Source organism: Platichthys flesus, chromosome 4, assembly GCF_949316205.1.
Source record: "Platichthys flesus chromosome 4, fPlaFle2.1, whole genome shotgun sequence".
Taxonomy (NCBI): Eukaryota; Metazoa; Chordata; class Actinopteri; order Pleuronectiformes; family Pleuronectidae; genus Platichthys; species Platichthys flesus.
The window spans coordinates 9102505-9174593 of NC_084948.1; the positions used below are offsets into that span (position 1 = coordinate 9102505).

At 42.6% G+C, this 72089-nt stretch overlaps 1 protein-coding gene and 1 long non-coding RNA gene across 2 annotated transcripts; one reads left to right on the plus strand and one right to left on the minus strand.

Moving 5' to 3' along the window:
- Positions 1-21789: 21789 nt before the first annotated feature.
- lhx1a (LIM homeobox 1a) lies at positions 21790-30486 on the minus strand. The gene is made up of 5 exons (XM_062386175.1): positions 29585-30486; positions 27580-27803; positions 26757-27040; positions 24811-24976; positions 21790-23775 (listed from the first exon to the last, which is right to left on the minus strand). Exons 1-5 carry the CDS (start codon positions 29752-29754, stop codon positions 23396-23398), a joined length of 1224 nt encoding a protein of 407 aa, XP_062242159.1. The 5' UTR covers positions 29755-30486; the 3' UTR covers positions 21790-23395.
- Positions 30487-30711: 225 nt separating this feature from the next.
- LOC133952397 (uncharacterized) lies at positions 30712-46183 on the plus strand. Its single transcript, XR_009920544.1, has 3 exons — positions 30712-30910; positions 33249-33341; positions 46068-46183. It is a non-coding gene; the product is annotated as an uncharacterized LOC133952397 (long non-coding RNA).
- The last annotated feature ends 25906 nt before the right edge of the window (positions 46184-72089 follow it).

Sequence of the window (72089 nt, forward strand, 5' to 3'; positions counted from 1 at the left end):
AAGAGATGGAGTTGTTTGTTTAACTCTACTGACATGTTAACAAATGCATATTCTTTTTTTTAAATATAACATATATTGTATATTGAGAGCTTCTTGTTTCTCACGCTTTACAAACACAACAGTCAACTGTAGACTGTACATCTATTAACAAAACAAAGATGTGCAAGAAGCCTGCGTTATAAACAAGAGGTGGCAGTTCCACACGATCTCACTTAAAGCAGACGGGTAGAGGAGCCCTGAGACACAGCAGAGGAAGCGGGCTACAAAAACACAGAGAACAGACTGGTGAAAAGGCTGATAGAGACAGTATAATGTTTGCACAAGTGGAGCCAACAGAATTCATATCCATGGCAGAAGGACACGCAAGTGGATGATTTATTATTGCTCTTGATCTATGGTGTGATCGCTGACATTCAATTTATTCCAGTGAGGAGGCAGCGCAGGGACAGTGACAGTGGCAGTGTATGGGTATGAGTGGCCCTCAGCTCCATGAGGAGAAAGATGCCAGTTCTCACCTCTCTGTTGTACAGACTCCCAGGAGTGAGCCAAATCCCTTTAGTGCAGACCTGATGCTTCGGCTGTTTGGTGTTAGTAGAATCTATTTCTGGCAAATTTGCTTGTGACAAGATTCAAAATAAATAATTGGAAAAATGGTTTTCCAGAGCAAAATCAATTTCTAGTTTATCATATTAGATTGAGGACAAACTGAGTGTCTAATCTTTTAGTCACACCAACTGGTCTAGTCTTACGCCAACCCCAGGTTGAGGACCACACCCCTGTTCAGTAGCATCCTCAAACCCTGAATGTGTCAACTTATTCCCAGAGCACTTCACTGATAAGAAATTATGCCTGGATCCCCCTGACCCCCCCACTGTGAGGTCCTTCATGCCCATGTGAGAAAGGGCAGAATCTCAAAGTGACAACATGCTTTTTCTTAACAGCTGTCCCCAGGTGGGTTATCTGCTTAGAGCATCACTTCACCTCTCCTTTGAAGGAGAGACGAGACCATAACATGGAAACAGAAGGAGATCAGGACAGATTGCACACCTCTCCATTGCCAGTTGCTGGCATAGATGGTTCAGTGGGATATTCCGACAAGAGATGGGTTCATAGAGAGGATCACATGTGGCTCTAACCAGAGGGGTACCGTCTTCATCCAGCTACCTCCGCCACCCAACATGAAACCGAGATCGAGGGAATTTATTGCGAATCAGCCCCTCATCCCGTTCCATATGCCCCCACCCAAACCTCGGCTCACACTGCTTGCAACCTGTAATCTGACAGATTAATGGCAGAGCATGAAATGTGGCGTTTACGTCGACAAAAGTTAAATGTTGTAGGGAGGGAGGGGCGCCCCGGCTTTGGCGTGTGGATTACGCCCTGCGAAACCCCCTTAATGCCAGTATAATTTGATGGAGCTGCCAATTTGCTGTATGCGCACTCTCCCTGCTCCACTTCTTATTCCTCCTCCCCCCTGAACCAAAGCCGACTTTGCGGCAACACTTCTGAGGAGGATCTGAAGTTTGGAGAGGCGGAGATACATGCTGGGAGGAGGATCGAGCAGCCACAGATGCTGCCTGGGATCCCCACCTCCCCCCAGGCTTAAGATCACAGTGCTAATGTCACTGCAGAATTTATGTCACGTCTGGATTTGCATAATATGCTCAGTGAGTCAAAGGTACCACAGGTGCATACACGGAGTTTGAAACCTGGTAGAAAGCCTGTTATTGCTGGGTCACCTTAAAGGTACCTCTTGTTCTATTTTCAGTATTTTAATCTTTAAGTTTCACCCATCACCATTATAAACATAAACGAAAAATGTCCGCTTGACAGGATTTGACACCGAGTCAACCCATTAAACCTCAAAAGTCTATTATAGTCTACAAACATAGTAGCATCATTGTGAGGGTCAATTAGGAAACAGTGATGCTTTAAGCCAAATACCAAAACATGTTGATCATTTGCAGGAATAAAGTTAACCAAGGTCACCCTTTTTATTTAAACCTATTCTCAATCCAACATAATCAGAAGACATTGGCAAAAAGAAATATTAAACTGGATGTAGCATGAGATGAACAGTCGGAGGATTGTCAAAGTTATTACAATTCATTTCTAGAAGGACATTTGATCAAGCTACTGTGGAGAAATGAAATTTCACCAACTGACCAATCAACCAAAAGATCTTTCTCCCAGATCAAGTAAGGTGATATAATCCTTGTTTTGTTTTGTTAATGTTTCTAAACAAAGCTTTCCAAATGTCTACACTGACCAATATTCTGACTATTATTTAGAATAAAACACTATTTCGATTATAGTATTTACATGAGTTGGGTTGAGGTGTAGTGTTAGGTGCAGAAGCAAGGTGGAAGGTAGAGTGGGGTTTATTCCCTTTTGAGTGGAAAACGCCATTCACCTGATACATCTGGGAGCACAACAGCAGTGGACGGTGTTTGATGAACCAACAAACCACCAGTCACGACTCTTCACTACATCACTATGCATGGGGACACTAACCCATCACTTATGAACTGAAACCATGCAACAGCGTCTGAACTAGTGTTAGGAATTTAAATTCTAGCTGGTATGTGGGTCTGACTTTACTATTTGCAATAAAGGCAGAAGATATAATATAAGGCCTTTATACAAATTATTTATCGGCTTCTTGTCACTTCCTGGATTCCTTGACAAGAGGGGGGGACTACAGCTGTGGACCAATAAGGGAGAACCAAATTGACTTGCGGTGACTCCCCTTCATCTTTCATAACCAATCATATTAAATCTACTGTTATAACTATATCAAATCCTTTTGTTCAGGGCCATTATTGACTACCTATTGCTAACTGATTTAGCCTAGGCTGTGATAATTGTCCATAGCTATGTTGTTCAACTTTCATTGCATCTCAATAAATATTTAAATTGGACCAGTCCGGCTCATCTCTTATTTAGGATAAACCAACACGCCTGACACTAGCCAAGCTCAGAGCCTGGGGAAGCTGAAGGTGAAGCCCAACAACGGAACGGCTAGAGATGAGAATAGCATTACAGAATGATTAGGCTAGCATTAGTTAATAGCGAGCCAGTTCAGATTGTCTCTTACCATTGTTTCCTCAATGAGTGATGTAAAGTCTTGTTGATATCACTTAATCTGAATTATGAAAAATAAACTATATTGATGTAGAACACAAATCCTTTACACAAACTATATATTTATATATTACATTACATGTCATTTAGCTGACGCTTTTGTCCAAAGCGACTTACATTTTTAGAACACTCAGCATTTATGAGGGGCCATATTAGGGGTTCAGTATCTTGCCAAGGACACTTAGGCATGCAGATGGGAAAGAGTGGGATTTGAACATATATATATGTATACACTGTAGTTCAACGCATGTGTGAATGCAGAAGATACTAATGTAATAATTCACTCAGTTTATTCAAGTGATCCAACATAGCAAAGCAGTTTTGGCCCAGATCTGGTGCACAGGACTGGATTGAGGACACTGTGCCACAAGTAAGTCTTAGCAGCACCACATGTCAACCAATGGTAGTCAGGAAGCTAAATTTAGACAATTTATGATTGTTCTTTGTTTACAGATGACAGCAGAGAGATGACATGAATGGAGTAAATAGAGAAATGAGTAATGATATGTGAAAATGTACCGGCTGGCAATGAACCAGGGATATTACACTTTACATTTGGTGCCTTTAACCCTGGGGTACCAGGACATGCCATCAAAAGAAGAACAAATCAACAAATTGTTGTGTTTAGTTGTTTAGTTCTGGTAAAGAGACTTGTTTTAACCAAGACTTTTAAATGCTGGTGAGACCAGAGGTCAAATTTAGTCTTATAAAAGGGAGGATTTTTTCTTTCACATATCAAGTCATATCAAATTATACTTAAAAACCAAGACAGGCCTCCACACCCATAATGTCAAAGTGAAGTGGAAGTCAAAGTGAAGTGGGAGTGTCTGTGTGTGAGGTGACCAGAGGTATCAGGGTCAGAGTAACAGTGGGTCAACAACACCCCTTTTACCTCTTGAGCTGTGTCATGATCAGGACATGGTTGTCTAAGCTAATCACACACCACACACAGACAGTGAACTGCTGGTGTGTGCTAGTGTGTGTGTGCACATCTGACACAAGTAGCGGCAGGTCAGATCCAATCAAAGCGGTGTAGTCCTGTTCTCTGGCTCACCACATCCCACCTCCCTGAAATAATACTCATAATTCACAGGGAGGAGGAGGAGGAGGGAAGTGGGAGGGCGGACGAGTTTGCTCTTTAGCATCATTCAAAGGACATTTCCAAACTATCGCTCAAAATGACGGAGGGAAGCACACGGGTGTGTGTGGAAAAGAGGAGGGGTGGGGGGGGGGTTGATGGTAGGGTGGGGGTTGCTCTCTGAACAATCACACTAATTCACACCTCCATCACCAATCCCTTCATCCCCACATCCCTCCTCCCCCTCTGAGTCCGCCAATTAATCGCAGTGAAAACATGTCTGATTGAATCTTTTCAAGCAAATCCTCAGGCTTGGGCTTTTGTTGGTCCACTCCTTGTCAACATCCATTATAACATGCCTTTAATGCTCCCGCCACGGCCATCTTCCCTGCAAAATATAGAGTAGGAGGAAGACGGGGGGAGCGCAAAAGAAACAGAGGGAGAGGGGAAACAGGCAGGGGGGAAAGGAGGAGTGGAGGACAAAAAACCTCCGGCGCAGACTGATCCCACTGTCTTCAACTTTAATCAGCTGTATGCTAGACTGCTCTCCATCCTCCCTCTCTCTTCCAGTCCCTCCCAGTGTCTCTCTCTCCTTCTCGCTCTGTCTTTCTCTCTCCCTTCCTCTGTCTGGCCAATAATGGGCTGTTTGTAATGCAGGAGGCGAACTCCACATCAATCATTCGCCCCAATTTCCCCCCCCCCCCCCCCCCACCCCCTCTCACCCAACACCCCTCCCACCACCACCGCCGCCACTACCACCTCGTCCTCCACTGCAATAAATATGCAAATGAGCACGAGCCAGTCATTGGTAATTTCAAGCTCAGCTCACTAGTGTTAAAAAAGAACACAAATGTATTAATTGCCGGCGGCCGGAGGAGTCCCATTTTCTGTGGGCATTGATTACAAAATTGGTGTGAGCAGCTTTTTTAGGTAACAGCTTGTTGGTGTGTGAGTGCGCGTGTGTGTGTGAGTGTGTGTGCGAGCATGTGCGTATGTGCACTTGTGTTGAGTGGAAAATGGGAAAAGACAGAGAAAGGGTTGGTGATGTCACATGCACCTAACCCCAGCTTTTAGATACCTCAGATTGTGGTGTAGGTCAGCGTTTCACTCACACTGAGTGAGAAACGAGAAAAACAATTATAAGCTGGGTTTTTTTCTCCAGATCATATTCAGACAATTGGACAGGCACAACACACTCTAACACACACATGTACAACACATGCGACCCCAAAACACCACACCTACCCTCAGTAAACAGGGAGTGTGCATGTTTGCTGCACAGCTGGCTCTACTAATGTGAGATTATGTTGCGTGGAGACCCAATTATCCACAATTGATCCCAAACACCTCCTACTAGAGATCCAAGAGCCGCCTTGTGTGTGTGTGTGTGTGTGTGTGTATGGGTGTTTTGATTTTTTATACAGAATTTACCTCCATAAGGGAGAATCCACATGGATGTTCTTCTAAATGCACTGGGGAAGCACCAGCAGGACATTTCCCTCAAGGTTAAAGGATTATTAGCATTATTCTCAAGGTGGGCCTTGTTTCTTTGAGTTTATTTCTACAGCATTCGGAGCTTCCAACATGAACTATTTAAAAAAGCTACATGATATATTCAGGTTTGTGCTGTTAAAGAAAAGAGTTGCATTTGTATTTGACCTTCCTGCGGAGGAGTCCATGCCATCGTCCATCTTGAAATGCATTTTTCACGAGCAGCAGCAGTAATGAACGATTAGGAACTATCCACTTTGTGACTGCATAGAAGGACTCTTCCAAGTCATTCGATCGTCATTGTCCAATCAGATTCAGGTGTCAAGACAGGGTCAACATTTTTATGGTCATTGCATTGTCACTGTTGTGAGTTTTACAGTTCTCTGCCTTGTAGCTGTACAATCATGTTGAATTGTGTTTTACAGAATCTTTGTGTATCCTCACGAATGTCTGTTGTCTCATGGGTTTACAAAGTATGATTTAGAACGAACATCTCTATACATATATTCTCTCTGTTTTCAAAATCATGAAGGGGTTCAAAATGTTGAAAATCTCTCAAAGATTCAGGTTGGTGCTGCTTTCTGAAACAGAAACGTGTAACAAGAGTTACAATTTGAGAGGCATCTAGAGATGTGCTGGTACTCTTCAACAAAGTTGAAGAACTCACAAGAGACAGGATAAACATGACCATTACCCTATTGAGACAGACATAAGCTGCTTTCAGACATGCACTGAAGTTCACATATTCTCCTGGAATTTCCTGAAGGGGCTGTATTTGAGAACTCAGAAGTAAAAGTCAGTTGATCCAGCGTATTTCCCGAAATTGTGGTTTTCATTAACAGAAAACAAAGCATGTCAGTATTTTGAATAGAGACAGCACAGTCAGACTAGTCCCACTCTCTATTCCTAATGGCTGCAGAACCAGAGGGGGGACTGCAACAAACGCGTCAGTGGGAATCTAGATATTTTAGTTTCCTTGGTGGATACAAAAGACTAGTTGGTTTTTAATGACATCTACATCTATTTAACAGAGTTCGGCATTACTCTTGAACTTGATGGGCCTGATTATTACTTGATTATGGCAAAAATAATCCTCTGAGTATCATATGAGGCCCTTCTCCTGGGAGATCATGCAAAGTTAAATAGTAGAAGAACTGGCATTTGGGGTGCTCAGAAAGAGGCACCATTCCCCCAATTACAGTAAGTGTACCGTCAAAATAATTTGGAAGCTGCTAATTTAAGGTGAAACAGTTGCATAATGTTGCTTTAAGCCAGTCAGCACTCTGTCTGGAAGGGTGAACAAGTGTCAGCTACTTCCAACCCTTCTCTTGACCAGGATTTGGATGCAGGTTAGACATGGCATGCATCTGGTGAACTATAAGATAATTAATGTACTGAGACTGATGTATAAATATCATTCAACCAAGTCGGCAAACCAGAGAGAGGGAAAAGAAAGACCAACACAGAAACAGGAACAGTGTAATTCTGTGGTTCTGCACTGATTATACTGAATTACACTGAAGACTGGGGTGTGCCAAAAGTGACAGCTGCCTCATGATGCCGTGTTTCTTTTCACCTCGGAGCTCGGAATCACTGACTGAGTCGGAAGTTGCAACTGGAACGCCCCGCTCAAGTCAGTATTTTGACTCGAAAGGTTGGAGAAACCTTACCACCGAATTTCAATGGCCCCTGTGTAAATCAACAGTAGTGAAAGCTGTAGTTTTTATTATTGTTTATTAGCACTTCTGTCATTAAATGGTTTGCTAACAATTTCTAGCTGGCTAACGTAAACATTGTTCTGGAATGCTATGATCTCGGTTTATTCGGGTGTGACGTAATTCCGAGGTATAATGAAATGCGGCATCAGTCTGTGAAGGCCAAGTTCAAGTTGCGAGGACCAGCGGTACATCACCATGTAGCCAGTTCGGAGCATGTTACTCTCCATACCATTGGTTGGCAGTAATGCACCAATTCATCGTTTGCCAAAATGTTCAAAGGGAGAGGAACTTCCATTTCCATTGGGAAGAAATCGTGTCTGACTTTTTCCCTTCTTCCTTCTTATTTAGCTTTTTAAGTCATCGCATCTAGCATTCGACAGCTACCTGCTTCTGCTGCATGTCACTCATAATTTATCAAAATTGGCACAGAATACTTGGTGTTGCCCATCAAATAGCTACTGATCTCAATGATTCAAAGTTTTTGGACAAGCACTTTTGTGATGTCATCTGTTAGGCCCAGGCGCCAGCTCCATTGGGAATGTGTGGAAGCAGCTCCAGAAAAGACCATGTCAGTGGAAAAGGGTCTCCAATGTCACACATGCATGGCCTCCTTGATCTTTTTGTCAGACTGTCAACTGACCCCTGGTTGATAACCTAGGACCAGTGGAAGCTACTTTTTCATGGTGGAGTTTTTAGAGATTAAGGAAACAGAATTGTGGATAAATCATAGCGAAAAAAAGAGTGATCTTCTCCTCAACACAAGAAAATGATTATTGTGCTGGGCAACTCCAAGTGAGAATGACAGGGGCAGAGATTAACAACTAAACATCAAAGATATCTATATATATGTATATATATATATATATATATATATATATAAATATATATATATATATACATATATACACGTTAAAATGTGACGTATATATATATATTTATTTCTCCCCCTGCATACAATACACACAAACAAAATTGCAGCCTTTCAGTTATCTAGCTCTAGTTTGTGTGTGTGCAAGCAATATGCATGCTTGTGTGTACATATATTTATGCATAATGTGCTTTTGAATGTATTACTACGGAGTGTATTTTTGTTTATGCCTCCCCGTTAGCCTGTCGGTACTTCATGGTGAATACGTTTGCCCTGCCACAAACCCTGAGTAGTGCAAATGAATCTTGCTTTACTGCCATCAACTCGGGGGAACCTCATTCACAAGTCGAACACAAACTGTGTACACACATGCACACCGCAATATAATAAAAATAATAAATCGACACAGGTCCGAGATGGTGTCCAAGGAATCTCATCTCCCCATAAATTATGGCCGTAAACTTTTGCCGCCACGCAGCCTAATTAATTCTCGTGCCGTTACACAAAAGGAAATGTCGAGTGACAAATGGGCGCAGGACTTGAAAGCTGCCAGGTCTGCAAAACATTTTCCACTCCACTTTATAAGCAATTTTACTGTAAATCATCAACCAGAACTAGCTACTTTAGTAAACAGGACAACACGGTAAGTGCGGTGATGAGGGAGAGAGGCTCTGAGGCACAGAGGGAGAGAGAGGGCAGAGCGTTATGGTGGAAAGCCTTTGAACAAGGAAAATAAACAAATAGTAATTACATATTAATGTTTATCATGGCATCGTGAGTATTTCAAATTTATATAGTAAAATGTTAAATATACCTGGAAGTTAAATATTATATTGTATGATATACGGAGCATGGTAATATGAATATATACACAAATCCAAATTAACAAATGTATTATATTATTATATTGTATAATAGTTTACGTTCAGCCCTTTACCTTTTATTTATCCTAAACAGACTTTATTACAGGTCATTTTTACTTATATTTATTAATTTACTAGTATGTCATGAAAGATCAATACTGTTATTTCAGGTTACAAAAATAAACATTGACATTTTTCTGCCCGGGTCTTATTCTCATAATTCTGGCTATGCCGCTTCCTTGGGGAATTTAGTTAATGTGACTCCAGTGACACAACATATAAAAGCAGCAAAAGCTACACTGAAAGCCTGAATGTTCAATAAACCTCTCAATACAATGACTCACAGTAAATGGTAAATGGTCTGTATTTATATAGCACTTTTCTAGTCTTGATGACAATTCAAAGTGCTTTACTGTACAGTTTATTGCCATTCGCTCATATATCAACATGCAGATGGGAAAGGCTGGGATCGAACCACCGACCTTCTGGTGAGAGGACGACCGCTCTACCCTCAGCCACAGATAGCAAAAATCCTAATAGCCTAATAGCTAGAATGTGTCGAGCGTCTTCCCACTTATTGGTTATCCATTTGCTTTTGGAGAAGTGTGGATGTGCTCAGTTAACTTCAGTGCCTTTACTCTAAACCGACAATGTGCCTGTTGATGCTACTAGAGCAAAGGTCAGGGTTCACAGAGTTCATCAGGATATGTACTGACTAGTGTCTGATTGACTGATATTGACAATACAAAAGGGGAAGGATTTAATAAATCAATAAAACAGATAAATAGAACTTAAAGGAGAATGGTGTGCCAGTGGTCAAGACTAGTGATTCAGAGTAAGACGGTCATGGGTTTGGATCCTCTGCTTGGATTTCCTTACCATGCCTGGTTCTCCTCCCGAAGGAGGCCATGATCAACCATGGTGTGTCACCGTTTGTCTCTGTGGCCAGCTTTACACTGCTTCACCATGTTGGTGCAGGCAGTCCCCTCAGCCTCAGTGGTAAAACATTGCAGAGCAGCATCTATCCGTGATGGACAGCAGCTCCTAATGCAGGAGGAAAGCTCACTTTGACCATACATTGATCAACACTCTGGGCTGATTGGGGCCAATGCAAATAACAGGGAAGTGATGGACAGCAACCGGACTGCCTCAGCCCAGCCTTGAGGAATTAGCATGCATGCTTCCCACCACGCGCAGACCCTTCATCAATGTCTGTGGACTGGGGGCCGATTTGAATGTGACTGAGGCACTCAGTGGACCTGACAGTGACGAAGGAGGTCCTTTGGAAGCCATGGTTCAATGACTCATTATGGTGGAGGCTACAAGCTGTGTTTTCGGCATTTGATACAGCATGGGCCTTTAAAAGCACTAATTGGTTGTAAATGTGGCCTTTCTCTTACAGCTGTTTTGTTTGTTCTTATCTTGTTACTAAAATGAGCCCAAGTCAGATCGGCCATTAATCTCAGTTTGCAGTTTACAGTACGTTTTAATAAACAGGCAACTCGTGACCATTGTTATGGACACCGTCTCTACTCCTTGAGAAGTAGAGCAGCGGCCTGCCTTGTCTGGGGAAGTGCAGGAGCAATGACCAAAGTCAGTGGACGGGGCTCCTTCACTCCCTACACACCACAGATATGAAACTGCATAGTCAGGTAACTCTGTCTGCTGAACTAGAAAATACATTCACTTGTTTAGGATCTCGCAAACCAGTAGACTAAATGATCTGGAGGGGTTGGAAGTGTGACCACATGAGATCAGACTTGTTAAAATCACACACTTTTCTAATAATTTCTCCAAGCTGGACTTTTAGACTTGTTGCCTTCATCCTCTCTTTGAGGTTGATGCCTGATCTGATTTCCTTACCTAAACAAGCAGAGCCCAGTGGAAACAGATATAAGATGTTTTATTCTGTCATATTAAACTTAGACGGTTTTAGCTCAAACTAATAGCTCAAAGTTACATAAATGAAAACCAACACAGCAGTGATGCCAGCAAAAATATGTGTAACATTATATACATGAAAGCTTTCAATCATAGACTGTAAGCTAGCTTTGTGTTACCTTCTAAAGCCCAGACTTGGCAGGCCCACACACTTTCTTGACACGGGAGTCAGCCTTCTTCTGCCTTTTTCCCTTTGTACTCATATCTTGCACTACAAAAATTACAATGTGAATGTTCAACAATGTCAAACTCATTGGATGCAGCTAGGAAACTATCATTAATATGAGCAGCTGCTGGTATCAAACTAACCAACAATGGTATGCTACCAATGTTGTAAATCAAATCACTTAAATGTATTGGCCCATATTCACAAATCACAATTTGTCAAATAGTGCTTAACAAGGTGTGACATCCTCTTTCCTCAACCCTCAACAAGACTAAGGAGAAACTACCACAAACCCATTTTAACAGGGGGAAAAATGTAGGAAATTCAGAGAGAGATATGTGAGTGATCCCTCTCCCAGGACCGACAGAAGTGCAATAGATGACACGTGTGACTGAGACTAGTTAGGAGTATTTACAGCATTGATTAGAAGAAACAGTTTGTAGCAATGGAAAGTAAATGAATGGAGGAGTTATTGTCAGTAATGGTAGAGTACGCGAGTAGGCATATTGTATATCAAGCAGTCTTCTTAGTCCACGGTCAGCTGCCACCCCGATCAGGATCCACCACCACAATCAGATGCCACCACTATCCACAGTACATCTTCATGATCCACTGCCCCCATCAGGGTCCACCATCAGCTGCCACCTCCATCATGATCCACCACCTCTATCCGCGATCAGCTGCCAATACAATCAGGATCAGCCATCATGATCTCTGATTCGCGATCCATCATCATGATCCACGATGTGGCCGCAGCAGTGATCCTGGATCTGCAACCGATAAAGCACAAGGAGTCCGGGGAAGAAGTCAACTCAGTAACATGTATTGATGAGACATTGATGTGATAAAGAGGGCAAAGAGGAAAGAGAAGCTCCATGTGTCACGTGTCCCCCGACATTCTAGACCTAGAGCAGCATAAATAAGAGCAGGTCCAAGACAGACTTGAACCAGTTCTTACTATATGCTTTATGATAAAGGAAGGTTTTAAGCCTCCTCTTTAACATACAGATGGTGTCTGCCTCCTGAACTGAAACTGGGAGATGATTCCACAGGAGAGGACCTTGAGAGCTGAGCGCTGTGGCTCCTGCTCTGCTTTTAGAAACTTTAGGGTACAACAAGTAACCTGAATTCTGGGAGCGCAGCACAAAAGTGGGGTGATATGGTACTATCAGCTTTTTTAGATATAATGGTGCCATATTATTAAGGGCCTTGTAGGTGAGGAGGAACATTTTAAGTATGAGAAGGGGTTTGATTACAGCTAGCTTAAGGAGCTTTTGATACATATCCTGATGATAACGATGATCGTTTTCAGTAAAGTGCTATTTATAAGGGGCAGAATTTCTTTAAAGAACTTTGTAGGAATAGGATCGAAGATACAAATTGCGGGTTCAGATGATGAGATTATTGAGGTCAGCTGATCAAGGGTGTTCAGGTAGAAGCTGTTAAATAATTAGTTGGATTCTCAGCTGTTCCTGAGATTTCACTGCTTGATGATATATTAGCATCAATTGAGGGCAGGAGATGGTAGATTTCCTTTTTAACAGTAAGAATTTTATCGTTAGAGAAGTACATAAAGACATTGCTGTTCAGGGATGGGGGAATACTGGAATCAATTGAGACGTGACTCTGTCAGTCTGGCTACAGTGTTGAAGAGAAACCTGTTGAAAGAGCTGGTTTTACCAATGGGTGCAATGCAATGCACTTTTGTAACTGCGCCTATGATTACATTGTGCATTTTATTAACAAAACGGTAAAGCAACAGAACGACAAAAGATCCCTTGGAAATACAAGAAAACTAAATCATACTAGAGAAACAGCACAAAACTAGAACCATCTTCAACCAACCAACCTCTCTCTCGCGCTCTCGCTCTCTCTCTCCCCCCTTTATAGCCTCACCTGCTCAATAAGGTGAGCTAAACAGAAAGACACATAGACACCACACTCAAGAAAAGACCACGTTTGGACTCTGGGTTACTGCTGACCTCAAAATTGAATCCATCTGCACAAATGCAGATGATAAAGGCAATAGGTTGACTTAAATGTAATCAAAGGTACCAACTTCACCCCTTCTCTGTCATCTTGAGTCTGTCCAACCCCTCCTTTCTCAGAGACCTGATCATCCAAACCTGTTGTCACTCTCCCTGATCTACCTGCTGATCTGAACCCTGGCAAAACAACAGTCAAACAGAGCTACACCACATACATAACAAAATAAAATCTGAACACATGCTGTAAAACGACACACATTTAAACTCATCCATTCACAACCTTGTATACATCCTGTACAGAGTCATAGAATTAACTCTAATGGTTAATTATACTGGTGGGTTTGGCAATGATAAAAATACTAATTTTTATCGATGGGGAGATCATCACTTCTACCATAAAATACTAGAGCACAAGTCCTTTGGTATGTTGTATGCATGATCGCATAAACAGAATTGACCACCAGTGGAAGCACCAAGAGAACACCAAAACATGTCCAAGCATGACCGAGGAACACCGAAGTGGAACAGTGACCATTTGTCTTTGTGGTCTGGGGCTCACTTTTAATTTTAATGAATTATTTTCAGAGAAATTCCAGCAGCCTATCTACTCCATTATAAACTTTGGCAAGGATAAAAAAAAAGGGGAATTGCTGTCTAATTAATTATTTCCAGCTTTTGTTTCTAATTAAATGCATGGTTAGTCTACTCTGTGAAGGTGGGTGTGTCGCGACAATGCTGTTTTACCAGCACAGACACACTTGGTGAGGCCGGCACCCACTGTCACCCCCACGCATCTACAAGAAACACGATGCTGAGCAGCAGAACAAAGGGACGTGTGGGAAGGAAAAGTACAAGAAAGTTCTTCTCTGCAGTAAAATCAGTAGAAGGACACAAGGTGTTTGTTAAAGCCTGTCAGCTTCTGTGTGTTTACGAGCCACGTTTTTTTTTCAAAGCCGCATCCACACACACATTCGAATGTTATAACTTTTTTTTCCTGCAGCTGCAGCCGCTTTGACTTCAGGAACGGCACCACAACTTATACCGCAAACGGGAAAAGGGACCTTATACCATATCATATCTCCTAAGCATGATTAATGACTGCCAACTGTCATGCATGCATCAAGAACAGAGCCATATATCATGCAATAACTACAGCTGGCAAATGCTGACAAGTACACTGATGCCGCGCCACAGCGTAGACCTAACAGCATGTTTCAGTGTTCAAGCTATTTGGATTTAATATTCAGGTACGCATGTTGTAAAAAATATTCAATCTGTACAATTTGGGCAAAATAGAAAGTCAAAAAAGGTACACGTGTGCATGGATGCATACATGCACACTCAGAGACACACACCTCTATTCTAGTGTAATCCGTCATCTTGCCTATGGTTTTAATTCCTGTTAACTGCATGGCTGCATGCCGCTGCATCGTTCATTCTAATGGAATTGAATAACAGAGCTGCTTGGCTGCACTTGCACAGGCCTGCTTTAATTGGAATGAATGTTTTTTTTATTATTTAATAAAAAAAAAAAAAAAATCAGGCCAGTATTTCTGAACTTAAAATGTGTGGATCAAGTATGTGTCAGTATCGCCGTCTCTGCAAACATGTCACATATAGACAGTATGTGTTTATATTTATATTTGTATATTTATCATAAAACAATATAAAATGGAGAGCTCAATTCAACCAATCTGATTGCTGTTGGGATGTAGTAGCTGTTCCCACTTACTGAATTCAGTTGTATACAGAGTCAGCTCACTACAAACTGTTATAACATGGACACATTGAATATCAACTTGGACCTTTGGTGTGACTGTGGAGGAGTGGATTGAGCAGAGAGCGGTACATTAAACAGAGATCGATAAACTGCAAAACATTAACTTTTTAAACTTAGCATCTACCATGCATTGTGCGCAGGCAGCCAGCTGGGCCTGCTCCTTTGTCAGAACAAAGCTTCAGGAACATGTTGTTAAAGGCATCTAATTTGGAATTTGATTTTCAGAGCCAGACAATTCATCCGCGGATAAAAGTCGTCCAGTATGAGCCTTTCACAGAAATATCAGCACCGCCATTTATGTTTGCTGGTACGTGGCAATATATAAACTTTAATTTTACAGAATAAACAGTGCGGAAAGATGTGCAGTTATGTTTATAGGCATTATTCTGGAACCATCCGATTTTAAAGATATTTTACTTGACTTGATTAATGCTATTTTTCAATGTCTACATAGTACTTCTCATGTTTGATGGTGACAGTGTATACTGCCATGCTGGTGTAGCATTGTAAACTATTTCATAGAATAACAAAACTGACTGATTATCCATCAGGTTCCCGTTGATAAAATGTCTAAAATACATTAATAAATATGTAGCATAACTTTGACAGTCTCACAGTAAATCAGGCTGCCGCTTACATAACCGTGATGTCATCCACGGACACCTGATGACATGATGTTTCAGCAGGAAACCCCATTTGTTTATTCCCCTGCTTGGGTTATTGGCCCGTTCTCACCACTGTATGTGTACACAGCACGCTCAATACTCATCAGTACACACGGTGACAACTTAGGGGCCAGATTAGTGCGTGTGCAATATCCACCCTCCACCAAAGTGAATTAATTGTCTAATGGCTTTAAATTGATTAGGCATGTCTCAGGTTTGAGTTGCAAATCTCCCTCTAATCCAGGTATTTCCCTCTCAGGATAAGCACGGGATTGCTTTAATTAGCAACGTGGCAGTGTGTGATGGGTACAGTAACATGGCAGCGAACACCTGGAGCTGAAGTTACACTGTATTTGGGTGATAAGGGCTTTTCTTCGGTGGTGCATTTAAACACTTCCTCAGACACACTCAGACAACGCCACAGCAGAAAATGCTGAGCTGGCAGAACATAACAAAATTCAATTTGCCCAGGAGGCGCCATGAGCAGTGAAGAATTATACAAAAATAAGAGAGTTAGAGCTTTGGTGTCTTGGCTTTGGGTTTTCCATGTTCTAACACTGTGTATATTTGTTGTAATTTTAATTTAGAAATGTAGCTTCCAACAGTTACAATACTGTGACTTCCATTACAAGTTTTATTTGTTCATTTTTGGCAAGGTAGATTCTTCTTAATCCGAGCATCTAACTGCCATTCTCTCGGTCACCTAATATCGGAACAAAATGGAATGGCTTGTGTTCTCGGCCACAGAGTAATCTGGTCATCACCTGCAAGCAAAGACTTTGTAAATGTTTGGAAAGGCTGTGTTGGCTGAGCCATGTTTGACTTGTGTCTATCACAGTAGTGAGCCGGCAGGAGAGTTGTTATGGAATCAAAACATTAACTATTTTTACCAACATATAATTAGTATCATCAGGCGGCTTTTTTGTTTCATGACAATTGCCAAAAACACATATATATATATATATATATATATATATATATATATATATATATATATATATATATATATGTGTTTTTATGCTTGGGCATACAAATTAGAAATTAGTATTAAATGATAGCATTGCAGCACTGGAAGAAATATATATTTTTTTCTTCATATTTAAATGGTAAAAATGTCTAAAACATGATTTTATATTGCAAACAGAAAAAAGCTGACTAAAAAGAATGGTAAAAGGGCAGAACAAAGTCAATTAGCATTTTTTTTTAAAAAACCCTTATTGCCTAGAGGAAGATATGTATTGGCCTTTATGTTTTGGCACTGTGCTACCAACACACTGTTTACCTGTAGTGAAACTCTTATTCCTGTAAGTTGGGGGTATTTTGTATTGGCTACACAGTTGTGCCTGCACCGGCTGATGCTCTTCAGATGTCAGTCGATATAAATATATAAGCACCGATAAAGGACTTGTTTACAGGTCTGAGGGTCTGGAGCCACATTAGGATCAGGTGACTGGGCTGAGGCTGGATCTGACCGAGGACTGTTGCAGGACAAACCAGGGATCATGAGACCAACACCACAAATAAAGGAGGAGGTGATTTCCGCTTTTAAGCATTTGACATTAAAATATTACAAAAGGGAGTCTTCTCTGAGATCACACTATTCATTGTTTTGCAGACAAACTCAACCCAGCACATCTGATGTCAAATGGTGTCCCACTGTTTTCAACTGTGTGACTACTGTACATGATAATGGACATACAGTACTCATTAAAGCACTCTTTCAGATGAAATGTATTTTCAATCAGAAATGAAAGACCCTATTAATGAAGGGAAATGTACCAACTCAACCAGCTTGTGTAAATTATAAACAGATTTTGCGCTAAAGTGTGTAGTCCATGTAATATCACGATGGGGGAAATTGCCAGTGCAATCATACACAAACAGCTCGTTGAGAAAACCCTTGCCCCGAGCAAAACGCACAGCAGTTGGTCTCCAATATGTGAATGACAAATGAATATCACTCAGTGGGTCAGATGGTGTAGACACACTCCATGCTCTGTGCTAATCAGGCCAACCTACAGACCTCACATACCATCAGGACATCCTCCAGGGGGAAATTAGTACTTTCCACTTTGCGAAACGAGTATACTTTCCTCCCTGGGTGAATGCATTGTTTGTTACATGGGCAATTTCTTTATGTAAATTGCACTTCAATGGGTAACAAACCAATTATAAGTAAAACATTCAGTTTTGTACTGATTATGAACAGCAAATTAAAGGTACATTTATGCACATTTTCTCAGGGGCAAACTACTAAAGGCAGAAATGAGCTCAATATGTACAATGATTTATTCAATTCAAGTTAAAAACCCAGAGTGCTTTTTTTCTCAGTGCAAGATAGCTACCTGCAAAAAGTGAAAAAGCTGAAGATCTTGTTTAGCATTATATCAGCTGCTTGCTAAATTTGGTGTGTACATGGTTGTTGAAACCAGGAAGGTCACCCAGGCTAACTAGATAAAGTAGAAGTGGTCTTTCTATAGCTTTTATTTATGATGGATGGGGTGTTATCAAATCACATCAAACTTATATTCATATACCATCTCTCATGCAGGTTAGTGCAATTCAGAGTGCTTCACATGTGATAGACAATGTGATAATATGAGACATGTGAGGAGAAAACAAACAAGCAAGAAAAAAAACAATTAAAACAATTAAAAAAACAATTTATCATGAATATCTCACCCCTTTACGCCTTGTCTTAGCTCACTGCATGAGAATGGGGATGTCATGAGCAGACCATGTGGATTAGCATTCAGTAATAACAAGAACCTAAGACTCATTGTCATTTGTAGTTTGATCGGAAGCGTAGGTCGCCGCCGACTACAGTTATATTACATTTTAAATAGCATGAATGCAAAGAGCTAAAACGAGGCCAAATTGCAAAACAATGGTGGAAATACGACATTTGCTTTCTATATAAATGAAGTCTGAAACATTAAGAAACCACGTAGGAAACAGAAGAGTGCAGCCAAAAATGAATGGTAAAGAGAAAAAGCAACACTTAGTAGGACTGCGTGAGTGCTGTGCTGCAGTCAGGCCCTCTATCAATTGGTATTCCGTCTGACCTGTCTCTCTGCTGTGGTTGTGTACTTAATTACCAAGTCCTCCCACATGCAGTGCTTATTTCATTTTGTCTATTTTTTATTTCTCCAAGGCTCTGCCTATAGAGGTCCACATCATTTAATGAAATTAGTACTGGCTCCATAGCAGCTCTGGTTTCTACAACCACACAACTTCACTGTAATTAAAACTAAATGCATCGCACTGTCTGGCAGAAATATCTGAGTGATTGTGATACCAGGATCTCCTAACAGCCTTCTCACGCTGAACTATTGACCCAACACAGAAGAATGAGTGGCTGGAGATAATGATTGTTCCAACACAAGTTTAAAAAACCGGCAGACGGGGGTCAGGGGTAAGAGCTGGATGACGCACTGGTCGTGATTCTGAGGTCAAATCAGTTTTATGAGATGATTCCGCTACTTTTGGACGTAACTTGTGAAAATTTAGCTAATTCAGTTGAAATCCAGGCTGTGTGAGGGAGGAGAGAGAAGAAAGAAGTTAGCAGACAAATACATATTCTATCTTTGTTGTCTGGGAGGGAGGAGCATCATTTCTCAAATCAAGGCATGAATCCGATTTTCCCAAGCTGCACATGACGTCTCTCCTTGCACAGAAACAAGAACACATCACATGTCACTTTATTTGTTTTATTTTCCTGCTGCGTCAGGGGATTGAAGACAGAAAGATTGAAAGCCAAACTCTAATCGTGCAGGAATCGCTTTTCCCTGGACGCACTTTATCTGCATCAGAAGATTTCTTTTATTGTTCTTTCCAGTTGGGGTTTCATCTGCTGCTTTTGTCTCTGCTTCATCTTTCCTCATATTTTCTGTCGGATATGTTTGACTTCTCTGGAATGCCACTCTTTTCTTCAAACATGATCACCACAGCTGATCAGAACACCGCGTCCTCCACTTGAGTCTGGACGTTCTAGAGCAGAAAGCGGACGTCTCTTTTTCGGGCACTCGGTTTCCGAATCCCTCTTGAATGGCCTTGTAACACAAATGGTCGATAACATGCAATAATACAGTATATGACTGTAAAATAAATGCTCCTATGAGTTAAATGTCTTCTGTCTTTGGTGTGTGAAGGATGAGGAAGTGCACAGTGCAGTGCGGTGGCCCCACAGCTCGTCCGCAGCGGCCAGCTTATCAGGCGGCTTCATATCTCTGTATCACCCTCTCGCTGAGTATTGAGCCAGGGAAACGTGGCTCAGCGATCAACCAACCTGCTCCATTGATTAACAGCGTTTCTCTCATTCCTGGCCAAGACATTGGCTTCCCCCAACATGTGTTGTTTGTTTGAGGAGAAACAACAAGGAGCGGCAGGCTTGTGTTTGTGTGCTTATGGTACGTTTGCTCTGAGGAGAGGGTTCACTTCCAGCTGAGCCACTCTGCATTTAAAGCTAGCAGCCAAATGCTTCTCATATGGAGAGGGGCTCTAAAAAAAATCCCTTCGCAGTTTGAATGCAAGTATCTCAGTGTTCGCCTGCTGGGCCGGATCTTCCTATTGGCTCAAAATGTTGGCCCCTGTTGTACCCTGAAGTAAATTCTTTCCTCGAAGCATTTATACCCCCGTAACCTCCTCATCACAAACACACATGCACAAACTGTACACTTTGGGATTTTGCATCCCAGTGGGTGTGTGGACTATTCAAACAACCTGACTCCCGGATTTAAAACGCCATTTAAAACCCTTTGAATGCTGTTAAAGCTTGTTTTATTTTCCAGTGTTACGACAAGGTCAGTTTGCACCAACAGCTGATGAGCGATCAATAGCAGATTTGAATTTAAAGAGCCGTGGCCCCAGGGCGGTCAGTCGCCGGTGCATGGTGTTACCACAGGGGGGGCTAAGCCCAAGGGCTCAACAGAGACCTATATCCTTCCACACACACCCCACCTCCCAAAGCTTGGTTAACACTCAAGACCATGATTAATTCATGGTGGATTACAGTCTGGAGGCAGGGGAGAAAACTGGGATGCCATACAGTCCTAACTGCACGCAAAGGGTTAGGGAGATAAAGCTTCCTCCGGATTCATGCCACAATCCCACTGCCCGACTCATTTCCCTACAAGTATGAATAATTTTCTCTTGCTTCCTGCAAAAGATCACGCCTCGGTGTTTGGCCGTCTTGATTATTATTACGGCTATGTTCACCGAAGTAAGTTCGGAGAAGTCCCTCCCAGCCGCCGGGCCGCACTGCGAGAACAGTCAGCTGCAGGGAATAATAATGTAGGAGCGGGCTAATAAAAGCATAACAAGCAGCACAGCCGTGGTCACGGCAATTTCATCATTGTCCTTCACAGTTGCCCAGCTAACCGCTTGTGATAAGCTGACGAGCTCGGGTAACTGAATGGAAGAATTTGAGGCCCGAGCCAGTGCAGATGGGGACAGAACATGGAAAGTGGTGCCTGCATAACTTGTGAATTCACTCCCCCTTGTGTCGGCTGGAGCCAGCCGGTCCAATGAGTGTCTTCGTGACAGGAGGAAAAGTTAAATCAACAGATTTCTTCTTATTTTTCAGACCCTTATTCCATTTGTCTACTAATTATTGTTCACGACATCAGGGCCTTGTGCAACCCTGCAGCTGGGAAAAAAAGATTGACATTACAAAACTCAATCTGTAAAGCATAAAGCATGTTTCTACAGCTCAGCTAAAAGCCTTTTTTCCTTTTCTGTGTCTTTTTTGTCACTTTCCACTAACTGCCGTTTCAAAGTTTCCGAATCCTTTTAATCAGAATTGACAAATGTTTACCTGTCACCGTGTCGGCAAAAGCCAATTATTTCCCACTCCAAGTGAATGGAAAATGAGACGCGGAGACAAAAAAGCGTTCATTATGACATGAGTGACACTGGCCTGATAAGTGCCTCACAGAGAGAGTCCTGTGATGTACGGCTGTGCTGACACTGCCTGATGCATGAACACACTGTGACGTAATGCACCGCAGGGCCACTGCTCCAAAGAAACTGTGTTGAAGAAAATCATAAGCATATTTTCTAGTTTTATTAGAAACACATCTTGTCAACATGTTGTATTTATACAGTGAATGGTCTAATATGCACTGGAGGTCACATAAGCTTAGGTTTATTGGAACATTAAAAGACATATCATGAGGGCTCGATATTCAAAGAGATGTAGCAGCTACTAGCTGCATATTTGACCATCAATTTTTAATAGTTTTTCTCCTTTGAAGACACAAAAATAAAACCTGTCTAAGTATGTTGTATTAACAATTTTATGAATGTATCGTCAGAAGACTAAAAAATTAAGAAGTCAATTACTCCTTTTAACACTTACATTTTGTCTCAACACATTCTGCAGATAATGGTGCAAAGCACTTTAACAGTGTTTGTGCAATTTTTTTTTTATTATTTGGCAAATGTCTACTTTACTTATGTTTTTTATTCTTTTTGAACCGTTTTTGTAAACAACATCTTGTACAAACTAGCACAGTGAACCACAACCCCAGCAAATGTGTTTTTATCTCCATACAATATAAATGAAATCAATACAAAAGTTTGGTTGGTTGCTTGGAACATTTTTATATGGATCAAGAGGTTCTAAAACATGGTTTTCGAGACTTCTGGACTCCTGAATTAAATAGGTTACGTAAACAGTTGACTGTTCTAAGTCCCACATTTAGAACCCCAGTAGAAGATTTTTAGAAGGTAGACTTCATTTCAACATTTCAAGTTCGCTTCCATTTTAAATAAAGGGTTTGCAATCCAGAGAGGGTTTTACTGTTTGCCTTTTGAAGGCGGCCTTCTTCAGATTTGGTGGAAATTGTGAAATCAAGAAAAAAAAAGGAGAAAACAAATAGTCCACACAGGGGAAAAGAAGAAAAAATGTCATTTCCTCTGGCCTTCAGAAACATAGTCTCAAAAAGGTTGAGTGTCAATATGGCAGAGCCTTGAGAGGCAAAGAGGTCTGAGGAGCTTCTGAATAAATACAAGGGATGTGTCTAGTGCCTCGAACATAGTCTGAATGCTGCTCAGCCTTCCTACAGTGCCAGGTCAGCACACAACCAATCCTCAGCCCCTTCATTCTGTCTCTCTGTAAAGCTATTGAAGTCTTTGACAGTAGCTAATGATGTTTTCGTGTTCAGAACATACCAGGAGATTTCGAAAAGGGTTGTTTTCTACCCCACCTTTGAGGGTTGCGGGGGTTTGGTCGTTTTGCTGGGCCACTGACAGCATCAGGAGGGGTGACAGGGTGCCCCACGGGTCCGAGGACAGAGGGCAGAATCGGGGGCTGTTCAGCAGTCTCGCACATTTTTTTGTAATTGTTTTTTGTTCGGCTTTTTATATTATTACTTTTTTGTAAGTCCAGTTTTGGATGCAGGGAGGTGGGCAAAAGAAGCAACTGAAACACCCAAACACAACACTGAAGACAATGTTCTTGAGCATGATTTAAATGCCAGATAAGCTTTCCCCACAAATAAGACCAACAAATCGTGAGGGGAGATAAATAAATAAATATGAAAACTGCCCCCCCTCCCCTAAAAAAAAAAGCAAGATTCAATGGTGTTGCCCTAACCCTGTTGATATCCAATTCCCTGTTCTCGATTCCAGCCCCCCATCAACACCCTCCATTACCGAATCTCTCGCCAGTAAAGTCTGCTCTCTGAAAAAGCTACCACACAGTGCCCTCGTTCATTTCCGAGGGCGGGTGGGACAGGTGGTTGCTGTATCCGCTGCCGTTCAGCGACAGTGAGGTAAAGGGTGGACTGGGGCCGAACACCTCAGAGGAGAGGCCGTGCAGGGCCCCCGGGATTCCGGGCTCGGGGCTCGGAGAGTCCCCTGGGTGGTGGGACATGATGTCGGAGAAGCGCTGCACCTCGCTGGAGGGGTGGTGGCCCGGCAGAGGGTGGTCCATACCTCCGAGGGGGGTGCCCGTGGGGCCTGAGGAGGGCACGAAGGGGAGATCGACCGGGGTCTGGGCCTGCGACGACGGAGGCCCCTGTGGAAAGAAGTCATAATTCCCTCCTGGGCCGTAGTACTCGCTTTGATAATCTGTAGATCCAAGAGACGAAGAAGAATGACAAAAAAAATCAACGTTAGCTAAGAGAACAATGGGTTTGCATAAAAAAATCCAGAGACGTTGAGGAATTCATTCAATATACATAGCTGGATTTGTATCAGTGAGGGAGAAAGACCCTCGCCGTGCTACATTAGTCACAGTGCACGTTACACTTAAATCAAAACTGCAATTGGGTGGGGAGAACAACGTGGCCACAAAATTAATTAAAGTGGGGGCCATTTCATCAGCAGTTCTACCTACTGAGACAGAGCTTTTCTTTTTTTTAAGTTCAGCAGAATATTATTAGACGTTTTGCTTCAACAGAAAAGACAAAGGCCTGAGCACAAATGAAATTCTATGAAAATTATCATATATTCCAAGGCACTTGAAGGCAGAGCGTGGTATCAAGTCGCTCAAATGTGAAGTAACTTCACTTCAACTTAACTCAGTGAATGAGGTGACGCACACTGACTAACATCTCTTCTCACTGTGTTTTTAAAAGAACCTTCTGGATGAATATCCAAAGCTGCCATAATAACTGTAAGCTACACATTTGATATATATATATATATATATATATATATATATATATATATATATTATTGTGGTTTGGATTTTAAATTATCGTGTGCTTTTAGTGAAAGAAGCTCAGGAATGAAACCATATGCAGGCGGAGTATTTCCTTGAGAGTGTGTCTTTATGCGACAATAACAAAAACCTAAATCATACTTATTCAACATCTTAGCTGATGATGAGATGGAAAAATGTTTTTGCTCAGAGGAAATACGGAATCATGCAAATATGAATTAAAAAAGAATTTAACAAAACGTTTTCCAAAACCAGTGATAATAAATTGAATAGTGTGAAAAAGGGTAAAAAGGGTTACAATAGGCTACATTATACATATATAGTGTAAAACAATGTTTATATAAGGCCTATATTACACATATACATAATGTTGACATGAACTACAAAAATATGAGACACATTTTCTTTCTTTGATCAAATGAGCTAAACTGTAAACATACCTCCATAGTAGGAGAAGGGCCCGTTGGGGATGAGCTCCCCGGGCTCCAGCCGGTCCACCAGCGTCCTCATCCGCCTCGGGCTGCGGAAGAACGCGTGCCTCCTGGCGCCCAGCGCGCTCAGCTGCTTCATGCGTCTTTCTTTGGACCGTCGGTTCTGGAACCAGACCTGGACACACACACACACACACATGTGGGTCAACTCCTGATACTCCTAGTCGAAATACGCAGTATGCTGCTGATGGCGCCATTTTGATTGCACGTCAATGTTTGTTTTTTTTTCGTGGGAGGTGAGAGGAGGGGGGGGGGGGGTGATGGAGAAAAACAATGTTGGAATAAAAATGAAAGAAAAACCTAAATAAATTCGCGCTGCTATTTTTGTGACTAAGCAGGTGAACGCGGCTGTGCAAACCCGACCCCGTTGAAAAGAATGTGTAATTAGGTGTCTTATTTACCTGGACCACATTTGGCTCCTCGCTGGAGTAAACAACCGCGCGCTCTGTGTGTTTTGCGGCGCGCGTGATGAGCCGGTGCCTTTAACCCGCGACGCTCCGCGGTGGAGGCGATCGCGCCCAATTATCTTTACAGGAGCGAGCATCACATCTAACCTCCCTAATGGTCCTTTAACCCTCCATTTACCCCGACTGGAGGCTGGAGCAGCGGGGGTTTAAAATCTCCAATTAATACTTAATAGGAGGGTTGTTTCCAATATATTACCAGGCTCTTGGAGGTTATCATTTCCTAATCTATAGGCCGGAATCCTTTAATTACGCTCTTTCCTTTCCCCCCCTCGTGCTCATACATATTAGATAGTCTACCTATCCGTGCGTCGGCACTCTCACTTTATCGCTATAAATCAGTTATGTTAAACCGTTTTTTACCTTGGCTCTGCCCCACAGTTTTATCTACATCATCCCCATCTCCAGAAAAAAGGGAAAGAGAAACCCGTCCGCGCGATAAAGATGCAAAAAGGCTATATTTTTCCCTGCGAATGTGTGAAAGGAGTTTTTTAACACTTTTTTTTTAGAACTCGCCAAAAGATAAACTAAAGGTGCCCTTCAATCAAAATCAGTGGTCATAATGATGAGAATTGGATAATGACAAAGGTGCGTCAGTGGTCTGTGCTGCTCCTTGTTTAACTCATCGCAGGGCCTGTTGTAATTCAGAGGTGTGAGGAGACCGTCCGAGGACCCTTGAAACCGATTTCTGCCTGTTCCACTTGGCTGAGCTGCTCTCAGCGTGGCTAAATGTGCGCGCAAAACGTGATGGCAGCGCTGTGCCAGGACTCCCAGCGCTCCCAGCAGTCCGGCGCCAGTTGGCGACTCTGCCTCGTCCCGGGCGCCAAGAATTCCCACAAAAAAAAGGGCCCATATAAATTACCCGTCTCCAAATCAGCCTCGTCGCTCAGCCCAATCGTTTGGCTTAATGAAATCAATGTGACGGCGCAGTTTTGGAAGGAAGAGGCCTCTTTTAAAGGGGGGCGAAAGATTCGAGAGGGGGAGGTGAGGGGACGGGATGGGACGGATGGATGGGTGGTGGGGGAGGTGGAGCCTCTCTGATGGGATAAGGCCTGCGCGGTCGTGGCAGTCTGGCATCTTGGCAGGGACATTTCTTTTTTTTCTCTCCTATAAAATATAAGCTGTTACATCACACCTTTTAATGGGTGCGTGACACCCTATAAAATAAAATAAAATGAAAAAGGCGCGGAACCACCTCCCCAACCTCTGAGTGTCTGAATTTTATCTCCATAATAGATTTTTTCAAGATTTACTATCAAATCATGTAGTAGCTTATGTCGTGGGGCAGACGTTCCCCCCTTTGAGAGAGAGTCCGATTTGCCATTAAATACGTGCTATTAAATAAATATGTATTTACTGGTAAATCAATGGATGAACTTAAAGTCAAATAGATGAGCCCAGGGTGGACGCTCCGTGCAGCCGTGTCTTTACCTGGATGACCCTCATGTTGAGGCCGGTCTCCTGGGCCAGCTGCTCCCTGATGTGTCGGGTGGGTTTGGGGGTGGCCGCGAACGCCGCCTTCAGCGTCTCCAGCTGCTTGGCCTTGATGGTGGTCCGCGGGCCGCGCCGCTTGCCGCCGAGGTTCTGGTCGTCGTTCTCGTTGTTCACCGTCTCCTTGTCGGACAGCGCCGCGATCTCCGTGTCCTTTAGCACCACGTCGTCCTGTAGCTGGTCTTGAGAGTCCGGTGATAAACTCGGGTCGCTGCATGCCGTTACTGCAGAAATATGAAATATGGCGATCAGAGCAGTGGAATTCATCCTCATTCGACTCTGAACTATGACCTCAGGTCCGCGATTATACATTAATACGAAGTAAATAATATTTTCTGAAATGTTCATTTTGGCTCCAGGCATTGGAACAGCACTTATGCGTGCACATAGCATTCATTTTGCAAATTAAAAAACAGCTTATTTGTGCGCATTTCTTTTTTACTCTGCTAAAATCCCTACATTTTACACCTATTGTGGATCCAACCCATGCAGCACATTTACATCACAGAGCAGCATCTCTAGAGCGCTCAGACAGAGGAACGGCCTGAAGTGGACATATTACGCATTAGGGAGCAGAATGATCTATATGTTTTTTTTTTGTCGGGCTCTGCTCTCAGAATGCCGTCTGAGTCCTGGTCATGGAAATGATGAAGCCACTGTGGGGCTGAACACATCACATCCATCACAATTTATTCCGCCTTGTGCTCACACAAACACACGCACACAGACACGCGCGCACGCACTCGCAGGGTTTCCTCCGTACCTGAGAGGAGGCTGGCGTCCTTTCCATTGCTGTTACTTATATAGTCTTCTTTGCAAACGAATTTGTTCTCGTCTATGATGTAGAGCTCCTCGCCGGTGGAGAGCTGCTTATTGCACATCATGCAGGTGAAGCAGTTGAGGTGAAAAACTTTGCTCCGGGCCCTCCGGACCAGGTCGTTCGGAGAGATGCCCTGCGAGCAACCGCTGCACTTGGTGCCAAACCGCCTGCGGGAGAAGAGGGGGCCAGGGTTATTATTATTATCATAAAATATGTATTTACATTATATTTGTTTCACAAATGAACCCATTTGGATTAAAAAAAAACCTAATCATCCTCAGGTCAGGTTTGGAGATAAGGCGGAGATTGTGGGAAGGAATTATCCGCCTTTTGTCGAAAATAGACGCTGATTAACATTATTTTTTACAGTTTTCGTGCAGGCCTGAAATTAACCAAATCATTTATAACAGAGTCTAGACACTTGATTCCTGATGCTTTTGTTAAACCATTTAAAAATATGGTGTCCACACTTAAACTGTAAATCTTTTTATCTATTATATAATATTCAGAGCATAAATATCCACAGTGAAAAAGAACAGGTCACCACCAGATATTCATGGTGTTGACTAAAAGAAAGCAGCTTATTTTCAAACTTCAAAACAGGAATTTAAAAAAGCCTTTTTAAACGTTATGCAATGCACAAAATCAAGAATGAAACTACAATACTAAAATATTAATAATAATAATGATGAAAATAATAATAATAATGACACTAAAAATAATAACAATAATAATAATTTAAAACCTGTTTTTGTATGGTTTGGTCATCCTGGTAAAATATGTTCATTATTTTATTTATCATATATAATTTTGTGCATGAACTCTATCGATTTTTTTCCTATATTTCCTTCTACATTTCCGTGTCCACACTTTCCTGCACGCGGACGCTCAGTGAACTCGCGGGCTCAGCAGGTTGGCTGTGGAATAATAAATTACGGCCGTGCCATTGACTTCCCCGTTAAACAATGTGTATTGAGCGGCGTGCACCGCTTGTTGACCGCACGTCTGTGATTGCATTGTCTGCGGACTTGATCTTTTCAGCTAGTTTACTATTCAAATCCACTTATCACGTCCCCCTCAGTCGGACTGAGCAAACACACCGGGCAGCGGCTCCTCTGGCCGGGGTTTGATCCTGTGCGTCCCCCACCAGCACCACCACCACCTCCACTACCCCACCCGGACTCCCTGCGTGCTGCAAAAAGAAACACGCCGAACTGTGATTTCCTCGATTTCCTAACACCCCCCCCACCCCGCTGAGAGCGAGTGCACACGCGTTTAATGTGGCCGCCTCTCTTTTGTTGTTGTTTTGCATGAGAATTCAAATTAACAAGCTTTTAATTACTCGCTCTTAATCAAGGCTTGTCACCTGCAAGTCCTCACTCACGCCTACAGGCACGGACCGCTCACTCTGTTCACTTACTCAGAGCAAAACTAAATGAACTGAAGAGTTCACTGTAAACACTGGATGCAGCCTGGAGTTTTTTTTTTCACAATTTGTTATATCTACTCCTAAGATCTTGTTAATCAAAACTAACAATTTTTTTCAAACTAAAAATGTTTTAAGGGATGTCCCTTATTTTATTTTAACATTCTCTGAATTAAACTATTATTAAATATGCCTTGTTTTTTTCCCCAGGTTATTGTTGAGCAATACAACTCATGTAAAAGTTGTACATTATATTTAGGATCATTATGATAAGCACTGTATCCACAAAAACTATTTAATATTACGAAATAAAAAATTGATACGGTTTCCTTCTATTCTAAGGATTGTGTCTTCGAGTCTATGCTCTTGTTTTCAGCTGCTCTTTATATTTCTCGATAATAAAAAAAACAATTATTAAAGGTTTGTGTGTGTTAGCCTGCTGCTCGCTGTCCACTTAGACCACACACATAAATACACAGAATCACTGTTGTGGAGTTTGTCTGCCACCTTCTCAGCGCTTACCTAAAGAAATCATTCTTGCAGTACAGTCTCCCCTCTCGTGAAAAGCATTTCTCAGTTAAATTACATTTGCACTCGCAGCACTGCACGCATTTGACGTGCCAGGCTCTGTCCAGCACGTTGAGCAGAAAGCGGTCCAGGATAGGCCTCTCGCAGCCGGCGCAGTGGACCATGGCTTTGGCTGGTCTGGGCTACAACCCCGCAGATGAAGCGCACAGACACAAAACCAAATCAACAGCGCAGGCCGAGCATTGACCGGGTATCTGCTTCCTCCCTCCCTGGTTCGCCTGGAGCTCCCCGGGTCAATGAGCGCGGAGGAGCCAGTCGATCAGGTGTCACCACAGATTTCTCCCTGCATGCGTAAAAAAGGCTCGAGCGTCCAAAGCGAAGATGAAGAAGAAAAAATACAAAACACACACGAATGGATGGAAGCGGCGTCCTCTCCCTCTCGTGTGGAAAAGCCAAAAAGCAAACGAGGTGAAGAAAATAAATCAGTCCCTTGTTGCATCCGGAGCAAAACGCACAATTTGGCCAAAAATGCAGATCTCAACGCAGGGAGCAGCAGGTCGGCTCAGACGAGGAGAGCGGAGCCAGGTCGGTTGCTGTCCCGGCGCTCTTCACTGGGATGCATCGGCCGAGGAGAAGAGCGTCGCTTGCCAGTCACTGCTGGAAGAGGCGTCTAGTAAAATTCTTTTAGGGCAGAGCTGTCACACAACAAGACACGCACGCCTATAAATAATTCAGTGTACTTTGACATGGCACCGTATCCACTGTCCACAACCCGGCGAGAAACAAAATCCCACACCCCCAAAAAAGATTCAAACAACACGGGAGTGTGCTTCCCCAATCGGTGTTTCGGATGATCCGGGATGTTCAGCTTGTGTCGGTGGGAAGATGCTGCTTTGCGCCGGCGGCTCCGGTGGTAGTAGGCGTGTATGCTGGGATGCCCAAAGTCTCCAGTATCGTGCGTATGCTGGGATGCGCTGGGTCTCCAGTACACTGTCTTGCTCCTAAAGCTCCAACCCAGCCTTATTCCCAGCCTCCTGACGTCAGGCCGCGGCCCGACCAATCAGCGGCGCGCCATGCCAGCAATCATCAAGCCGCCCCATCATAACCCAGCGACGGCTCTGCCTGCTATTTATGCCGCACACTCAAGACACCAATTGTCAAGAATTTCCCTGCAAACTGTCATATGTAAGTGAATGTGTTTGGAGGAAGCCGCGGCGGCGGCGGCGGCGGGCGAGCGGCGCGGAGGGAGAGACGCCACTTCTCAGCCGCTGAGCCAATCCGTCTGGGCATGAGGGGGACATGACGGAGGCATCTGAGCAGGTAGATACGGTGGTGTCTCCGGGACGGAGCGGCTGGAGGCGCGTGTTTGGCGTGTTGCGTGGCGCGCTGCCACTTTATTCGCGTGAAGTTACTTTGTGCCAGAGAATTACGCGCGAGTTTGGCACATGTTCTCTCGGGTGTGTTGTTGTTAATATAACAAATAAAGCGGCTGTGCGTGGAACTATAAAGTCTTCGGTGTAGAGGGTGGATGTTTGATCACACATACGGAAGCTGTGATCTTATTCAGGGGATCGGTTTTGGAGACGTTGCCGTTAACTTCTCCCCCCCAACATAACAGGCTGTCAGGTGTATTTAACAATCGAGTGTTTCCCTGGGCATCAGCCGTAGCGCACCTTTAGCACTTTTCAGTTTGGTGCGAAGGAGAGGAGGCGTGGAAGTGAAAGACAGAAAGGCTCTAAAGTTGACAGCTCGCGCCGCTCAGCTCGTCATGGGGCTCGCGGCCCGGACACCTCGGACAATTCATTAAGGGAGGTTCAATCCACTTCAAGTCCACCTTAAGTAAATAACACCGTGAGCCGAACAGCCTCTCGGAGTAGTTATCCCCCATTCAAAGAGATCGAGTCAACTATACCGAGTTGAATGTTTAAAGACCTGAAGTATTTAACAATTCAAAGATTTGTTTGTTTTTTCTTCCTTGTTCGGTTTCATTAAATAGGTAGTCTAGTCTGGAGGAAAAAAAATAAAAAAAAGTACGCTTGCTGAACAAATTCGTTTCGTTCCACCATCTAATCAAGATCTGCGTTTGCCAGGAAACAAGTTGGTATTAATTAATCTGTGAACCGTTTGTTTACACGAAGTGTTCTGCTGTGGCCTCCGAGACAACGAGCTGACTACACGCACAAGTACAATAAGGAAATGTTCTATTTTGTCTTTGTTCGTCTTCAGATGGAATCAGCTGCGCTCTTTGCGCACTTTAACGCGGGTGGGGTGTGTGTGTGTGTGTGGGGGGGGGGGATGCGATCCAGGGACACCCATTTTTTCTGTACCAATAGCCCGCCAGCATCCTCATGCATATGGGCTGCTTCTCATGCAAAACGCCAGCCCGTCCCCGTCCAGCTGCCTCTCGGCGTCTGGGGAGCACCCCTTCAACAGGACATGTGTTACTGGCTGGAGGAACAACAGATAAGGCTTTCAGAACACGCACTCTCCATCTCTTCCTCTCCCTGTTCCCTCTCTTCTTTTATTTTTCACGTCACCACCTCCTCAGTCAGCCGTTCTCTTTCCTTTCTTTTAACACCATACTTTTTTTCCGCTTCTGTCTGTGGGACGAGCGCGTCCTGCTCAGCGTCTGGTTATGTTTCCATCATCGGGACAGTGTGGGTCATTGCGCACCGGGACAACGTGGCGGGTCATAGTTCTGCATTTGAGGACAAGCAAGCGTAGAGAAATGTTTTTCGTTGAGCTCCTGGGCGACAGAGCTCCTATATCTATTTTTCCTTCTGCATTAAAACCCCCGGACGTGCTTGGAAATAACCACTGAGATCTGGCAGTCTGCGGGCCTCCAACCACCGCACGAACTTGTAAATGCAGCATGTAAACGACAAAAGTTGTTGTTATTTCCATGTGTAGAAGATGCCTCGATAGTCTGTCAGGGGGGATAATCTCTGCCTGATTTAGAATAAGCCAGAGCGAGAGAAAGCCAGGCGCACAGAGGAAGATTAATCCACGAACAGAGGGAAATCAAAATATAGGCTATAGGCTTAAAAATATCTCGGCTCCCCTCAAGGCAGAGACACTATTAAATGCAAAAAATGGTTTTAACCTTACCACTGTAATCCCTCACTATAAGCGATAGATTTTTATGCTCTCGTATTTTCATTCTGGTGCCGGCAGAAGTTGGAAATTATAATTTGTGGCGCAGCGTTTGTGCGCACCTTGAACAAAACAAAACTCTCCCTACTATTGTCTCCGAGTGACTGGAGATGGGTTTGATGGCAGGAGGCCTCGTCAGAGTTCAAAATGAAAATCACAGTAAAGCAGCAGTGACAAATTAAAACATAAATACCCAAATTTAATCTCAAATGTCTTTTCACTGCTGCCCGCTGAAAGGAGTTTCTAGATTTACATTTGATTTCCGAGGCTTCGGTTTCAGCTCCACAGCAGGCCGTGCAGCCTCAGATAAGAACAGGGATCGCTCCTGTATCGGGGGCCGCGGTGTTGTACAGCATCCCAGGAGATTTGGGGTTTATGAAGTGCAGACAAGTGAAGTGGTACACTGCGAGATAATTAATCTGAGATAATGAATGAGGCTGTGAAGATGCATGCAATCATTAATTCTAATCATGACACGTTTATTTGTCTCCCCTCTCTCCCCCAGGCTCAGTTTAGCGACACAGTGTCACCACAACAGTGTGCGAGGGGCTCCGGCTGGAGGAAGGACGGAGGGAAGACTGAATGCTGCACGGAGCAGGTGATAAGATGGGTTGAGGGGGGGGGGGGGGGGGTAAATTATGAGAGAGAGAGATACTCAGAGAAGTTTCCCGTGGTGGCCAGGACGTGATACCGTGAGGATGTGAACCTAATACCCAGGTCCTAACCCGGGCCAGTGAGACCGAGCAGGGACCGCGGACTGGAGCTTTGATCCTCTGAGCGCACCGGGGTGGAGATGCGTGTTGGGGTGGGTACCGGTCCGCTGCTCTGTCCTGCTGGCAGCCTAACCGCAAGATGACGATTATGATTATGATTATGTTTATGATGATGATGATTATTATTATTATTATTATTATTATTATTATTATTATTATTATAAGGTGCTGGTCTTAATATTTCATACCAAGGCGCATTGATCATTCTGATTTACGACTTCATTTATTTTAGAAAAAACGGACCATTACCTCGAAGAAGAGTTTGATGTTATTTACAAAAAATTAAAAATAAACATTTTTAAAACGAATTTAAAAAAGCATTTTGTTTCTTAGTTTTTATTTTATAATAAAATGAAAATTTTCATTGAACAGTCGCCACAATTAATATGTTATTTAAAAGCTTTGTGCGCAAACTGCAGCCCCCCCCCCCCCCATAAAAAAAAGTTTATCACCATGTTCATAAACTTTAAGTGAGTTTGTAGAGGAGATGTCGGAGGAGGGAGAGAGGGGTGGGCATGTCTCTGTTTCTGCCAGGCTGTCAATCATCATTCACGGCGTTATCACGCCCTCCCAGGACTGAAATCCATCCATCCATTCATCCATCCATTCATCCATCCATCCATCCATCCATCCAATCATCCATCCAATCATCCATCCACCCATCCATCCATCCATCCATCCATCCATCCATCCATCCATCCATCCATCCATCCATCCATCCATCCATCCGTGCCTCTGTGTGTCCACCGCGGTTCGCGATGCTCACGCAGCAGAAAAGGCCATGGAGCTGACACATCAGGGGGGATTCTGAACGTGTAACCCACATGACTGGATGGGCTACAGCATCTACCGCAAAGCACGTAAAGTCCCACAGTCGACTGGCCAAGCTGTGTGTGTGTGTGTGTGTGTGTGTGTGTGTGTCCCTCCTCCTCCTCCTGTAGATCAGGGGCCAAACATATGCCGATGTGAACTCAACGTGGATTATTGAGCCAACAGCAACTCTATGCAAACATTTTCCAGACTTTTCAACTCCGGTCCCAGCCTGTGCTGAAAGAAATCCAATGGGATTTATAGATCATCTCCCTACAGCTGTCCTTTCTCAGTCAGTCAACCTCCCCCCCACCCTGCCCACACACACACACACGCCAATACTCAGAGGTTGCCATGATCTGCAGCACCATCATCCACCGCCGTCTCCGCTGCCCGTGTGTTTTCTCAAGGAGATCATATGACTCAGTGAATTAGTGGGCTGGGGGTGGAGGTGGGGTCCTGGGGGTGAGGAGGGGACGTTGGTTCCAGAGCAGTAACCCTGCATGAGGCCCCGGGGTCACCCGGAAACAAGGCCACCATCACCACCACAGTCCCACACACTCCTCTAGGGGGCGAATCAATCCTGGCAACGGGAGGTTGCACAGGCCATTATATCACCAGCACTGTGAGAAGGCTAATAACTACACCTATTATACACCTAAAGAAGGCATAGCTATTCATATTCCTTCATTTTAACTCAAAACCTACGTATATCTATATCTATCTATCTCTCTATCTCTCTATCTGTCTATCTCTCTATCTATCTATTGACAAAATTTCAATAAAGTCATGAACCGTCAACGTATTCCGTTTTCAGATTTGTTATTGCGTGAAAGTATTTGATGAGACACCCCAAGTTCTCTCCTCCTGTCGCCCATAAATAACAATATTCACACAAACTCCGAGAACAGCCCGTTAAATCAACAGCGCGGCTCACACAAAACGCCGCCGTTCCCATCATATCACTGACTGAGAGCCGTCACTGTAAATCAAAAGTGAAAACGCTCCTTTCTTCCACCCCCCCTCCCCTCCCCGCGCTGCAAACAGAGGCGCTGAGAAATGAACATGCACGGGAAGCAGCCTCTAATGCACTTCCCCTAGTTTAGATTAATGGTGCTCCGCGCTTATTCTGCAGTCGGGGTGAAAGGGCTAGGATCACTAATGATTATAATATAATGTGTGGCGATAACCAGTGCCTTTGAGATATTATCGCCCGCTGGCCAATGCTCAGGGGACGAGCTGCATGGCTGCAGAGCGCCAGATATGTGCTGCTGCTGCTGCCGCCGCCGCAGCGGATTTCTGCGCCCTGATATAAAACGAGCCCGCAAGCGTGAGGAGAGGACTGGCCGCTGCTGATACACATATACAGCAGAGCAGAGAGGCCCATGACGCTGCCCGTCCACCACCCATCGGACCCCTGTGTGTTATACAGATGAGATGACGGGGAGTTTTTATCCAGCAGCGCCCGGCCTCTAATTCTCACTTTATAAATCATGGTGAAAAAAAAAAAAAAACATCAATAGGCCTTGATTCCTTTTTATTACAGTGATTTATTTCCTTCTTCCCGGAACATTTTGTGCATGTTACATGTTTCTATAGGGCCAGTGGGAAACCGTATTAATGGGTTATTTGAGCCCAGAAGGGAGCTCTTGAAATTAAATGAGGAGGTGTATTTTTAAAATTCGTGATTTAAGCCTTTCATCGTAAAATGAAACCAGTGTAAGAGATAAATAAAAAGCTTAGAATGATTCTTAAAATGTGACTTAAGGCCGTCGCCATCCTGTGACGAAAGCAGCTCTTTTTGTGAGGTGTTGTGAATGTTCCAGGTTTTATTTGATTTCCAACTCTTTGGATTTCACACAATTCTTCACTTCGACTTTAGAGAGAAAAACAATCGCAGCTAAACTTAAAATGTGATTTAATGGCTACTTTAATTCATCGGTGGTTCAAATTGTTTGAAGACAATTTTTTCTTTTTTTCTTGAAATCTCTGGATATGTTCAGAATGATAAATCATGCACGTGCATCTTGTAAATACAGTCGCAGGCCTGTTAAAGCCATTGTTCTCCTTTCAGATGTCCCCTCGTCCCAAAGCGCCACAAACAATAAACCCAGTGGAATCACAGATGTCCATATTTACCTGGAAAAAAGACAGACAAAAAAAAAAAAAAAAAAAAACCCTGGCGTCAAACAAAAGCCAAGAAGCCACAGATTGTTGTTTAATGTGAACGTGCGCAACTTTTCCAAAGCCGATTAGCCTGGAAATCCCTGCATAATTATCGACATTCACTGTTCAATAACAGACAGCTCAGTCCTCAACGGCGTCTGAGGGAAAACACCGCAAGAGAGGGAAAGGAGAGGAGGAGGAGGAGGAGGAGGAAGGAGTGGAGTGAGCGATGCCGCTGCGCTGGACGCTGGATCCCGCGCTATCCATCTTCATTGGAGCTTTTGTGTGCGTAAAAAGCAAAGGCGCGCGCATAAGGTAAAGCCCGCATCGAAGCCGCGGCTTTATTTTTATATCCAATAGATCAGCAGGCAGACAAAGCTTTATTTTCGCCAGGAGAGACATATTTTACCTCTGCCTTACGGTTTTATGTTGGAGAGGTGTCAGCCGGGGGAAATGGATGGCTAATGCATAGGCAAAACGCTGCTCGCCTCGGCATGCGGCACGTCAGAGGGGGACTGCAGGGAAGAGCAGGGGGGATTTAGGGCCCCTGGGGGTCCAGCACGGGGGACTGAGTGCTGGGTGCGGGAGGCGGGGGGGGGCATCCAGCCTCAACTCCTACTGTAACTCATGACACATAGTCGAAAAAAACAGAAGCACCGTTAAAGATACACAAACTCATACATGGATTTCCCTTTTGAGACTAACACACAGGGCTGCTCCAGTGTTTAAAGGGGCCTGTGCTTAATTTACACCCCCCCTTCTTTCTTTATATCATTGTGCTATACACCAAAAGAACAACAATAGAATTTCCTCCAATAACTGAATAAACCAAATAGATAGGTGCTTGGTGGTTGAATCAAAGTCAAATACGTGTCCCAATGAGCTTTGAATGTTTTCCAGGGTTAGGGACAAATGCAGAGCCCTACAATCACCCAGGGAACCCCCCCCCCCCACACACACACACTTGCACACTGGCACTCGCACACAAAAATGCAGACACACACACACGCTACATTTTATTTTCATCATTAAACTATTGTATGATGTGCATTTAAGTAACGTATCCCCAACCCCCATAAATCCCAAAATGTCAAATAAAATTAAATCGTTTCAACACCAGTTTTAGGTTTCATGTAACAGTGTGCAAATTAAAACATGAATAATGGATTAGCTTCTTCTGGAGCTGTCAACCAATGATGACAACTAAATCAAACCCATGTTGACATCACCTGGAAGCTCAGGCAAAGTCCATTAAGTGGATGGTACACAAGCACACAGTCGAAGACGCACATCCCAGTTAGACCAGCACGTTTGTTTTCTGTAACATCCACGTCCGGTCACAGTCATCAGGCAGAACACCTTCAGAACATCCCCAAACAACCACCCACCTTCTCCTGATGTTCAAACAGGTTATCACAGCTCATACTGGAAGGTGAAACCAGAGTCATTGGGTTTAGCAGTAAACTGATGGGTACAACAATAAGACAAGTCATTTTTATTTGTAACTCACTTGAATTTCCAGAGCTTTCACCTGATGAGGACAACTGACTGTGACTCACCAGGCCGACTGTCGACATTGCTTGAACGTTTTAGGAAAAAGCTCAGTGGTTGGATCATCAGAAACTGTTTTTCAATTGTTAATTTAATCCTGAAAATCCTGAAAGGAACACGGTAGATTTTTAGGAATTAGAGAAAAAATGATAAAAAATAAAAAAAGGACATATCAACATTGCAACCAAACAAAAAAGAGCTGCCAAGTAGGTTTCCTCTATGTCGGATGGAGGGAGTGTCTATAAATTCATCTCCCACCACACGTCGCAGAAATCTGCCATGACAGTACATTAATTTGATTTTTTAAATAAATGCATTAGTGGGGGTTAGTACATTTTTCAATAGTTAAGATGTTAGTGCAGAGTTTTAGTGTCCCACGATGGTCTAAATACGGTTTCAGAGGCTTTTCTCTGCCAGCAATTTACATTAACATGCATTCGTGCAAAGAGGCAAATTTAAAGATTTTGTATAGCATTACAAAACATAAAGCAAAAACAAATCTGTTGAAATCAGCCTTGAAATCTCCACATTAGCTGAATCCACTTCACATCTCTCTAACTCGTCCCCATACAGGACTATTAGCTAGTTGTTCAAATCGTGTGCACCCCCCCCCCCCCCCCCCCCGACATGAATGCAGATTTCCCGCTATATGCTGCAAAGAGTTAACAAGATTTACAATGCTGCTCAAAACACAGAGCTTCCCTGTCACATTTCCCCCTCATGCTAAATAGAAATCTTAAGAAGTAATTGGAATTTACTGCATACCTGAATAACTGCATATAAATAAGCACACATTTCATTGGGGGGTTCACTGACACTGTTTGGATGCATAAAAACTGCTGCATACATTATTATACACAGCAAATAATCTTATTTTGCTAGAGCCTTTGCTATATGCTTGGGATTCCCTCCAAATTACAGAGGATTCAAACAAGCGTTTTCAATTTATTAAACCTACATGGGCAACATTTCATTTTAATGGGACAATTTATTTCTGGGAAGGGATTATCAGGGGTTGGTTGAAACCATGGCAGTGTGTAAAATGTGACAGTGTTCATCTCATTTAGGGGCAGGCAGCCGTGCTTCCTCTGCTCGGGCCTGTTTTGGTGGACAGAGAAGCAGGGTTCAGGTGCCTCACAAGGCCCTGGACTTCTGTCCGATATTTTCCCCGCAGCCAAACGGCTGAACTAGCTCGTTGACTTTGGCCATGTCTCCCAGACAAATTCCTCAATTCTCAACACCTTTATGAGCCTGCATGCGCTTACCGAATTTGGTGGAGGAGGACACAAATCCTCCGGATGGGATTGGCAGTCATGCCCCTGGTCTCTCGGCCTGACACGCTCGGGATGTAAAGTGGCCGTCGACGGTGCGACCCCCCCAGTCGAGAGGGATTTGGAGATAATGACATTGCCGCCTCTATTAAGATTCACATTAACCATTTCACCACATGACCCCATTTCCCTTTGTCCCAGCCCCTGTGTCAAAAGCCTCGCAGTCTTCTCATGCCTTTGGCAATATTCAACGCTGACCAAACAACCTGCACGTGCACACCCTCAGCTCCTGGAAAGGACAAAGGAGATGTTGTATATATGCAAAGAAAAACAGTGAAAATAGCCCCACTTGTTGAAAGTGAATGCCCTTAACATTCATGGAACAAATTATTTGGCTGCAGATCGATCCCCTATGCCCGTATCTGACACACTCTCAGAAATATGACTTGTCTTTTCTTTTCCACTGACTGAAAGGCACTTACACTAAGGGACCTCTCTTTCCCTCTCTCTCTCTGTCACGCATTCATACACACACCAACCCCTAGTTGCCTCCCCTGCTGGCATCCAGAGCTGTGACTGTGGGAGGGAGGCCAAATTGTTTGTCTCTCCCCGTGTCAAGGCTCTGCAGCGGGGATGAGACCATGAGAACAACTGCTCCCTGTCTGGCTCCTGGCTGATGGCTCCATCAGGTTAGAGCAACAGGGAGTCTGACGCTGGATGAGGTTGAATGTGTGTGTGTGAGTGTGTGTGTGTTGGCATTTTAGGAGAGGTAGGCTGATCTTTCCAGGAGTAAAGGGCGATGCTGTGCACAACCAAGTTGAGCAGTTAAAAAGAGTTTGAAAACTGTTTCGGTAGCCCGGCGCAAAAAATACTGTTTCACCGAGTAGAATCAAAGATGGACACAAAATGCTTTAGGCATGAAAGACTGTGACAAAGTACAAAACAAAGAACTAACGGAATACCCAATGTGAGCATCCCACAACTAAATCTCATTTTATCCGATCTAATTGATCTACTAATAAAAACACGTTTCTGCTGCTTCTGCGTGATCTTGTACACTGATGTCAGTGTTGATAATAGAGTGCAGTTTCACCCTAAAATTAGACAAATTGTGATCTTGTGAATATGGGCTTGACAAATAGAAATCGATTGATTGGTTGAACATCATTTCAGTCTATATCTATGTGCTGAATAAGTAAGGACGAGGTTAGCCCCACTCATTATTAAGATGAGAGATTGGAAAAGTTAAGCCGGATCTCTCCAAGGATAAGAAATATTCACATTCGTTATGATTATGATCTGTAATTCACTACATCTGAGCAGTATCTCTGGTTGTAGCCTATATCAGTGATCACAAGTTTTGGTCTCTGCACAGGTACAATAGCACCAGTCCTGTTAACCCCACTGGGACAAAGAGTCTTAAGGTCACCTCTTTTTCACCGGGAGATAAAATTTATTTTCTTTTCTTTTTTTTCATTATTGTGTCTGTCGCACATTAGAAGCGTCATCCACCCCCCCAGTTGCGGAGGCCAGGCGGATAAAGTCCACAGAAACCGGAGAGCGTCTCACTTGGACATTATCTTTCATACATGAACCTCCTCAAGTGAAAGTAGGGAGGAAGTGCAGAGTTCAGTGCATGTTGGAAAGCAGCTGTTTCCCTGCTTCCAGTCTTCATGCTGAGAAAGACGAGCCACATGCTGAGTCCCGTTCTGCACTTAACACACACACACACACACACACAGCAATGGTTAATATCAATCTTCTCAACTCAGTCTTGTTACAACAGTGAATTAACTTCCCTTCAATCAAGAACTATTAATTTATCCATACTTCAGTTTCCAAGAAAAATAGATGTTGAAAAAACTGGAGAGAACACTGACCATTGAGTTTTTCAGTATAAAGGGTACAGAAACACAAAGTATTAATGGGTTAATGCAAATTGCAAATGTGAGGTGAAGTATATATATACTTTGAAGTTGAGGGAGTTGAGGGGTCTCAGGTGGTTCCTGAGGTCTGTCCACATGACGAGCACAGTGCTCCTTTACGCAGGACATAAATACTACACAGGAGCAAGGTGACCGCTGACAGTCATCTAGTATTTATTGGCATTTCCTCTACATTGATTTTCGACAGTGCATCTCATGCAGCATGTGTTGGACAGCGTTTACTCATATTTCCATCCCTGCTTGTGTGTGACACTGAACTCTTATTCAGTCCACATCATTCCCCCTTGCTTCTTCTCCTCTGATAATGTAGACGAGGTGGTTATGCTGCTGCATGGAGAACCCTCCTCCTCTCCCGACTCGCTATGCCTGCAGATGAGTTGAAAGGGTGAGGAGGTCACAACCTTCCTGGGGGATGTTTTACGATGACATGGCTGGCAAGGTCTGATTTGTCTCCACTGGAGCGTGCTGCTGGCGTCTTCACACCCAGCCAAAGAGAAAGAGAGAAATAGAGATAAATAGAGAGAGGGTTGAGAGAAAGAGAGAGTGTGTGCACAGAGGCAAAGTGTTGTTTGGCTGGGTGGGATGGGGGGGGGGGGTCGCTGGTTGCTTGGGAGGGTGGACTGTAAATTAGCTGACTTGGCAAACTGATGGTCAGCGGTATAGTTTCAGAGAACAGCACCCACCTTGACCCCCCCCCCCCCCCCCCCCAGAATGTCCAGCTGAGCCCCAGAAGGAGGGGTGTGGGCTATCGGACATCAGATGTGTAGGGTCACTTTCATTTCCCTGTGATAAACAGATCGTAGTTCACTAACTCAGGATACAGTTGTCGTTTATGTTGGGACTTCTTAAAATCAGGCTTGGTCGGTTCTGAAAAACTTTTCATTTCGCTTGTTGCCCTCCTCTTCACATCCCAGCAGCCATCGACAATTAAAACGAAAAAACGATGTGCGTTGTCCCTCGCAGGACTGTTATTAACACGACTCATCATTTGATTTGAATGAAATGATTGCCTGGCATACCTGTCTGCTCAGCTGGACACATACACCACTGAAGTGGAGATGATAGCCAGAGAGTTAGCCAGCAAGTCAATGAAAAGTCAGCCTCTCAAAGTTGTCAGGCAGTGTGTGTTCATGTGTTCTTGAGATGTAGCTGTGAAGAGAGGGCCAGTGGGAGGGGTGGGATGTATTGTTTGCATGTTTTCTAAGTGTAGCCTGCATATTGCTAGCTTTTCCAGGATTACCAACCCCAGCTTTAATGCTGATTTAGAGGCTTGTGATAATGGCAATGCAATGTGGTGTTTTACACATGAACAGACAGACTTCTCTTAAGTTTGTTTGGATCTTCATATTCAATATATTGTTCCAGCAATATTCAAGTTAACAGGGACCAAAATCCGAAACCTGTGGCAGGTTTTCTTTTCATGAATGCAACATTCAATCAGGAGGAAATAGGTATATACCTTGTCCATTGTTGTAAAGTGTGGGTTTTAAAACAAAGACACATTATTGTGGACGTACTTTCAGAATTACTGTTAACTTTTCAAAAAGACCAGTCACTTTTGGAAAGCTTTGAACATTATTGCCACAAAAGGTCACGATATAAAGTAAATTGGGGTTAGGGTTGGCCTATGTTGAAGACATTGATTTCACATGTGACATTCTGCAATTGATGTAGGCTTGCAATCATGGAGATCATTAACAGGGGAAGTTATATGAGTCACCCCAAGGTGCTTCAGGTGGGAAGTATAGAGTGACACAAGATACAGGGGCACACCATAAAAAATAAGCTAGCTTCATTTGCATAGTTTGCTGGAATGCACCCCCCAACGGTGCGTAGGTGGGAGAGTTAACACCCGCGAACACGCAAATCATGTAATCCCTGACACTGGAAGACAAACATAGGAGCAGATCTAATCTAATCAGGAGGAGTTCTTTTATCTGGGCCCAGCCTGGTCACACGAGGTACACAGCCCGTTGGAATGGCTGATAGACGGATAGTAAACCATCTCTGTAGTTTTTGTTAGTTTTACTATCAAAATATTCCCAAACCAACAATGATTACTCTAACAGTGAATGGTCGTTTATCCAGATCCCAGTACATCTTGTTCCTCTGTGCCCCAGACTCCATCATGTTGATTTTAAAGATTTATTTAGATTACTGTGAAAGAAAACTATTGGACTTGGGCAGTAAAGAAGGTAAATCAGAAATACTGTGAGATCAACTTCAACATTGTTGATTTTGGTCATGTGAACAGATGTGTTGAAATAAAATACAGAAACAGAATCACCTCCCAGCTCCATATCCTCCCCTGATTAGCTGAAGTTGTAGAAACCAGTTCAATGACATTTAAAAGTATTAATGGAACACTGAAATAAAAAATACAGTAGTTTTTCATGTCATGCTCATAAAGAATCACTTTTTTAACTTTTGCTTAGGTGAAGGTTTTAACAACATTAGGGTAGGGAGAGAATTCGTTATTTTCATTAGTGAACCCTCCTCGAACAGCTCTCCAATAATGTTTGTGTACTGGAATACTGTGTGCAGACTCTACGGGGCAGAGTGAAGTTAGAACACTTTGCATACTGGTTTATTGCAGAAAAGGTTATATAGTCATATAGCAAAATAAAATAATAAAATAATCAAAATGATAGGGGGGAAAGGCGGTTTGGAAGACATGTACACACAGCAGTGTTCTGTAAACCCAGATGATTACTGAACAGCCTAACCTAAGAATGTTTATAAATGTAACAGCAAAATCCACATTGACCTGAGTACACGTCTACATCTTTATCATATCAGTTTGAACTCTTTACAAACCTGCGCTGAATTCAGTTGAACTGGGCTTCCTCTTGTAAATATGCACCGTGTCAGTTACAGGTAGATGACTGTATGGGCCCCCCCTCTGCTCTGTGTAACACAACGCGGCCCACCATGCATCAAACACGCCGCCAATTCATCGGGGAGCCATCGCTGGGAATATATAGCAGCTCCTGGGTTACTTTCTATTGTAATAGATGCATTGTGCCGCTAAAGAATATCCCAGCCTGTATTCAAGCAGAATGAACAAAAAGGAAAGAAGAAGAAAGAGTCTGGTGCAGATTCAGGGGGAAGTAGCATAATTAGAAAGAGATGGATCGGGGGAGGCTCAGTTGCTCTAGATGTGAAATCTAATTTCTGTATAATGTCATTTAAATCCAGTGATCCAGGAATTGTATTTTCACTCGGATTATCGGAATCATCAGCCCGTGAATGCATAAGATACCTGCCACTCATTGTGCATGAGTGCAAGCGCGTGTGTATGTGTGTGTCCCTTGTGCAGGATGGCGGGGGTGGGGTAGGGATGGGGGATTTAGTGCTCCTCAAGTTCACAAGTTGCAAGGTTTTTCGGGATGAGAATAGTGATGCAAAGTAAGATGAAATCCAGTAAATCGTCAATACGAAAAAGGTGCAGGGGGTTTAAAGGAAGGTTTTGAAGGCAGCAGAGGAAGAGAAAACAAAATGTGTCTGTGGAGAAAAATGATTGTGAACTAATCTAAGTTGAATTTTAGTTTAGAAGCGGCGATGAAATACAAAATAAAAATCTTCTGGCTGCAGATATGTAGCCTTGATGTCGCAGCACACATCAATAAATATATCTCGTCCTGTTTCAGGCTGACCGTGTTCTGCTTCACGGGGGAAATTATATGTTCTCTGCATGTCTGCTGAGGATAATAAAGTTTGTTTTAGGCTCAGCAGCTCTTTAGGGAGAAGTAGAAATTCAGAGAGACAGAATTATGATCAAGGAAGACGCTCCATCATTCACACAGATGATACTACGGCACGCAACACAACTTTATTAATCCCTTGGAGCAATCACAAAGTACAGTTGAGAATAATAATATACGTATTGAAGCCAGCTTACGTGTCACAAGAATAGCATGTGCCTATACTTTACGACCAGCTAAGATCTCTTAAGGCGAAATCAAGAATAAAATAACTATTTTCCGAAAACATGTAGAGGACACAGGTGCATATGGTTTTCTAAGCAATTGAGTATTGTCCGCCAGTCTGGTTGAAGCAGGTGTTGTGACAAAATATGGACGCAGTTTTCTTTTACCAACTCGTACAGTCTCTCCTCAAAAAGGTTGTTGGATTTTGTTCTCTGTGTCTCATGGTCGTCTTGCTTGAACTACTGGCTACACTCCCCCCCCCGTGATTTCCGGCGGGTCTGTTTTGTCAGAATCTGTACTCTTGCAGAATACATGCACAAGTACAAACAAAATAAAGTCTACAGTCTACAGACAGAATGTTCCATCCGTTTCCGTATACGAATCTAACATTGTTTTAGCTTAAAAAAATTATGTTCGTCCAAACAGACATGCCTGACAACACATGTCACATAACCAATCACGTAATCGGCACATGCCAGTGTATATTATCAAATGAAGAATTTAACTAAGGTCCAGAGTTTTCAGACATTTCCAAAATATTTAGGCTTAGAAACTCTCGGGTTGTGTATTACTAAATGGAAGTGTTGTAGAACTCACGCTGCCCAGCATGATGATGACGGTGTGTAACCCCAGAGCATACATCGGCAACCTGCGGTTTGTAAATGCCTCACTTCATTCATTCATTAAAGAAAAAAAAATTTAAGCAGTTCCTCAGAGTATCATGCTGCCTGTGATTTCCTTTGCTACAACCACATAATTGGGGAAACAATTTTGTAATGTTTAGACATCATTTGTAGGAGGCAGGTTCGCCACTAGAGCAGTTGGGGGCTTATAATGAGGATAATAAGGCAAAAACTCCTCTCTCTCTTTCCAACCAGGAGTCATTCTGCCAGACCATGGACCTGACCAGTGATTCTTGGGATCTTGATGCACTACAGTAACAGTTTGACTATCTTCTATTATCATACTGAATTAAAAACAACAAATATACCACAATGTACGTGTGTGAGTTTCTCTGCTTCACCAGCACAGCATAGTTTGTAAGTACAGCATCATTCAACTCTCATAGATCTGAGCCTCTCGACAGCACATGGACTCCTCAAGAACACAAACCTTTCACACTGCACTACCACAGAACATGAAAGAACAAGTGAAGAAAAATTCTCTCAAATAAATGATACTTACCTCAAGGTTTAGATTTAGGTCGATTCCATGGTACAGACTGACTCCAAACCCGAAAACAACCTGCAGCCCTATTGTCCTGTGTTAGGCAGCGTAGGTTCAAATCTATTAATGACTGCAGCCACTAGTTACACTGTGGATAGCAGTTGCCTTGTTATAGTTAGAGGTGCAGTGTGTAGAATTTAGTGATATCTAGTGATGAAGTTTCATGTTCCAGCTGAATCCCCCTCACCTTCCAAACACGAAAGAGGACGTGTGGAAGCCTTTCAGTTGTCATAAAAACTGTATTTGAATACTGTAAAAAACATGGCAGCCTCCGTAGAGAGGACCTGCTCCTTATGTAAGTATAAAGTATTTAAATATAAAGATCCCATTCTAGGGTAAAGAGAACAACAATTCCCTCAATTTAGATGAACAAAAACTTGTGAAAACATCATTAGGATTATTTTATATTCAGGTCCTGCCAATAGATCCCTTTCACCTAAATCTTACACAATGGACATTTAAGGTGAATTCATCCAGCATTGGATGTACAGTGTTTCTGCAAACATTCACTGGGGGCTAGAGTCAAATCAATACTCTGCAATAATATATAATATTGGTTTATTGATCACTGTTTGTCAACACTCATTCTGTCACTCCAATGACATCACCATAGCAGAAGCCCTGTTTTGGTTCACACGCGAAAAAAGCCGAAAGAAAACAAATATCTCCCGATGAAAAAGCGGTGCCGTGGGAGGTGCTGTAAACATGGTCACGTGATCTACACAGCGGCGTTAATACGTCACTTCCTGCCTATGTCTGCTGCTCCCGGCTGCTCCACCTCTCGCCTGAATAATGTTGAGGATTGTTGTGAACGTGTCTGTGCAGAGAAGCTCCTACTGTGCTGTGCATGTGCGAAAGGCAAACTGCGCTCGACTCCGATGCCAATTCTCCGGATTTTCCCTGGAGGTTAAGTCTTAAAGCGGCTTATTTGTCCTGCATTTATCTCTCTTATTTAATAAAGTCAGAAACACCCCAAATGAGCTAAAAACGTAATTTCTGTTTGTGTTAAAAACTAGACAACAAAAATTTAGCCATGCACAATTTACAACCGCTACCACATATATAAATAAATTACACATTTCCTTTCTGTGTTTGTCCTAGATGGGAAACTCAGAGGACAGTGTATTTGTTAGCTATCAACACAGCTGCATGTGTTTTTTTTTTATCTGCTCTCAACAACAGCAACTCAACAGGAAAATGACTGAATCCGAAAAAGGAAAAACAAGCCAGCAGGTCATGATGAGTGATAGACGACTGTATTGCTTAGTGATTAGTTTGAATTGGCACTTACCTACGCCCTGTGGGGCAGTTACGTGAAATACTGCTTGCAACATGTTGAGCGCTCAGATGCAAATGTTTGAGCCACATCCACACTAATGCTAATGAAAACGATCTCCGTCAAGATGAGCATTTAAACTCCATATCAGAAATGATTTCTGTTCACACTGTGCATCACATACCAATTGAACATGCACGTGAATATGGCATGTGCATGCCTTTGGTAAACAGGAAGCAGACTGTCTACTCTGTAGTTTGCTGCTTAGATTCAGAAAATAATACAATTGAGGAAAAGGAATGGTGAAAACTAAGAGCAGGGATTTGTTGACTGATAAGATGGAAGTGACACTGACAAGTTTGAGCGATGCTTTGCATTCACCACTGGTGGCCGAGTCCTGACTGATGAAGAACATGTCGGAGTCTGCCTCATTTTTCCGTTTCCAAAGCCCCAGTTTTCAAGTATTAGTGAAGCCACTTGCATTGCCAAAAGTCTCAAACAATCAAAAACTCGGCTGTACTCTTGATGCCGGACAGATGTGTTGTGTTTTAAAACCGAATTGTGTTTGTGTGAACGTAGACTTTAGCTGCTATCTCCCTGAAAACAATAATATTTAGTAGAAAGGAAAAGTTGGTATGTGAAGTTTGAGTTACACTTTACAAGGTTAAGAATAAACTTTCCCAGTCACACTATTATATTTGTATTTGGAAACAATCCTGACTACAGCAGTAGGATTTACATTTTGACGACTGCATCCAACACATGCAGTGCATGTCATACAGAAAGACTGACTAGAGTCTTTTCTGTGCAATGTAAGAGAGTATCCAAAGGGGCACACCTCAGTCCCAGCACGCTGAGCCGACAATAAAACAGAGGAAGCTCTCAGTGGAGCCTACAGGTGTGCTGCATTGTCTTTCCTCTGTGACAGCCCTGAAAGGAGAACACGCTACTCACTGTGGCGAGCCTGATTGTAGTGGCGTTATCGACCGGCTCCCTGGTGTAATTCCCAGATAGAGAGTGGCAGAGACAAACGCAGGTGAAAAAACTCGGAATCTTTTATCTCCACCAAGCAGCCGACGGCAGGGTGAGAGTTCTCCTTTCCCTCAAGCCAAAACACTGAATACTGGCAGGGATGCAGCTGTTATGTACTTCTTTCCCACAAGTACCAACAGATGCTTTAAACTCACTCAGTTGTTGTGGATGTAGATTTGTGGAGAAGAACATCAAGTCAATTTTAAGAGCAGCTTCAAAGGAGATTCAAGTCATGACGGAGACCAGAACAAATCACAACAGACACCAGCATGGCGGATTAAAGACCTGTGTGTGCGCGCTGCACAGATGCACTTCTATCCTCAAACCCACTCAGTGTGATTTTTAAACATCAGTTTGATATTTGATGGAAAAAAGTAAACTTTCACATGAAATGGATTCTACAGGTAGAGGTTTTTCATATTGATGTGCTTAGTTCTTGTCTGTTAAAACTTCACTCTGACCTGTAACAACAGCCCACACTGCATCTGGACTTATAACTCTGTGCCACGAGAGCATATGATGGGAGCTCCTCTGCTGTACGATGGGGAATTTATTACCAGACCAATATTCAGTTTGTTTGATGAATAAAAGTGGCAAAGAAAAAGAAAAGGCAACAAATGCCACATCTGTTGCCTATGGGGAGAGGAGATCTCAACCCTGCTGGCTTCTACTCTCTGGCTTTATATACACTGGACAAACCAGGCCCAGATAAGTTCCATGCCACTGATCGCACCACCAAGTGTAAGCCGATTTTAAAATGCGAGGGAAGCCACTAAATAAGTGAATTGACTTCTTTCCCTCTGTCAGTGGAGAAGTTGCCTTTAGTTTTTATTATCCACAGGTGAGTCATGTTCAACATCAGAAACAGAGAAACTCACTCACCTCGCCGTCTTGCCAGTGTTGCATCATGCATGATACAAACAGAATCACTGTTTAACATCGTTCCCGTGATGTTGAAAATAGCAAGTACACAAATGTTCGTGATTATTTGACCAACACCTGGAAAAAGAAATGTACACATTCACCCGGGTTTCATCTTTCTGTAACTGCCAATCTCAGCCGGCGCTGATAAAAAACAGTGTTTACTGATGAGGCATTTAACCTTGGGAGCCAGATGTTAGTGGGAGTTTTTTTACCACTGAAGGGGGCGTACTGTCTGAAAATGGCACTCAGAGACACACCTAGCAAACAAGGATGTACCAACAGGGACAGTTTTCGCCATTCATATTTGCCACAATGGTAAAACCTGATGAAAACATACAGATATTGCACGATACACAATGTCAAATGTGATGGATTGCTGTTAAATCACATGCAAGTTCTTTTTTCTATTAGTAGCAAAATTTATGGGAACTAATAGCTCACTGGGAGAAACAGAGCTTTGGGAAAATCTACTGTTTAATGCTGTGAATTCAGATTTGTGACAACTAGCTACAACCGCAGGCCACACAGATCCACAGTGGAGTGACACCATGCGGGTGTGGAGGTGAGTGAAAGTGAATTAATGCTTCACCAAATTCCGCCTTCATGATGCGCGTGGCTGTCACTGGGCTCTCTCTCCATGTCCTCCTCTGTCGTGCCTTTTCTTTCGCCCTTCTACTTTTTCCAGTCACTGTCCTATCCCTCTGCCCCCCCCTCACTCTCATGTCTGCCATTTTTCTCTTCCTGCCTTTCATTTTGTCTGTCTCATTCCATCTCTCCACTCACACCAACTCCAATCTCATCATTGTGTCTTGCACTCCAGCCCTCCGAAAGAAAGAGAGGGGGAAAAAAGGCAAAGAAAATAGGAAACTGCCAAATCCTGCAGCCACTTATGGCATTCATGTTTACCAACCCATAATGCCGCTCTCAGATTTGTTCAGCTCCCAAGATCGCTCCTTGTGTGCATGTATCCCTCCACCCCCCCCAACCCTCCACCTTTCCCTTATCGCCCAACAAAGGAGGCGGATGCTGTATTTTCAGCATCGAAAACCTGCTTCAATGTTACCCCCACAGCCTCCATCCCCCTGATTGTTATATTGGTAAGTACACAGAAGCATCTTGCCGCTTCCTGCCGCTAAACCTGGAGACTAATAGGGGTAGTGTTCCAAATGGTACATACAGAGCGGAAGAGAGAGAGAGAGAGAGAGAGAGAGAGAGAGAGAGAGGGACCTGTCAATGCTGCATCCACACAACCACTAACTCAAGATTAGACACCGCTCTGAGCTGAGACGGATTTCAACAAGACACCTTCCTTTACCTCGATGGGTGGTGGTGGCGGGGTTTAGGTGAGGGTGATGAAACGACACAAAAAGAAATATAATCTGCATCTATTCATCATTAAAGAGCAGTGTGGAAAGTTGCGGATGTCTCTACCGGGTTCTTCGTTGATACCTTGCCACTGCTGGATGGATAATTGAAGTCTGGGGATTTTCTAAAGGGACGTGCATAGGAAGCACTAATAATACCCAGGTGCAATGAAAAGACGAGTGTTACGTCTGCCAAAACACTCCAGCCAGTGCTCTAGGTCTGTTTAGGAGCCGAGCACAGATGCGGAGAATGCTGTTTTGCAGTTCTTTGTGGATTTCACTCATCCGGACAGACCTGTAATCCCGATACAAGAGCAGAGAGAGGGGAAAGAACAGCATGGAGATACAATACAAATGACCTCGCACAATTGAGTTACAAACATTAAAATGGGACTTTTAAAAGTCCACGTGGAAATAACTGAATAATTATATTGATATTGTTTATTGGATCTGCCCCAAATTGCAATGGGCTCTTCCCCGATCCTTCCCCCATCCCTGCACCATGTCTGGTACAAATCGGTTGAGTACATTTCATTTTATCCTGCTCACAAAAATAAGCAAACCAACACAACACCACATTGTCTTACCTTCTTGTCAAAGGTAATGTGTAAACACAATATGTTACAAAGACAACCCAGTATACTAGGATGATAAATACTAGTAATACATACGCTAGCTTTATAGCTTCCTCTTTGAGTTCACATCGTTGCATAAGGACAATGGAATCATATGATTTAAAAATGGATTTGCAGAAACCGACTCCTCTACCATTGGCTGATGGGGACACAGAATGACAACACACAGCTGCAAACAAAGCCCCAGACTTGTGAAGCCCAACCCACATTTCAATTAGTATCTACAAACAGGGACATGTCCTCTCTTCCATCTTGGCTTTCTGTGTGACCAAACCAACACTGGGCAAAAGTGAACTAAGAGCTAGTTAGTATAGTGAACAAGTTAAAACTAAAACAGGCGGCATACTTTTAATAGAGTATGGTGAGAAGCCATAGATGCTCGAATGACTTCTGTTTATTTTCTACCTTCTCCCTTGTTTACATCTTCTCATTTCCTGGCAATTTTCCCTGCGCGAGATTACTCTCCACACTCAGCACGGCTGGTGGTTTCTTAGACCAAAACAAGATGTGCCGTCGACTGAATTTCAATTAATACACCTCCGGGATTTTCTTCACTTGATAGAAAGGTCTGTAAAGCAAATTAGTTTGGCAGCACTCTCTAAAAATAGGAGACGCGCTGACGACGTGAGCAGGAAAACTGGGAGCAAGGAGGTCCTGAATGGTTATTTGTCTGAGCTAGAATGGCTTTATGTTTTATCTGGTTTGTAATAACACACCTAACTGTTATGAAGGTAATCTGAATACATATTTATAAGCATATATTCACACAAAAAGATACAAAAACGAAAGAAAACACAGGCCCAGTGCGTGCTCAGCAACACAAGGGAAGCTGGGCAGCAGCCTGCATGTACACACTGTTTGTTTTGGACTCAGTACCGTCTCATTTACACGTGTTAATTGCAGCTAATTGGTTCTAATTAGATGAACAGGAAACCCTGTGGGACCACTCATACCTTTAATTTGAAGTAAATATCATTAATTAACATATGCTAATTCCAAGCCAATTAACATTGATTAAGAGATGCCAGCAACAAGGGGGGAAAAGCGACCAACTATCAGAAAATGACTAATGACTCAGCAAGAGAGGACACGTCATGTTGGACGTCAGGCAGTTTGGGCGCAGGTCCAGGCATGACTGGCAACCTTGGCCCCTGGTCCCGCCACCCTGCATGGGGTCACACTGTGACTACCAAGGCTACCATTCCTACGATGCTCACTGTACTCAAAGTGTCTGCCATGTACCGTTCTCACTGTGTCCACCATCTGCCGGTCGCACTGTGCCCACCACGCCTGCCGCACCCACCCTGGTTTCCCATGTGCACCCTGACCGGTGCAAATCCGTCCCAATCACCTTCATCGCTTGGTACAATGTCCCACATCGCTGCATTTCCCGCCATGCATGCCCTGTTTGCCTTACTCACCATATCAGGGCAGAGAGCATACTTAACCAAACTACCTCACCTTGCCCTGCTTGCCGTACCAAAGGTGTCTTGCTCACTGTACCTATTGTGCATGCTCTGTGGTGCACCTGCACAGGAAGCATCCCTGCTGGCTCTGCAGACAGAGGGCATGTGTCTGCCAGGCAATTGAACAGGAGAGATTAGAGGGCTTACTGCTGAGAGAGGGAACAGAGAGACAGAGGGGGAGGAGGGGGCACAGGAAAAAGAGGGAGTGGGAGAGTGAGAGTAAGACAGAGAGAAGGGACCGTGATGATGAGGGCAGGAGAGGGATGAAAGATTGAGAGCGGAGCAACACACAAACAAGGAGCATACATTGTCATGATCTGGAGCCAGTGCAATCCATTAGAATATAAGTGATTTGATTGGTTGAAGACAAACATATCTTGGCACACACCGTCTCTAACATAGATGTTTAATATCAGGTAGAGTATCAATCTTCATTTTCAGTGAAATAACAACAAATTAACTCATTACTGGTAGCTTGAATCCTCTTATACATTGGCCTTTACAGCAAAGTATTAAAAAATGTCTTGAGCTTTGTTTTCTCCAGTAGCAAATTGTTAAAAGATAGTTATATATATACTACCGGTATGCAATATACTCTTCTTGGTCTGCAGGCCAGATACGCTATTACTGTAACCATGAAAGGGTTAGTTTACACTAGAACTGGAATTAATCACATTCTCCATAATTTAAAAAAAAAATCCCCGAAATGATAGCTACTGCATAGTCTTGGAGATTAAAAAGGTCACTATCTCAATATGCCAGTTCAAACCAAAGGTATGTTTTCAGCTGCTACAATATTTAGCATCATATAAATTAGATCTGCAGATGAGCTAACCCACACCGTTCCTTTAGTGTACCTCACAGTTTGTGGGTTGTGGGTCTCGACTGGCCTGTTGGTGCATACTTTCTCTGCGGGTTTGCATGGAAACCCAATGCCTGCTGGGTCAGGTTGACCGGGATACAAAAAAAGAGATGATTAGATAGATGATTACAACTAAATTGCCTAGATTTAGTTGTTGTCAGGCTCCAGGTCTAGCTATGCCCAAGACTGAACTATTAACCATTTAAACTATGAAGTGATATCGAAGTAATCACACATGATATTTGTGCATTTGACATCAGTTCACTTCCACTGACAATATACAGTAAAGACTCAAATTTGGATGATAGACAAAAGCAGTGTGCATGTAAGTGTCTGTGTGTGTTACTAAATGAGGTGAGGTTAAACTTAAATGTAGGTAGGCTTAGTTAGTTGTGGTTATGGTTAGAGTAAGTTTTATTTATAAAATGTATGTATTTATTTCTATGTAATGAACCCAAAAGTGACCTGAGTCAATGTGTGTTTATTCGTGCAAGGTTGATATGCAGGTCAAGCAGTGTGTGTGTGTGTGTGTGTGTGTGTGTGTGTCTCCCTGTAGGTGTGGGCAGTGCCACATTGTGGGCTGCCAGGCTGCCCACAAAACCATCTGACACACATTCACACCTCGGCCACCATGCGCACAAGCACATACAGACAATAGCCTGTTTACCCTGTGAGTGTGTGACTTGGAGTCAGACCAATGTCGTGGTTTGATGGATATCAGCAGCGTTTATCGACCTCCACTATTAAACAAGAATTCAGTTTGACTGGTCTGCATTTATATAGCACTTTTCTAATATTATCGCCCACTCAAAGCACAAATCACATTCACTCATTAACACTATGCTATACATACAGCTCTTCATCAACACAACACAATTCAGGCTTCAGTATTATGCCAAAGAACAATTTGACATGTGGACTTGAGGAGCTGGGGAATTGAACCCCCAACTAGTGGACAATCTGTTCTCATATCTAAGCCACAAGTTTAGTGCTGGTGCTATGTTGCTGTCTCTTTTACAGAATGCAGAATCTTGGCATTTCAACCCTAAACCTAACCTTACCCCTCGCTGGTTAGCCCTAGCACTACCTCAACCATTAGCTTTGACATTTGATTAACACAACAGTCGTGTTTTTGTCCAGAAACAATGTCCTTCCTTCTGCGGAAAATTCAAAGAGTGCAGTTTCACATGATTTATTTTATTCCCAAAAAGGAGAAAGCAGTCCACCTTTAGGTTTGTGGATTATCCACTACAGACAGCTGTGGACTTCTGCAGCTTATTTTTGCAGCTCCAAGGGACAATTCAAGGACATCAGATGTGGCAGTTTAAAACACTCACTCGTACCCTGTCCAGAAAAAATGTTTAGAAACATAAACAGTGGAAGATGCCGTGGATGATGCCCTTGGTTACTTTTGACAATGTTTTTGTTATATGAAAGACTTACTCGGATGGTTGAGTGTATAGTGCTTAATGAAAGTGTGATCCAGGCATGTCGGACAAACTTCTTGCAGGACTGTCTCACGTCATCTGACTGGTTGACTTCAGGGGGGCTGCATCTGACACTCTGTCAAACAGACAGTCCAAAAGTTGAATGCTCTGATTGGTCTGATGGCCCACTGATGCAAAAGGATGAATACCTGCAAGGAGAGATTGAAAGTGTACACCGCTAGCCCAGTTAGAACCTTGTGTTGATACTACAGTGAGAAACAAAAAGGTTAGAGTGGCAATGTGGTGCATTGGTGCAGCCGAGTTTGCACTAAAGGTCTCAGGCCGGCCTACTGCACAATCTCTTTAGTGTCCATTCTTCACATTGACAGCTTTGAACAAACACTATGTCATTCTTCCAAGGTGAAGTTTCCATTAAACTCCACAGCATCCACGTTTTAATGGATTTGGTTGTCCAATTAAAGTTTTTATTCAAATTTCTGTCTGTGCAAATTAACAAAATTAGACAATAATCAGGTAACTTCAATGCTAGTGTTTATATACAGTGTTTATATACACTAGCATTGTCAAATTTGAGACCTGAACTACATCCAGATGCTACATGTCACTACTTATTGACTATTATTGAATGTTAATTATTTTTGCAAATTTAGTACTAATTCTAGGCAAATGCTAAAGTGAAACATCCAAACTGTAGCCTCAGCATTTCAAGAACTCTACTGTCAGCAAGCTAAACACATTGAATTGCTAACACTGGTAGTCACTTGACAACATCAACAAAAGCCCTCTGGCACCAGAATACTCGAACAGAGGAACATGGATGGCCTTTCACACCCTGGTAATAGTAATGCCTGCTGTATCTCTCAAAATGTAATCAATGAATTACCTCTGTTCCTGCGACATGACACTACACATGGCTGAACCGTACTTTAGCTCCCACATTTGGCGTATGCATCTGGGATTTAGTCGGTGTGAGTGGAGAAAGAGTGGTCAACTCGGACACGTGCAGACACGCGCAGATACAAGCATTGCGGCCTCCACATGTGTACACATTTTGTATGTGTTTGTGAGATACTGTGTGTGATGTACGGCTGTGCATGCTCATGTCATTGTCGACTATCAGAAGTAGACGACGACCAGTTGCTTTATAATAATAAACCCTTCAAAGACTGTTTGAAGTGACACAAACTCTCTCTCTCTCTCTCTCTCTCTCTCTCTCTCTCTCTCTCTCTCTCTCTCTCTCTCTCTCTCTCTCTCTCTCTCTAACACACACACACACACACAGATGCAAAATCACCACATGGACAAGAGACTAAGACAAAGACCACCAGGGATAAAGTGAGGCAGACGGGGAGAGGGAGGACACTGTTGTTGTCAAGCTTCATGAATATTTAGCAGGACTTGTTGGAGTGAAGATAGAGGTTTGCTCTCTCTCTCTCTGTATGTGTGTTTGTGTGTATGTGTATGTGTGTGTGTGTGTGCGTGTGTGTGTATGTGTGTGTGTGTGTGTGTGTGTTTGAGTAAGTGTGTGTATATATTCAAACACAGTTCCCAAGAGTCTGTGCCTTGTCTATCTGCTTTGTCTTTGTGTGTGTACGTGTGTGTACACGCTTTAACAGATTTCTCAAAATTGTATTTGTGCTTTTCTCCATGTGTGTATTCTTTTTTGTATGGAAGCATGTGCGCATGATGTTCACAGGTACCGCTATTCCTATGCCTCAGGTCCTGTAAAGACACCTGAATTCCCCATCCTCTAGGTGTGTGTGTGTGTGTGTGTCTTTTTATTTAAGCAAAGATAATTAGCAGGTCAAACAAGCAGGTCCCCTTGCCAAGCAAGCTCACCTGCATGTATGTGTGTGTGGGTGTATGGGGGTGCGGGCCGGGGAGAGGAGGGGTCACGAGGAGGGGGCTCCCCGGCATTTTGTCATGGCACACTTGACAAAACAAAGACAACTCACTTTTCTGGTCCTCTGCCACATTTGGTATTCAGGAACAAGTCGGGGCACTGGCTGCAAGGACCCGATAACACCTCCTCTCTCCCTCTCTCTCTTGGGTGTTGTGGTGGTAGTGGAGGAGTGGGGTGGGGGGTCCCTTCACTCCAGACAGACCATGCCATTCGAATGCAAAGCCTCAGCTGCTGCAAATCCACCCCCTCCTGCCCCCCTCCACCGCTCCCACCACCCTTCCATTATTTCGTCGGATTTCACAGCTATTTTTGGCTGGGCGGGCTAAGCCGTCCAAGGATCTCCACTGGAGATATGTAATCAAAACCCGGCCACCACCCCATGTGTCCATTAACATAAAAATTAAAGACTTATATGCAAAGAAAATGGGCGAAAATGAATGAATGAATAAATAAATAAATGAAAAATGTATAAATCTCCCAGCCAGCCATCTCCTGGTCCGCTCTGTGTCGCCCCTCTTTGCTGAGAGAAAGTGACAGAATGAGGCTGCTCCTATCTTATTGGATTATTTGTTTAGAAGTGAGCCTAAACACATGTTTACAAATGACTTACAGGAAGAAACAGACAGTGAGCAGTGTGTTCAGGATGGGAGGGAGCGGATGTTGCTCGCCCAAGCGCCCTGGAGGTGTCGCAGTAGCTCATGTGCTTGTAAATTTTTTGAGTTCAAAAACTGACCAACTCCAAAACTGAGAGGAAAGGCCGACCACCTGCCATGCACAGAAACGTATACAACGGACACAACAGCATTTGCTGGTTGATCTGTGTAGAACCTTCAGGGCGTCTACCTTTAAACTGGCAAGCAAGGGGATAAAGGAAACACTATATGCTGGCTTGATCACAGTTTAACAGAAGATAAACCAGGTTCTAAATCACATATATGTTCTGTAATATTTACTGCAATTAAGTGACACCAGTCATTCATTTCGTCTTTAAAATTAAGCATTCATTCTCACATGTTCAGGATAAGTAAATCAGGTTAGGGTATACAAACCTGATGACAAAAGTGAGAATTAGGAAATTAAATATTGACATCATGTCAATAATACACATATAATATGATATTGCGTGAATATTTGAGAAACCTCATAAAGGTTCAGGGTGTCAGATCTAGGTGACAGTAATCTATTGGCAGAAAGTGAATGATTGATGTAGTTCAAATGCAACTTCACCACTAGATGTAACTAAATCTTGTCACACTTTACCTTTAAGCCATGTTCATTGCTCTCCAATGTGTCACATTTTTAACATAGCAAGTGTTTTTACCAACATGAAAAAAGTGAAAAAATGTAAATTCAATTTTGTACTGGGTATATGGATCCTTCCTCTCATGTTATGATGGAGTGAGTGATGTGGTGGGAATCGTGCTGCTTGCCGTTTCTAAAACGGTGTCATCTCCACTTCTATTTGCAAGGTGTTTATTCTGTCAACGACTTGGGTGTTTGCCCAGCTGGCACCGACCCCGGCTCTGGCATCGCCAATGCACCGCCTCCCCTAGGGGGCAAAGGGATCTCGGGCCTCACAGACTCATGGAAGGGGAGAAGGGAGCCGGGTGGGAGGAGTTAGTAGAGCCAAATAGACCAAGTAAGATGCCCACCCTCCCTCCTCCTTCCTACCACCCCTCTGCGCCATCTCCACCCTTCTGCCCCACACTGTTTACCAGAGAGCATGTGCAACTTCTGCTGAGGCGGTGGCGGCGGCGGCAAGCCGACCTGCAGGAGTGTGTATCGATGCCAGTCCAAAAGCTGCCACCACCACTATCAAGGCACCCCACCACCACCACCTCCTCTCCCTTCCCCCAGCCAAAGTGGGTCGGCTTAGCTCCCACATAATCCCTATTGACTGCCTCTCGCTTTGTCTGCCAATTCCCAGCATTGGATTTGTCTCACTCGATGATGCGCTCCACTCCACTTCTCCCACATTAATCCATACTGTTATTACTTTTCAATACCAACACTAATTATTGCCCTCCCCGCAAACCCATCCAGCACCACCCCGGCATTGCCACACATACCGTTTTGGACCTAAAACAACAGCAAAATAAGAACAAATGCGTTAAGAGCCATTGACAAGAGGCCAAGGATGACAGCAATGGAGTTAATTCCATCCGTTAGCTGCTGATGACTTAACTGGCGACCCCAAAGAGTGTGAAACGCAACGTGGCATAGAGTGCTGGGTGAGGCAGCACGGTGACAAGAGGCTATCCTCGCTTTATACTGCCATCATAGTCATGGCAGCTTTTTTGGGACAACCTATATGTTTGTGTCAGTGACACATCCCTTGTTTTGTTGTTTTAGGTTTTGCCTCCATTGCTATTGCATGTATAAGTATGGTACATTTTTACACGTCATTACCTAAAAATTGTCTGTCACAGCCGTTACTGTGGCTTATTTTTCCCTTGGTTTGCTGTGCAGGAGTTTCTGTAGATCCCGCTCTTTTCGTTGTCTGTTTACCCACTGGGGTTTGTCATTGCTGGTTCATGTGTGAATACTAATCTCGTACCAGAATCTCTATTAATATACGTAACGGCAATTAGCCGAATAGACTAAAGCCACACACTTTCACATACTGACATTGTCTGAATTAAAGTGCTACATCACCTCTCTAAGCACACGCAGCACCAGAATGCGCTGACAGAGTTTCATTAACAGACCTGTGTAGGGGTAATTACATTACATTGCATTACATTAGAGAGTTTCCATTAGCTTTTAATACAATGTTGCCACTGAATGAGTTCGCTGCAGGGGAGGAAGTTACGAATTACATTTATTACGTGGAAGCTACAATGTCGATTATTTTTGCATGGTTTAAGTTTTTGGGTGTTCTGAGGTAGATTGTAGATGCTGCAGTGGGTACTCATGTGATCCAAACATTCCTGCAGCCAGCTAAGGAGCTTCATGTTTTAATGATAACTTGGTACAAGTTGAGGAGGCAAAGCAAATAAAAAACGATTTTCATTACAAACAGGAAGGTTCAAGTTGTATGGCATATGAGAAAAAACTAAAACTAATTTTGCTCAGAGATAATACTGTCCAGATTTTTTTCTTGGGATTTACTTACAACAAAAATGAAGAAAATCACCAAACTTATGATTTAAAATGATCATTTAAGAATTACAAGGAGTATTGGAAACTCTAACCCTAACCCTAACCCTAACCCTTTTTAAAGGTTTGCATCCTAATGAATCACTGATTTAATACACCACCTAGCAAGTGACCCAAATCAGACGCCCCCCCATGATGTTGCCTGACCAAAAGGCCAAATGCTGGCTGCTGAAAGGCTCGCAGTGGACCCTGCAGCTGTGACTTCTGTATGACCTTTGTCCAGCTCAGTGTTTGGACACCTTGACAAACACAGAAGGACAGACAGACAGAGAGGCCTGGTGGACCCGTTTAATTTTGCTTTGAAAATGAGCGACCAAAGATGTTGGACCAAGAGCAGACAGTGGAGGACTTCCTGGAGGAGAGCCCTGTACAACAACACACTCACTGTAGTCACCCACTTTCCAGGGAAGAACATCAACAACCACTGTGTCCGTCTGTTTTGCCCACCTGTAGCAGTACTGCATTTTGTGTTTGGTGAAAAACCTTAGAGGCTCTTTTTAAATGTGTGTGTGTGTGTGTGTGTCCGTATACACCTGGTATTAACATGTTGTGATCTGAATGTGTTTGTTCACAAACATGTATGTCATATCTGTTTACAAAGTCCAAGTTCAGTTGTTTTTATCCAGTCTGAGTACATAAGTGTGTCTGATGACACTGTGTGTGTCTGTGTGTATATGTGGCTCAGAACAGATTATCTTAAACACTGCCAAAACAATGTGGACATATGTGTATGGAGCCAAATCCAGGCCAATAGTTTGGAACATTAAAATGATTAAAATGGGGGTGGCTTTGTGCAATGTTTATATTGACAGTATGTCCACATTGTCTGATTAACTTATGCTTCATTCTTCTGTTAATTCTATTAGTGACAGCGTTTTATTTATGTAGCGTTGTATCTCTACATAAAATGTAAGGTAAATTCAAATGAGGCTGTAAAGAGGCACTCTGTTGTGTATTTGTAACTGATAATCACCTTTGTTCAATGGATGCAGAGTGCCTGTTCACAGAGAATGGTCTGTTATGGTGTGAAGATGTTCCTCTGGAACATACTCTGATGTTTTAATGTACTTTTTGTAGCTCGCTCTTTAATTTAATAGGTCAATTTTATGACATTATTAATACCCTATAACATTTTTGTCTTCAGCACCCATTTCTCTCTTTTAAAAATGTAATGTGGTAATGTACTGAGTACATTTAAACTGACTTCCCTTCCACTTTAATCTGTAAAATACTTCTGCTTCTGTCTTCTGCTTGAGTTTCCAATACTCCTTACATTCCTGGCTGTGGACTACACACCAGAGCATTTAATCAATGTCGGGACAATAATCACTGGGATAACTTCTGATCAAAACCAAACTTTTGAGTTTCATGATGACGTGTAAAGACCTGAAAGTAGAGTTTGTCCATCTCATGCATCTCAGAATGTGTGTGTGTGTGAATATATATACATTTTTGTACCCTGGGCCATATATTAAACTTTGCAGCCACATACGACCAGGTAAGATAGGCCTGTAAACAGGGGAGCTGCAGTTTGTCTAGAGTGTGTAATACAAATATTATCATTTTTGGACAGAGACCCCATTGGAATCAGTTGATAAATGTGGACGTTAAATATGGATCTTTTTATCCAGACAAACCCTAACTCCCCCAATTACATGTCTGTGTTTACAGGCCAGGTCCAACATGGCAAAAGCAATGACGTTTATGCTCCCTAACATTGAAGTGCAAAGAAGGAAAACTATACTTATTTCTGTAATTTGTTTTATTTCAGTCAGTGAAATGACATAAAATCTTCTAAAAGCCTCAAAGCCCCCCTGGAGGCAGCTTGAAGATGTTCCATGCCCCTACTCATACAGCCACACTATTTTGCACTTGCACCTGGACAGTTAAATCTTGTGATTACACTATTAGCGTCCAAGGGTCCCCACAGGGCTCTGACCAGGTTTACCTGTCACCTGGAGCTTGGGTGGTGCCCTGGCCTCCAGGACAGGTTGTCATCGGTCACTGATCCCAGATGAGTCCTGTTAAGCAGCTTTGCATGAGGCCAAGCCAGCAGAAGCCACAGCTCAGAGAAGCTGCTGCCACTGGCCGAGCTGTCTACAGTACATTCTGTGTGTGTGTGTGTGTGTTTGGTTTAAAATTCTGTTGTGGTCAGCAGAACTCCATACACCTCCACATTTCTGTAGGTTCAGCTTTGGTTCAAAGATCCCCTGGTGTGATTCTTTTCTGATATTCTGATTCATTAAGTCAGTAAGAGTTTGTCAGCAAAGCCACTTCTCCACTGGTCAAAAAACCCAGTTACACCCACTCACATCAGTGTTTTGCCTGAAATGGAAATGGATTTAATCGACATTCACTCCCAGGTCAAACGAGTCCACAGTAGACATGGGTTTTAATCGGTTCTGATTGGCCGTGATGGAAACATGACACCTGGGTGGCCGCACTAATTTGGTAAGATGGTGAGGTGAGTGAGACCCTCGGTTGTCCGTGTACTCCGTGGACGTCGAACATGATGAACACTGGGTCTCTCTTCGACTACCTGGTCATTTTGATTTAAAAGAGTAAAAGAGTAAATGTAAAAACTCACCAATAATCTCTCTCTTGATCTGGGCAAATAAAGACCTAAATCCTGTTTACTTTAATCAGAGAGAATCACAACTTTTAAACGTGACAGTGAAGGCCCCATCTCAGTAGCCTAATTATGAAGAAAATCTCACAAGCTTCATGTTCACCATAAGATTTACAGAAGTGGCACATTCACGGAGAGTCATAGCAGCGGCAGACAGGAGGCACATGTTGGTAGGAATTTCTTGAAACTTTTTAATGACTCTGAAACTGATCCTTATAAGATCAACCTGAAGTGAACGGATTGTGTAGCTGCATGTTCATATTTTTTACAACCATTTTTGTTGTGTTGACAATGATACGATTTGGTTTTCAAAACTGTTTCTGTTTCATTTCTTTGAGATATACTGTAAAGTATCTCAATCTGTGCAATAAATTAGTTTCAGTCTTTCTGATATTGATTTGTGTTAAATAAATAAAATATGTCGAAGACAACATTGAGCCCTGTTGTACTACTACATGCTGTGTGTGTTTTTAAGGCAGTGTGTTACACTTGGTGGACTAATGTCCACATGTACTCAGCTCAATGCAGACTCAATTATTGGTGAGTAAATGTAAAAAATGTAAACAAGGAGAGATGCTTGCACACACATAGTGATCTGTTTGTTGAGTAAGCGGCACAGTGGTGAAATGGGAAACGCAGGGTCTGCCTGTGTGTGGAGTTTGTATGGTCATCATGTTTAATGGATTCCTCTGACGGTCCAAAGACATGCAGATTGGGTTTAGATGAGTTGAAGACTCTAAATTGATGCTGATTGAAGGTGTGAATGTGAGAGTTAATGATTGCTTGTCTCTATATGTCAGCCCTGCAATACGCTCCCAGATGCTGGCGACGTGTCCAGGGTATAAAGGCTGTATTGTGAGGACTGGATGTGTGACTCAGTGTTTTCCTCTTTGTAAGAGCAGTATTTTGTAGGTTCAATCAAGTTCTAGCAAGAAATAATGTTATAAGTAATTAAAAATGACTTAAATTTCTAACAGGTTTTGTTGTTGTGTAGTTTTGCTTAAATATTTTTGGAATATTCCCTTGATGGTCAGAGACACAGCAGCACTCCCTACCCGAGTCTCTTTTGTCTAAATTTGTTTAGATATTGTTAAAAATCCGTGCTATGAAGAGGTGCTACCAGCTGCTAGACTAGCCAGATTTAGATTGTGATTGCAGGCTTGAGGTCAAAGTTCATCTTCCTTCATTCGCTAGACAGATTCTCCAAATGACATGCGTCAATGGACACATGGATGTGGAGAGAGGACTCTTCAACCTCGATGGACATACATAATAATACATATACATAACCAAGTCTGAGCATGGCTGAATTACTGGTTGAAGTGCTGTTGTTTAGTAATGGTTTGTATTTTTTGGAGGAGCGTACACTGGAAACAGGTGTAAACACACACACACACACAAACACACACATACGAACACATACACACACACACACACGCAAACACACACACACACACACACGCAAACACACATGTACACTAGATGCAGCAGATGAGGGAAGAGCCACATAACCAGCCAGTTCTAAAACAACACAGATCCAGTCTCCAGGAACCAAACAAAGCAGTGCTGTGGGCTGTTAGCTGGAGCTCCACTCCACTGGGTGTGTATAAAGGCAGATATATATGGAGCTAGATTCATGCCAAAATTCAAGAAACAAAGACGTTTTACAAATCTCCCAACATTCACTTGCGTACACAGTACGATTTGCAAATACCATAAACAGACTAATGCATTTTGTTTTGCAAGTACAAAATGCACAGACAAACAGATTTGAATCCTAATAAATGATGTGACAAAAACAAATGTAAGCAAATGTCCGAATGTGTAAAACATGTTGTGTTTGTTTGCTATAAAGCCTGAATGCACACACACACACACAAACACTCATTATGGACTTACAGGTTGATTAGAGGTTGAGTTACGGGTTATATAATTTACCATATATATGTTTCTAAACACATAGGTACTTAAAGGTGGGGTAAGTGATTCTGGGGATATTTGAACTCAAGACCAAAAGGAATACATCCCTCTCTTCACTGGTCCTCCACAAAAATTAGAAAATAGGACAAAATTAAAATGAACATTTGTTAAAATGTAAAAGATAAATATCTGGTTTACTACAGACACATGTTCAAAGTGAATTTAAATACATGTTCATTTAAACCATGATCTTTTCCTGACCTTAACCAAAGTGCTTTTGTTGCCTAAGCCAATCCACAGAGGACTGGCTGGGAGTCCTGGTCACTGTTGTGATGGCTGTAGACTTAGTTTGCATTCAATCACCTCTTGGTGCCTCCACAGCCTTAAATATTGCGTATCATAAATTAAAAAAATGATATTGCCTCTGAACTTGATCCAGATAGATATAACATTTGTGCAAAACACATTTATTTTTGCAGATTAGCTGTATAGATTTTCCTTTCTAAAACCATATTTGGAGAGCGGACAGACACATATACCTGCAAACACACGTGCATGTGTGTGAGCAAACACACATGTCTTGAGTATGTCCAGTTTGGTCAGTCAGACAGGTCATGTCCAGCCTGGCCTCCATCAGCCAATGGGTTAATGGCGGGCAGCACAGAAAGAGACAGCAAACAACCTGCATTTGTCTTATCACCAGACTCTAGCTGCCCAGGCTAAACACACACAGACACACAAACACATGCAGACACACACGCACACACACACTCGCACACACACCATCACTCTACCTGACAATTCCAATTTACTGTGCTGTTACAAAGTTTGGGTTTGATCAATTCAATTCAAAGAATAAACATGTTGACAGTCCTTGGCAAACTGCTCTTTAATCTGTGAAGCACAATTAGTATTAAAAGCTGTTATGTAGGTTCATGTTCATTCTGCTATACTGTTCATGCCATACAAATACATTACAGTATATGGTATTTAATAATGTAATTTAAAAAGATTGAAAAATGTGGATTGTTAAAGTACAATTGCTCTATAATTTTTAATTTGCCTACTTTTTCTCTTGTGTACATTTGTTTAAAAAATGTTTGATTGTAAGACTCTTCTAACCCTCTTAGACTTTTTGTCTCAGCAATTACTGAAGTTAAATAAAGTCAAATAGTTTGAGGCTTCTATGTTTGCAAACTAACTACTAGCCATATAAATAATTTTTTATAATATTATATTATAATTTCTCACATCCAGATGAGTACAGTTTAAAACAGTTTGATTTCAGCAGGATAGGTAGAACTTGTAATAACAACTAATAGAGAAGTACAAGCTTTGGTAATAATAGCTTTTAGCAACATTTTCACCTTCATCGTTTCTGACACAGAACTAAAGCTCTCATTTTCAGGTCTGTGGGTTCACCGTGCACTGAGCCCAACCAGTTTCTTTGTGTGCGAACCCAACACTTCATGAAACGTAGAGTTTTCTTCAGAACCTTCCTAAGAGAACATTTAACTAAAGTCCTTAAAGGATATTTGTGATTCAGGCCCAATAAGGGAAGGGAAGCTGTTTATATTTGTCATCAGTTCAGAGCTCTGACATATGAAAGAGCTTCTGACATTTTCCTGCCACTTCCTTTCAGTTTTCTGACACATCACAGCATCCGGCACAACATACAATGTTTTGAAGTTAGACCTATTGCGTGAATGTACACAGACTGTGTGTGTCTTTTAAACTTATGAAGGCTACGAACAACCTTTCCTTGGCGTCAGTAATGGTAGTGTGTGTTTATGTGTGTGTATATGGGTGTGTGTTGTGCTGTGTGTTCCATGTTGAAATGGCATGTGCATGGATGAATATTGCGGTGGCGAGTGGTGTGAATGTGGTTGTATTTGTGTGTTGGTGGAGTCAAGGTGCAGCGGAGCAGATAGCTCAGCTCTATGCATACTAAAACCGCCATCGCCACCGGCGGCAAAGATAGAGCTGTGGGGTGGAGGGGGATGGTGTACAGGAGCAGGGGTGGTGGGAAGAGGGGTTGTGGGGAGGCAGGGGAGGGGAGGAGGGAGCGACATAGCACCCCAGGGAGACCCTTCCTTATCGCACCTCTCGGCTCAGTTTATCTGATTACACAGAACAGGGAAGACGGAGGTACAGGGAGACACAGAAGTAGAGGAAGAGAGAGAATGGAGTGCTGGGGATTGGTGCTGATGGCAAATTACTTTTCCTATTCAATCACTGTCACCAGCATCAGATATTTGTCATGATGTAAACAGAAGAATGTGGCTGACTCTATTAGTGTGTTTCCATGTTTGAGATTATTAAAGGTAACATGTCAAACTTTTTTACTCTGTTGTTACTATGTCCCATCACACCAGGTCAAATTAGAAATTCTAGATCCTAAAGTTTCCACTGTCGTTGGCTACCCACATACTAGTTTCCAAATATTTTAGAAAACATTTCTGTATGAATGCCAATCCCAGAATTGGAAAGGCCTCCGGTACGACCGAAAAATGCCGGGGTGGGAAAGTACACAAATCTACGTATCCAATACGTTGCCTTTGAAAATATTTTCGTTTCACCCAGACAAAACGAGAAATTTATTAACCCAGAAATCACTTGGAGTCAATCACTCCAAAACAGCAGTTGCACTGAGCTGCCACTTGCAAGTACTGTTTATAGAGCAGTGAAGAAGTGATTTCCTATGGTGTAGCAGTTGCCAGAGCTAACTGTAATATCAGCTGTTTGGCAATATTTTAAGCTGGAGTAAATATATAACAGTCACATGCACAAAAAGAGTTTTGAGGGGTGGCACCAGTGTTACCCATTGCAGCACAAGCAATATTATAAAGCATTTAAAGAAGCATCATATGAAAGAGCACAATGTTCTATAGCATATATTTTCTGCATGTATTTATTTTTCAAAAGCTGAAACCGGACGTACAATGATAACAATCATCACAGGGTTAATAGCATACAGCTGATATAGTAGATATAGTAGATAAATGATGTACGTTTGTTAAAATGCTCTTGGAACATCTCTACATTTTTTTTAATGTGATTTGTAAAATGTTGTTTTCTGAAATGTTGCTGCTTAAGTGATGTTTTCTCAAAGGTAGTGTTTTCTAACAATTTTTTCTCATTCTGAAATGTTTTTCTTTTTCATAAATGTTTTTTATAAAATCATTTGTTTTGTGGTATTTTGAGTTTGGCATTCGTTTTAGCTCAGAGTATGATAATGAACTGGAAACATATACGGTAAAATAGTAAATGGATTGCATTTATACAATGCTTTTCTTGTGCTGTCTCACACTCCACACACATTCACATTGGTATTCCATTTGCTGCACTTCACTCACCATTGATACACTGCCGTCAGCCACGACAGACGTCACAGGCAATTTGGGGGTCTTGTGTCTTTCCCAAAGACATTTTGACAAGTTGAATGAATGAGGAGCCGGGGATCGAACCACTGACCTTCTAGACGACTACCCATTGTAGCTCCTGATCCACTTGTGAAATCCTGAAAGGTTGTTTTGGGATATACAGACATTTAGATAATATATTTATAAAAATAAATAAAGTCTGAGCACTATTCTAACTTTACTTGTTCAAAGATGGTCCCCCAAAGAAAAAGCTTTCTGTTTTCATTCTTTTCAGGGCCATTGAAACAGAAAATAATAATATAAATCATCAAATACCATTATATACTAATCTCATACTGTCACATCTCTGATGGACAATGACGAAATTTTGGGGGTTATTTTATATTTTCAGCCCAGTTGACATGAAATAATGATTGGGAGTTTGATGAAGACAATTTCTAGAATGAGGGTATTTATACTTTGACCTTCAGATTTGTTCAAATACCAGTTCCAAAGTACAAGGCCAAAATCTATCCTTAATCATATTCGCTTTTTTTCAAGTAATGAACTTAAGTCCAAACCTGAGGTACTTTTAATTTACTTGAGAATTTCCATTTAATGCAATATATAGTACTTATACTTGACTACAATGTAGATATTGCACAATTTACAACTTAATGTCTGACAGCCATAATTACTTGTTACAAATTAGAGTTTTAAACCTCCATTGTCCATAACTAAAACCATATATCTCCAAATATGTTGATTTTGAAGGTTTGCGATAAAGTATAGGATTAAGTTTTCCTTTATGAGCTGAGAAAATTCTCCTACTTCCTAAACTAAATAAACTGTTTAAACCCCTCTTGGATTAGCCGGGAAATGCATTATCACACAGCTGAAAACAGGCCGATTTTCTGAGCTCATGAAATGTTGACTTTTTAGAGATACTTGGTTTTGACAAAACAGTGATGCTACTTACATGATAATAGAATATGGTACATTCATGTACATTACTACCAACAGTTTATAAAATAACACTTTAAAAAAAGGCTAAACCTTAAACATCTACAGTCGTAAAATACAACATACACATTCATGATGTAGTAATTTTAATCGTTAAACTAATAGTAAAACATTGGCAGGGACCACTTTACGTTGTAGTACTATAACTTTAGATATACTAAGGGAGGTTTTACTGAAAATATTGAACTCAAAGAAAGGGTCAGAATGCAGGACTTTTAGTGTTTTTCAAGTGGGGTATTAGTACTGTTACTTAAGTGAAGGATGTCAATACCTGCACCACCACTGCCAGGATCAGGCAAGCAAAAGGTGTATTTGGATCCTTTCAATAACTGGATCATTATTTGAGGCGTGGAGTTTGAATGTTGTTCCTGTCATTGTATGGATAAGTACTGTATGTGTGATGATGTTTTGAGATTTCCTTTTCATCTGTTGCAGTGAAGAAGTGCAGTGGTTCTCTTGAACACTTGAATATGGCTTTACTGGTCGGCTTTCTGTTTTTGTCTCCCTGTTGGAGGTCGAATGAGTTTCTTTGCAGACTTCCCTTTCAAGGTAAAACTACTCTCTCTGTGTACTTTATATAATAACATGTTTTGTCGAATGTACTGTAATGCAATTTTTTACCAAACTTTCTCTTTTGCCTGCATTCAGTGAATACATATGTATCTTAATGTGAATGTCTTAAATATAAAATTAGAATGTGGTTAATTATGACTATTAAAACATGGGAAAACTATAGGATAAAATAAGACAATCCTAAAATTTGCAACATTACAGCAACAACAGGGCAGTCAAACATAGACAATAACAAATACAACATAATACAATGGGGACAATAAACACATTCCAATGAACACATTCCAATGCCATATTTGAATGAGTCTGAGAGATTCTTAGTTATTTACATTTTGAATGACATTTGAAAGACTTTTTCAAGGACATGATTCAGTGTGTCTGGAAATAACAGGGAATAAAAGTCAGGATATCTCAGACATCAATGTGTAGCATTCCTTATTTTAACTGTGTCTCTTGTGAGGGTGTAACACAAGTTATTGGCAAACACCTTTAATCTGCAAAGAAACTGTAGCTCTCAAGTAAGTGGTATGTAGAGAAGTAAAAGAATAGAGTACAATAAAAAGAGTTCTCCAAGGTACTTGAGTAAATGTAAAATTAACTAGAAAATCACAACTGTCTGGAGACTCATCACACCTCACTGTCTTAACACACTAATGTCGCTTCCAGACATTCTGCTGACATTTTGGTTCATGTGAGGTCTTTTACGTGCAATAAAACATCAGTGTCACATTGGTGATGTGCCGACAAGACTTCAAAGTCTGTGACAAAAATTCATACCCATCTCTTCGGGAATATAATTATTGCTGGGTACACACTGAACATTTGGAAATGATCCAAATCCAATTAACAAAGAAGGTGTGTACATGAACCCAAAATGGAAATGAATGTTTGCAATGTAAATACAAATTGGCTTAGAGAAGAACATGACTGTACAAAGGGTTCCAAAAAAGATGAGGGAAAGAGAAATGATCTGGAGAGGAGACTCTGGTTATGTTGCATACACAATGAACACACTTGTGTGTGTTTGTGTACTGCCATGTTGTTTGGTCCGGGCTTGTTTTGTGATTAAAAATAATACGAAATTGAAATGATACAGAGCAGGAGAGATGCTTCATTTCCACATTTCCCCCCCTTTACCCATCTGTGTTCAGTCTGGTCTCATCATCTACAGCCTGGAGGGGATGGGTGGTGTGTTTGTGTGTGCACATGTGTGTGCGTATGTGTGTGTGTGGTTGCGGGTGTGTGGGCTTCTACACATGCTTGTACATATGAATGTGTGTGGGTTTGAGAGAATGATACGGTTTTAGGGTCTCGCAAAAGACTGTCTGTATAAGAGAGCAGAGGGAAGAAGTGTGTTGAGTCTGTGTGTGTGTGTGTGAGTGTGTGCTAACGTATGTGTGTGGGGATGTGTGTTTGTGTGTGTGTGCACAGGGACATCCTCGTCAGTGAGAGGGCCCAGGGGACAGCCTGGCCTCCTCAGCCTCCTCATGATGATTGATGCTGGCGGGCCCCACACGCCCCGTCCGCCCAGCTAAATTAAAAGCCTATTTTGTAAAGTTGTAAAGAGAACAGAATGGTTGGAGGGTTGGTGCATGTGTGTGTGTGTGTGGGTGGGTGGGTCACAGCCGGGGCGCTCTCCAGTGTCTTTAGTATCATCAACCCCTCAGAGGATAGCCAGAAGGGGGTCTCCTCCAAGCCTGATGCTCGCGGTCTCTCCTTCTTCGTCTCATTCACACAAACATGCACACACACGCACACACACACACACACCAAGTGCCGCTTTTGCAGAATTAAACACAGAAACATCAGATATCAGTCCTTCGCCCATTTACAAGTTGTTGTTCCCTCTGTGTCACCTCATAAATGTCATATTTACACCTTTAGAGCAGAAACTGTTGACTGTTGGCCGAAACCTGACCTGAAAAGGTCTGGTTTCCATATTTTTTTATTTAAAAAAACATTTTGAAAGAAAATGTTCGTACTTTTGTGTTTGCACGAACGTGATTCTGTTCCAAGCTTTTTGGTTTCCCGCTATTGGCATTCCCCCATCCATTCTGCACTTTCTGAATCATACATCACTCACACCTCTTGCCCGAG

What these genes read in the sequence shown, in the direction of transcription:
- lhx1a (XM_062386175.1), bottom strand. Translation starts at nt 29,754, where the DNA reads ATGGTCCACTGCGCCGGCTGCGAGAGGCCTATCCTGGACCGCTTTCTG. An exon ending in GGACGCCAGCCTCCTCTCAG is followed by an intron (nt 27,041 to 27,579) that starts GTACGGAGGAAA and finishes ATATTTCTGCAG; the next exon opens with TAACGGCATGCAGCGACCCG. An exon ending in TCAACATGAGGGTCATCCAG is followed by an intron (nt 24,977 to 26,756) that starts GTAAAGACACGG and finishes GTGTGTGTCCAG; the next exon opens with GTCTGGTTCCAGAACCGACG.